This window comes from Cynara cardunculus, assembly GCF_001531365.2.
Source record: "Cynara cardunculus var. scolymus isolate 2C chromosome LG 3, CcrdV1, whole genome shotgun sequence".
In the NCBI taxonomy this organism is placed as follows: Eukaryota; Viridiplantae; Streptophyta; class Magnoliopsida; order Asterales; family Asteraceae; genus Cynara; species Cynara cardunculus.
Window position 1 is genome coordinate 1,969,605 of NC_037530.1, and position 62,792 is coordinate 2,032,396.

Sequence of the window (62,792 nt, forward strand, 5' to 3'; positions counted from 1 at the left end):
TAGGGTGGGCCGTAGTTTTAACAAAAGGCTCCCATATATCTGCATAAAGTGCAAGGAAAAAATAGTTCAACCAAATAGTCGAAATCTAAGTTGTCTAATATCCTTTTCCACACAGAACGCTTTATCAAAGTGAAGGAACAGCAAAGGCAGGTGCCTTCCTGAAAAGTTATACATAAAATAGTGCTGCAAACATAACCATGTGCTCCTGATGCCTGGGGGTATACTGTATAGTATTAATATTAGTATCACATATCAACAACTACATAAAATGCCAACCAAGTTAAACATGTTCCAGATGAAATAGATAAGTGTAAATACTACTGCACCTGAAGAGCTTATTTCTTGGCCAATTGGAACATCCAGAAATGATCCTATAAGATAACTGCTGTCAGCAGTAATGGTATTTGAAACAGGTCCATCACGTTGGTACTTCTCCTCCCAAGTTATACTTGAAGGTTTGTCATCTGATTTGAGTTTAACAGGTGGTAACCTGGGTAACTCTTCCTTCTGTTTCTGAGAGATGACTGGAAATCCTAAACCACCAAAAGCTTTAGATTCATTATTTCCCTGAGCTGTTGCAAAGTACAAAGCTCTTCCAACCTCATCCACTTGCTCTTTGATAGTTGCCCTAATGTTATTGTCAGGCCTTCGTATTCCGTCTTCTTTTTCTCCAACACCACAATTAGTCTCATAACTGGTAGATGCATCTCCTTTAGGGAAAGGAAATACAGTTTTAACCGAACAATCTTTCCACAGCTCTGACGAACTATATTTAAGTTCATCATTTCTCGACCAAGGATTATCCATAAAATCATCTCTGGACACTGCACCCATAACCTGATGTTGACGATTAAATTCCTTAGGCTCCATAACTTTATCCATACTCTGCTGCTTTGGCACCAAACTTGCTTTAAAAGTACTTGCAAGCAATGACTGTTTCCTCCCTGCAGAAAAATCTGTTTCTGCTCCCACTTTCACAGTAACTCCATCTATATCAGCTACTTCAGTTGGATGAATCTTTGATTGAGAAGAAACCTCATAATCTTTCGCATCATTTGTTCTGGTGGAAGCATCATTCTGGTAAAGATCAACAGACCCGTTACTGGAACTAAACTTCCTTGAATATAAATCAAGCACAGTTTCCTCCGAATGGTTAGATAGCATATATTTTTTATCACTTGTTCCAATTGGCTCACCAGCTCTATTTTGCTCTTCAACAACATTTTTCCAGTTACTAGCTGATCCATTCGTTGTAGTCCCATATTCTATTTCCTTCACAATGAACTCCTCTTTTAATGCTTCATCGCTAATCCGATAACTCTTTTCTTGGTAGCCACTCACGCCAGACTTTGCCATACCCTCTTCACCTACTAGCTTCCCTTCTATTTCTTTCCCTTCAAGCTTAAGACCTTGCATAAACCCATTTAAGTCGGCCCGGTTACCAATCTCACTCCGCAATGCAGCCTCCGCCCTAGCAAATTTATTACTCCGCAGAAATTCAAGTATGACGTTGACCGAGCTCGAGTCTGCCATATCTGAACAGCTATAGGCATACCAGAAAACCCTAATATTATAGTCAAGAAGATCCCCAGAAAAGAAATAAAAAACTAAAATAACTTGACAATGACAATACAAGATTTAGTCATTTAGCACTTCTTTCACTTAATCATGATCAAACCCAAATGCATCCCCAAGTGTCACCTCGCAGTTTAAAGTACAATTTCCGTTTTCAAAGAAATCAAAGCCACACTTCCTCTTTGGATGTCACGCTTACTCCTCAACTTCAAAACTGTCATGAGTTCTTAATTTCCAACAAAAAAATAATACTAACTGCGTTAATGTTCATAAGAATTGCTGCGTATAAAATTAAACTCTCAATCAAATCCCGATCAACTTTGCATTTCAAAATTACTAAGTCCGGCATCGAAAACGAAGTGCAGCTCCTTTTGAGGACCTTGTAACTAATTAAATAAAACCTCGTAAAAAACAACTCAATTTCAAACTCCACATTCAACCCCATTAGATGCAATTTCCAGCAGTTCTTCTGATTTACACATCATTATTATACAATAAAATAAACATCTGTAACATGAACAGTAGATAATCATTACTTTTACCTAAATCCGGATATAGCATGCGCCGGACCGTAGGTTTTCTGTGCAGATCTTCTTCTTAACCCCCAATAATCTTCTTCTTGTTGTTGCTGCTGTCAGATTTAAATCTCTTTGAAACTCAAATCACCATTTCCAGTTAAAACAGAGAGTTTAAGGAAGAGAATGAAGAAGTTTAAGTATGAGCTCAGTGATTGGCAATGGCGGAAAGGGAGATGACCTGGACAGAGGTTTAGAGCATTTACTCCATTAGCGACCTCTTCGTTGTTTCTTTCATATGGGTATATTTCCCCCAAACGAAGAAGTAATTTTCAATTTACACCCTCAAGTTTATACAAATTGTCATAAAAACCCCACAAGATTGATTAAATTACATGTACTTCCCTACACTTGCGCTTGGAGAGTTGGAGTCCTTGTGGTATGCAAAAACGACCAGATTTGGTCCCTACTTCTAGTGGCTGTTAAAAAATCTCGTTAGATGAAGGATATTTTAGTCTTTTTATACCTTTCTGACATTTTACTTTAAAAAATAAAGATTGATTAATTAAACTAATCCCCTCCACATTTTTACCTCTGGCGACCCGATTAATACTGGTTAGCGTATTATCTGTACGTGATTTTAGAGATAAACATGTCAACAAAATTACAAATAAATACAAATTAATCTCGTGATTATCCTTAATTAATTACTTTATTTTTTTTTCTTTTAATTATGGGTTAAATATCTGGAGACCTATAAATGTTCTCGTATTCTTGTAAATTAAAGGTGTTTTCGTTTGAACCTTTACCTCTATGTATATATACTATATTAATATATTATATATATTAATTCAATTAAAATTTTATTTTTAAAGAAAATGACAAAAAATGCAAAAAGTTTAAAATACCCCCACTTAACGGGGTTTTTTAGCAACCATTAAAGGTAGGGATCAAATCCGGTTGTTTTTGTATATCATAATGGCCAATTTGTAATTTCAAAACTATAATTATCAAAAATGTTATAAAAAGAACCACAAGACCGAATCTGTAGTTTACTCCTTTTTTTTAGAGTAAACTATAGATTTGGTCCATATGATTTGTCAAAAATAACATTTTTTGTCTTTATAGTTTCAAAATTACAAAATCACCATCATGTGTTTGTAGAAATGTGTGCATTTGATTCATTCCTCTAACGACTATTAAAAATTCCGTTAAATGATGAACATTTCGTCATTTTATCGATTTTTGTTTTTTGAACAATTAAAATCGATTTTATAATTTGGTCCATGTGGTTTTTTATTGCATAAATGACAAAAGGAAGTCGTTAAAAAACGAAAATGCTCTTCGTTTATCGTAACTTTTTGACGGTCGTTAGAATGAGACACAAGATCCAGACATTTTTGCAGGTCATCGTGACCATCTTGTAATTTCAAAATATCCTTTAGTTTGAGTCTACCGGGGATCCTCGGCTTCGGTCCCCACTCCGGTTTGAGTAACAGCTCCCGACCCCGGTTTGAGTCTACCGTAGATCCCCGGCCCCGATACCCGTTTTAGCGGGGAATCCCCGTTGTTCGGGTCGAGTGAGTCGGGTTCCCCAACCGATCTAGGAAAATCAACATCCTTGCAAAGCATATTACTGACATTTGATGCTACAGACCTGCAGTAAATAAACTGTCCATAACTATATATGTTGAGAATTATCTTGTAATATATTATACGATAAAAATTATACGCTGTTTTCACATATACATCATCGTATAATTGTATCAAGTTATCTAATTAAATAGCAAAAAACTTATAAATGTTTTTATATTGTTATATAAGTGTGGAATTTTTTAATTGGTTCATACTAAGGGTGCTCATGGGTTGGATTGGAGGCATTTGAACGACTCAGCCCAATGTTTGTGGTTTGAAAAATCTTAACCAACCCAACCCAAACCAAAGTGCAACTTAACCTAACCCAAACCATTCAGATTGGTCAAATTGATACTTTGGTACATTAAAATATTATGTTTACCTTGAATATGTTATTTCTTTACTCATAATTTTTTTTTCATCATCAATCATTTGATACAACTTATCCATGTTTCTTATGTATATCACATTCAGTTAATTTTCTCAATTTACATATATATGCTCACAGTTACTGAACATATATACGAAAGAGTTATATAAAGATGTGACTAGATTGAAAATATGTGTATATGAAGAGCGTATGTGATAGTGCAATTGTCTAATGTATATATTAATAGAAATTCAACAATCATATTAGATCCAGGAAATAAAAGGATATCATGTTCATTCGGTTGAGTTGAATTCAGATAATAGTAACCCAATATCTACGCTTTGAAAATTTTACAACTCGATTAGACATCATGTTGCTTCGGATTGAGTTACAAATTCAAAAAATCAACTGTTATAAATAATCAACTGATTCATAATGTTACTTTTATTGTTTTAGTTTAGTTTTATCTGATAAAAATATGCTAGCGAACATAATTTTTATAATTTGTATATTAAATCAACATTTTTATTAATATTTTTTTCAAAAAAAAACATTTATCATTCATTTTGTATATATAATAGTGCAAATTACATGAAAAGTAACGTATTTTAACTTGATTCATATTTTGAGTAACGTACTTTCAAAACTTTCATTTTGGTACCTAAGATGTAAAATTTTAAACATTTAAGTACTCGGGTAACCAGTTGAAGCATTAACCAGTTACCACGATGATGTGACGAGTGATATGGTATCCAACTCAGTATTTTTTGCTGACGTGATTAGTGAAAGCCATTTTTATAATGTATTTTCATTTAAAATCACACTATATTTATGTAACATGATAAAAAAAAAAAAGAGATTTACGGATTTTGTCATTTATCTTCAATTATTACATATAATAAACTTTTAATTATGCATTTGTATATCTGATCCATTGTGCAAACAACCGTCCACCATTTCCTTTAACACATGAGGTTATTTTTGTCTTTTCACCAAATTTCCAATTTTAATGTTTTTTTGAATGTTATGTTTTCATCCTTTGAATAATCAACTTCAATTCAAGTTTTCTTGACGAATGAAGAACATAAACGTATTCCAACGACATCTTATACCTGATAAAAGAATAACGCTTGTGAATATACCCAACAAGAAAAACACCAGCATATTCCAAGTTTCCAACAAATGGGGGATCTCGATGGTGTTTTAGATGAATGTATGGAATGATATAACATGTTAGAGGCAAGGGGGGTGTTTCACGACGTCGTTTTCAAATCCCAGGTGAATGAGAGGATCTCGATGGCGTTTTAGATCTTTGGTTCCTAGATGTCGACGACGGTGATGCTGGAGACGGAGGTATGGGGTAGGGGAGCATAAGATGGAGGTTGGTGTTCTTACGCTGAAGATAATGGTGGTCGATTTGAATGAAGATGGTGGTGCGGATTCATCGAGGCCACGACTGGTCAGCGAGTTGGAGTGGGGATTCATGAAGGCATCGATGTACACATAACATACATATATGTATATATAATATTAAAATATCGTAAAGTAAAGAAAATAAGTAAATGACCACAATGCCCTTGTGTTTAACCGATATAGTGGACGAACATTTGCACAAGAGACCAAATTACATATTTGGAGGTTTGTTATGTAAAAATTTAAGAGAAAGGATCAAATCCGTAACTATTGCCAAACCTCAGGGACCAAGTTTATAATTGAAAAAATATTTATCCCTTGTGGATTGGATTTCGAAATGTAAAAAAGTATGGTGACATAAGGACGGTCAGTTGAGTAGGGCCGAAGTGTACGTTATCCCCTGCAACTTTTTTAACTTGTCCTCTAATGCCCCTAGATTATCATATTTGTCAGTTTTGGCCCCCACATGTCCCACCTTTCCCCAAATTTCAAATTCACAACAAATATGTTCTTTGAGTAAATAACATATTTGGTCCTTATGGTTTGCAAAAAATTACAAAACAAGTCTCTTAATTGAAAAAACGTATAGAGTTGGGCGAGATATTGACATTTTCTTTTGGATTTGGTCACCGATCCTAACTCCGTTAAAACAATCTATTAACTCCGGAACAATTTTTTCTTTGTACCTTTTTTCACTTATTTACATTAAAATTATATTTTTTATTTTTTATTATATGTGAATATATACACACACAGTTCATGTATACATTGACCAACCATCACGGTTTCACTCGGAGACAGACCTATAGTTGGGCATATGGTGGCACTTGCCACCGTATTATTCCTCTGTCGAAATGTAAAAAAATTTAGGTTCGTGAAAGGTGCAACCGTATTAATCTGTTGTGTGTCACTGTATGTATTTGAAACTACAATGAAAACAAGTTTTATTTGGTAAAGTTAGTTTGCAAGGCTTTTATTCCACCTCATACCTAAGTTCGAATCGTATTAGTGTCATAACTCTTAGTCAAATGGTGTCATCATTTAAAAAAAATGTCGTATATATGTTTCTTATAGTCAAATGGTACCGCTGTTTGGGAAAAAAATGAGTCTGTCCCTGGTTTCACCTTCGTCACCACTCATCCACCATTGTGACTAGGGTTTTAACTTTTAAGTATTCATATTTACATTAATACATGCACACACACACACACATATATACATATGTGTGTATGCATGTATGTATGTATCTATATAAGGTTGGGTTCACATAAGACCAGTATGTTCTCATGAGACCATTTTTTTACACTTAAAATTTCATAGTAAAACACTGCGAAGGAAAAAAAAATCTGAACCTTCGCAACAAAAACACTGTGAATGTTACCTTCACAATGTTTTGCTGTGAAGTTTCAAGTGTAAAAAATGATCTCACAAGTCTCACGAAAACATATTGGTCTCACGTGATCCCAAGTCTCTCTCTATCTCTCTTATAATATGAATTCAAACGAACGGACATAATAAACATTGACAAATTTGATTATCAAATGTTCACAAAATAAAAGAACGAATAACGTGACTGAACTACGAAAATGCTCTTAAATATAACTAAGTCGAACAAGTGAATGGTTCAATCATGAATTATAAGTTCTTAGAACGATATTTTAATAAATAAAACTTCAAATATATTTAACAGATTGAATAATATCAGAATGAGTACATCTCATGGACGAATCTATAATGGTGGATATTGTGGCATGCGCCACCGTATTATTCCTCCGTTGAAGGGTAAAACAAATTAAATTCGTGAAAAGTGCAACCGTATTAATTTGTTGTGTGTTTTCCATATGAATTTTGAAACTACAACGAGAACAAGTTTTCTTTGGTAGAGTTAGTTTGCAAGATTTTTATTCCACCCCATACCCGAGTTTAAATCTTGTTATTGTCATAGTCTTAGTCAAATAGTGCTACTGTTTGAATTTTTTCGTATATTTGTTTCTTATAGTCAAATGTTACCACCGTTCGAAATTTGTTCCTTGTACTTTTTTCTTATAATCAAATGATGTTATCATTTGATATTTTTTTTGGATCCATCCCTATTACATCTTGTACTTATTTGACGAGATCAAGTCCGTTCCTGACATTTTATAGGCCCTGGGCGAACGTAAAAACAAGATCCACTGCAAGAAACAAGGCAACGACTTTTGCCGTTGCAAAAAGTTCATTTATCATCAGAAAGAGTATATAACGACGACATGCTATAACTTGTTGCGGAAACATGTCATCTCTAAAAAGTGCATCGTCAAAGTTCACTTTTCTTGTAGTGACCCTTAGTGAATACGAAAAAAAATTCAATAATTTTTTTCATTAGTATAAAATGGAGTACAAAAAAATGCTAATAATTTAGTGAGGAAAAAAAAATCTTAATAACAAGAAATATGTGTTATTTTGATATAAGAAGAGAATTCGTGTGAATGAAGTAATCACGAGGGTCAATGAAAGATCAATAATAAAGAAGATTATCAATGTTTCCTATACAACTAGACAAATGAGGATCAATATTAATATGAAAGAAAATATGATCCATTGAGATCTAATAAGAATAAATATTGAATTAAACATATAATATGCAAGCTCAACAAATGATTATTTGAACACTTAAATATAATCTTGTGGTGTGGTGGAATCTCAATGAAAGATACATAAGTCAAACAATTGATGAAAATATCTAAATTCTATTTTTATTCTTTTTTTGGTCAACTAAAATAAGATGATAAGATTAAAATTTCATGGAACATGACATATATAAGAGACATTACTAAATTTTCTAGTAGAAAAACTTTATTGATTAATCACAAAGTCATGAAACACGTCATAAATTATAAGAACAATAGATTGATTGTCAAACAATAGTAAAATATTTTATGTAGAAGCAAAAATAGATAACAATAATCAACAAAAACAATTAGAACAAGATAACCAAAATAACAATAGTCAATAAAAGTAGAAATTGATAAAATTATCCAACAAAAATATATACCAATAACAAGCACATGATCTTAACGTTGAATTGTTGAAGCACAAAAACAGTCAAGCATATAGAGATAGCAATAGGCAATATCACTGGACTTTATTGGAGATTAAAAAAAAAATAGAGAGACAATAAACAATAGCATATAATGAATGACCAATTAAATTTTTTTTATTTTCTTCTCCGGTGTAATTAGTTGATATATTTTTGTGCTCTTATTATCTACTAAATTCTTTTTGCCTCTTATTATATGCTACAATTTTTTGAGTTTCTTTTAATGTATTAAATTCTTTTAGACTACTATTGTATTTTAAGAGAAAAATTTGGGCCCCTTGATATTTTTGCGCTCTAGGCTTGCGCCCGTGTCGCCCTCTCCCAGGGACGGCCCTGGACGAGATATAAACATCATATGATTCAACTATCAAGTTGGAAAACTGGACCAACAAATTTATATGAAAAAGGGATTTTTTAGTATAAGGAGCCGTTTATCAAAAACTTATCTGATAAGTATTTACTGGTAAAATTCAACACTATTACTTACTTACCGACAATATTTTAGTCTACCAAAACGGCACCGTATGCAATAATTTACCCGATAAGCTCTTATCGTGATAAGAGTCGTCGCCTTCACTTACCGGGTAAGACTCTTGTTCTTTTTCTCGCTCTTATCGAGTAAGATTATTGGTGCTCGCCATATTCATACGATAAGATAATATGACTTAGTTAAGTCATATTGAGTGAGCATACGACATTTGTTTAAAGCGAGTTAAGTCATATTGAGTGAGCATAAGACATTTGTTTTATTTTTAACTAAAAGAGTACTCGTGCAATACATCGAGACACATTTTCATTTCAATGTTTCGTTTTATTTTTTATCCATGTCGATATAATACGATTTTATGTGGTTTTGAGAAAGCGATAATGTTTTTATTTTTGAATAAAATATAAACTTGAAAATATCATATAAAATTTACAAAAAATATATCAATATTAGTATCAAATTAACTATTTAAAGTTCTTGTTTGTGTAATTTTTTTAATTCAAAATTTTTATTATAATTTAATTTAACGTAACTAAGTAACTTAATTTAGGTTTAATAATATTTTTTTAATAAAGATTATAATTAACTATTCAGTTAGAACTCAATAATTATCCTAATTATATTTTATATTTTAGAATGATATGTTTATTCTATATTTGGTTATGTTTATCCGCAGTTAGTTATACGAATTCAAACATAGAGCTTTAATAAGTTATACTTATGCATAATTTACTTGTATTCTTGAATTTTAAATAATATACATCAATAAACAGTATTTCATGCATAAAAATGGTTTTTAATTTTTTTTTCAAATACTATAATATAGTATAGATTATATAAAATATATTTAAATTCATCACAAAATATAATTTAAATTCATTAAAATGTGTGTGTGTGTGTGTAGAAAGGATAAGATTCTATTTGAGTGTGGTCATAATGAGCAAGCAAAAGCTAGCCTTACACGTGTCCTTCACGTGAGCCATTTAAATTGTATAAAAAATTACATATTAGCCCTTTTAGTTTTTATATATTTCAATTCTTTGCTTTCATTTACAAAAGCAACCAATATCTTCTGTTATGATTATAAAACAGAAAAATTAATTAAAATGGTCATTTTTACTGGTTGATTTTATCTCTCAGTCATTTTTTGAAAGGTTTACTCAAATAGTCTTAGGTTTATAATTTCTATTTTTTTTGCAGATCTGGATGAAAAATGCAAGTGTAACTTCTTTTTTTTTTTTTTTTTTTTTGTCTTTTTTAGCTGGGTTCGCAATTGCGAACGTGGGTTTTGTGGACCTACGACAATTTTGATAAACTTGGAGAGAAAATGATAGGAGGTGAAACCAACCCTAAAAAAACGGCTAGTTTAATAAATTTCCCTGTAAAATGGCTGAATAAGCTAAAAACCCAACTTTTCACTGAAAATCAATAAATTATGGGTAAAACCCCGACTAATCCAACTAACTCAATTTAAAACCATTTGATGTCCATCCGTCAACTGGATACTCGGGTGGTGCATGGTTGTCGTCAACTCGTGCCGTAAGGTGTTGGGTTAAGTCCCACTGCTTGGGAGCTTACGATTTCATGTTCTATTTCACTAATTAAGTTGTAAAATCTTTAAACAATATGCATTAGATTATTAGGTTGGAATTATGTCAGCCTCGTTTGAACTCAATAAAACTGGATGAAACTGAAATCCCTTTTATATTTAACAAGCCTATGCTAATAGACATGTTAGAGTAATTTAATGAAATATTGGTTCTTTATTTAATTGACGATAACGACTTTTTTGGTCCGAAGTTGATCACTAGTTCGGTACTGGGATCCATTAACATCTTAAACACGAGGGGCAGAGGACGTCATTGACATTTTAAACACGAGGGGCAAACATCGTCATTGACATTTTAAACACGAGGGTCAAAGGCGTTATTTCACCAATTTTGACGGTTGGTTTTGTAATAACTTTCCTTTTAAACATATTGTATACGTTAATTTTTTTTATCTAAGTCTAAATTTCAAAAAAAAAAAAAATATATATATATATATTCATAATGTGTTTATTTTATATGTATTCGATTAACAGTATGAATTTTTTTACTTGTATGTTTTGTTTCACAAATACATAAAAAAAATGTTCGTATTATAAAACAAATACATCATAAAACAAAAAGTTGTTAATCAATACACTAAATGCAAACTGTAGATGAAAAAAGATCATGTAAAATATCACATGTTACACTAGTTCTTAAGGTTATCACAATTTTACAAGTTCTCAAATGGAGACACCCCTACCAGAGGATACCACATATACTCGTTTTAGTTTAAAAACAGATATAACGAATTTGATTTGATATATATTTTAAAGAATTACCTATTAGCATATAAAAACTTAAAAACATTAAAGGTAAGAACAAAAATCGCAATCTTGAAACCACATGGATGAACGTTATATTTTTTAACAGACCACAAGGACGAGAAACGTATTTTTCTCTACCTTTTATTTAAAGTGACCATCAGTTCTTTTTTTACTCGATCAGTATAACAAACTTTCAGTTCCTCATAATTTATACGACTGACAACCAATAAACATATATTTATAAATATCAAATTATCAGATGATATTGTAATTTTTTATACTTAAAAATGTCATGTAAGCTAAAAACTCGTTTATCATTTAAATTGGTATGAAAAAATTGACCGCAAGTACACTAATTGAAAAACATTAAATAAAAATAAGACAAATTTATTAAATTTTGATATATATATATATATATATATATATATTTGTATATGATAAATAGAACAAATAAACTCACACACCCTTCTCATATTTGGTGTGGTTTAAATCCTTAACTTCCTAAGACAAATAAACTCATATACAAAAGACCCTTTAAATTTTGATATATTTTGCCATATAATAAAGAAATTGTCCATAATAATCATTTTTGAAAAACCCCCTCCACCAATTCACTTTGTAACCATTTTTTTTTATATAAGTGATTAAAACAATCAAAATTTCGTAATTAAGGGGCTCTTATGAGATAGTGTAAAATGAAATATAATTGTTTGGTAATTGTTTACGATGAAATTAGGGCGTTGAATGGTTAAGGGAGACCCGTGATACAAAATTATTCAAAAAGTTTTATAACAATTAAGAGACATTTTTTTTTCCAAACAAGATTTATCTCTTCACGATTCAAATGTTGCCTCTTAATAGAACTATTGAAGAGGTGAACAAACAACCCCTAACACTCTAAGAACATACAAAATCCATATTTTTTTTATAAATATAATATTTATAAAGTAGCAATTTCATAAGTTGTTAAAATAATATTTACAAAATAAGACATGAAACTGTCACTTACACGGCTTGCTAAAGTACTACTTGTTATTAATAATGAAGACACATTATCACAAGAGCTAATACTTGCTAACCCTCAATTTAATTGAAAAAATTCATATGGTAAATAAAACAAATAAACTCACATTTGGTGAAATTTAAACCCCTGACTTTTTAAAAGGTTAAAGAATAAAGACTCATTTACCACTAGGTATAAGAAACTTTTGGTAATATAGTAATATATCACAAAATTATTGTAACATGTTTAAAGGCTAAGAGAGAGAGAGAGAGAGAGAATGGTATTGAAAAAGCCATCAAGATATGAAAAGACTCTAAATTGTGAGTGAAAATAGAGCCAAAAACCATGGCCATTTCCATGGAGTTTTGTTCTCAACTTCCATGGAGTTTCAATCCAAACCCACCACCAACTTTCAATCTATTTCTCTCCATCACAAACCCTAGATTCTCATTTGTCAACAAGGTCAACAAAAGTCAACAACTTTGCCATTCTTCTTCACTCTCATCATCTGATCAACAACTTCAAGAACCAGTAGTAGATGATGATGATGATGATGATGATGGTGATGATGATGACAGTAAAGGGCAATTTGGTAATTTGGTGAAAGAGTATGGATGGCAAGTGAGGAAAATGGTTGAAAAGGATGAGGAGATGAGAAGTGTGGCCAATATTCAAGCTGAGGCTTTTCACCAACCACTCATCTTCTTTAATGATGTCTTCTTTCAGTTCTTTCAGGTAACTCTGCTTTAATGACTTGTACTTTATGCAATAAAAACTGTATATAACTTTCGGTTCGGTTTGAGTTTTCTTAATCACGAACCGAAAACCGAATCAAGTTGCGGTACGCATTTGGGAAATCAAATTGAATTCGTATTCGGTTTTGATTCAAACAAACCGTATTTTTAAGTTTGTTAGAATCTGGGTTTGGGTCGGTCACTGTTTAGTAGTGGTTTAATGATATTGAAAGTGGTTTATACAATATGCTTCTAGGGAGAAGCTTTATACAAAAAAACCAAGGGTGGTGTCTTATTATTTTGAGTTTGGGCTCCAAAAGGTCAAAAGTGTCTGAAGGTCTCAGGTTCGAATCCAAGGGGGATAAAAATCCCCTTCTGGCCACGGAGGTTCAAATGCGGTAACTCCGTCGCGGGTGGTCACCCTGGGATTAGTCGGCTCGCATAGCGGGTTGGATATCCAGGTTAATAAAAAAAAATATTTCAAACTGCAAAGATTGGGTTGAGTCAATTATATGGCTTCAACACAGTCAACCCAATCCGTGTTCACTCCTAAACTTATAGCTTAACGAAAACCTTTACGTCTTATTTAATCTCAGTTATATAAGATAATTGATGATACTAAAATCACCAATAAAATTCCGATAATTCATTTTTTATTATAATTACAATGCACAGGCAGAGGTGCTCGCGGGACTCCTTTACAGGCTACGAAATTCACCACCCGACAGGTGCTCGCTATTTTTTCCTTACATCTGTATTCAAGATTGGGTTCACGTGGCATCTGACTGTTTTCGTGAGACCTATGAGACCACAAAATAAATAAACAAAACAAATCTTCACAGTAAAAACACTATGAAGATTCAGGGTTATGTATGTGGTCTTGTGGGTCTCACCAAAAACAGTTGGGTCCCATGTGATCCCATGCCTTTATATTCACATCACTTGTTTATAAATATTATAAAACGCCTTTTTTCATACGGCATAATTTTCATATAAGATTTAGGAGTTGTTTGGTTATTTTTTCATTAAGCCTTATGTGGATAAAGTAATAAGTCTGTATAAACTAAGGGGTCGTTTACCGAACACTTACGTGATAAACGCTTACTGGTAAATTTAATACTATCATTTACTTACCGGATAAGATTTTAGTCCACCAAAACGGTATATATGCAACAATATACCCGGTAAGCGCTTACCGTGGTAAGAGTCGTCGTCTTCACTTACCGGGTAAGACTCTTGGTCTTTGTCTCGCTCTTACCGGGTAAGATTTTTTGATCCTTACCATATTCAGTCGGTAAGGTAAAATGACTTGGTGTTCACTTACCTGAGTACGCGTTTGGTAAACGGCCCCTAAGAAGGTTTTGTTTGTGAGTTTTTTTTTTTTCAATCGATGTAACGAGCGTATTTGACCTATTTTGTTTTTAGCTGATTACCTGTTTGACAGTAAAAAATAATTCGATATTTTGTTGGTTTTAATCGATGTTTGATATCAGATATGCATGTTTGGTTGCGGAAACGAGCACAACCGATGATCAAGAAAAACAACAACTTGTAGGAGTTGTAGACGTTACAGTTTTTAGAGACGAATCCGTTATAAAACATCTATCAGAGGCAAATGAATATCTTTACGTGTCGGGAATAGCAGTCTTACGTAATTTCAGGTATTCAATTTTCTGATATAACATCTCGCTGAAACACAAAATATCACTTCACAAGGAAATATCAGTGCGTCGTAAACTATAAATACACGCTGTGGAATTACGACTTTCGGTGACTTGTCACCATATGCCACCGGGTACAGAGCAGTATATGTTCGTGGTTTCGCGCTATGAACTATACATCATGTTAAGATGACGATTTCTATTGATTGTTCATCAACTATTTTGTAGTCATTTGAAAGTAACGTATGACAACTATGATCAAAACCGTGTTCATTAGCTTTATTTAAGTCCAAATAATACGTATGACGTACGTCTGACTGACGTCGTGTTGATTTTTGGATCAATAGACGGAAAAAGGTCGCGAGTGTGTTGCTCAAGGCATGTGAAATGTTGGCACTTCTTTGGGGGTACAAGTATCTTGTGTTGAGAGCTTACGAAGACGATATGGGTGCTCGAAAACTGTATACGAATGCAGGGTACAGGATTGTGTCAGGAGATCCTGTATGGAACACGAGTTGGATAGGTAGGAGACGTCGAATTCTTATGCTCAAACAATGTGACATGTCGTACAAATGATCTTTCCACAACAATTTATAAGACATCAGATACTGTAAATTATCAATTTTTTTCTTGTATAGGGGTTGTTTGGTAAATGCTGAATGGTTTGATGCATAATGATTAAGTGGTCAAAATGATTAAGATGCTCTCATGAAATAGTGTAAACTGAAATATAATTGTTTGGTAGTTTTTTACGATGAAATTAGGGTGTTGAATAGTTAAGGGAGACTTGGGATACAAAATTATTCAGAGAGTTTTGGAACCATTAGGAGGCAGATTTTTTTTTTGCCAAACAAATTTTTACCTCTTAACGATTCGGAGACTGCCTCTTAATAGAATTATTAGAAGGTAAACAAATAACCCCTTAATTTATTAAATATAAACATAAATGATATAAAATAAATTTAGAAAATATATCATTACAAAAATCTCTTTTGAGACATTTAAAATTAACCATTACAAAAGATAGAGTAAACTACAAATTTTTTTAGTATATATAGTTTGTCGAAAATAATCTCGTTTTCGCAGTTTGAAAATTACAAGATGGTCATCGTGGTTTGCAAGTACGTCCAAATTTGATCCCTCTTTCTAAAGGCCGTTATAATATATCCGTTAAGTGGGGGGCATTTTCGTCCTTTTKTCAACTTTTTTGTACTTTTACCAAATCAAGATCTACAGGGACCAAAATCATAAATTCAATTTTGACTGGTTAAAAGATAAAAAATGAAAATGTCCCTAATTTAACGGAGCTTTTAATGGTCGTTAGATAGAGTGATCCAAATCCAGATGTTTTTACAAACCATGATAGTCATCTTATAATTTCAAAACTTCAGGAACGAGAAGTGTTATTTTTGACAAACTAGATAAAGCAAGTTTATATTTTACTCTAAAAAATAAAATGTAATCAAAAGGCTTTTGACACAATGGTATTTATGCATTTGGCTTCCAAGAAGTCAAATATGAGTTATTAAATGAGCTTTGTCCTAACGATATCGTAGTCTTTTGACTCATAGAAAGTCAGAGGTTCAACCCTCACCAAAAATGAGGAGGGTGTATGAGTTATTTATTGTATTTGTCGTATATAAATATTATATACTACAAAAAAAAGTCAAATATGGGTTTACTCGCTCTATTAATCGTTTATGAATATCACATATTTAAAAAAAAGGGTAAAATGTATACATCATTTAAACTTTAAGAAAACTAAAACAACTGCAACGAAATAAAAAAAACATTAGTAAAAACTACAACAAAGCAATTTTGGTACTGCTTCATCGAATCATCAAATGGAAGAAATAAATACAGCAAGACAATTTTGGAGCTGTTTCATCGAATCATCAGTTGGAAAAAATAAAGCTAAGTTGAGCCTTACGTTTAACACAATGTCTTCTAAAACATATTTGACCTCAATCGGTTCGAATGAATTACCATAATAACCTGACCATAAACAATTCTTCGAATAACATAACTGTATCTGATGTCTACCTGTAGTTTTTTGTTTTCAATCTTTGAATAAGTGGAAATAAAGTGATTTCATAGTTTGATGTATATATTGGAGACAGGATCGACATGTATAACGGTAAAGAGTTTTATGCTGCCATTAAATCGTTCATTGTAGTAGTTTTTTTTTATTGAACCACAGTTTTTCGTTGTATGCCACCAGTGGCGGATCCAAGATTTTTGTTCAGTGGGGTCACCTTTAAGGTAGACTAAAAACCCGCAAAATCGTCCGATGTGTTTTTAACCTAATTACAACGTTTTCGAGGAATTTTAAAGTTTTTTGGTTGATTTCGAAAGACTTTTTAGTGTTTTTGTCGATTTCGAATAACTTATTTGGTTTTTTTGATTGATTTCAACAGATTTTTTTTTGTTAGAATAACAGTTTTGATTGGGGTTGGGGGCCCACGGAAAAATGTAATGGGGGAAAGCGAAAGGTAAATCATGTACAACCTAAATTTTAACCTATGAATTTTTGTTTTTGAGTTTTTGACTGAGGTCTCTTCCCCCCTCCTTTAAACCACTACATCCGCCCCTGTATGCCACCATCAACCATTTGTGTGATCGAACTAATCATTACTCTTTGTATACTTTAATCCAGGGACGGACCCAGATTTTTTTTCAAACGGTGGCACCATTTGATCATAAGAAAAAAATATAGGGAAAAATCACCATTTGATTATAAGAAACAAATATACGGATTTTTTTTCAAACGGAGGCACCATTTGACTAAGAAAATGACACTAACATGATTCAAACTTGGATCTGGGTTGGAATAAAAGCTTTGCAAACTAACTCTACCAAATCTTGTTCTAATTGTACTTTTTAAAATACATACGGTGACACACAACAAATTAATAATGTTGCCCCTTTCACGAACCTAATTTTTTTTACCCTTCAGCGGAGAAATAATACGGTGACACGTGCCAACTATGCCACATAGCTGGGTACGTCCCTGCTTCAATCATTGTTATACAATAAGAAAGACTGAAAAATGTTGCAAATGAATATGTTATTAACTCATATAAGATGTATTTTGTCTTTTGTTGATGTTATAATACAGTTTTATGTGGTTTTGAGAAAAACGATAATGTTTTTTTTTTAATAAAATATAAAGTTGAAGATATCTTAAAATTTTATAAAAAATATATCGATATTAGTATCAAATTAACTATTTAAAAGTTCTTGTTTTGTTGTGTTATTTGATTAATTCAGTTTTTTTATTTTAAATTAATTTAGATTTAATAACAAAGTAATTTATTTTTGATTCAATAATATAATTTTTTATAAAGATAATAATTAAGTATTCTGTTAGAACAAAATTATTATCTTAATTATATTTTAGATTTTTTATATTTAAAATGAAATGTTTATCCACTATTTGATCATGTTTATCTGTAGTTAGTTACACGAATTCAAGCATGAAGCTTTAATAAGTTGTACTTATGCATTATTTACTTGTAATCTTGAATTTTAAGTAATATCCATCAATAAACAGTACTCTATGTATAAAAAATAGTTTTTAAAAGTTTTTGTCAAATGCTTTATAATATAGTATAAATTACTGTAATTATTTTTACAGGACCTCCAAGAAATATCAAATATGGATCTATGAGCGGAGATATCCTTAAGGGAAGTAAATCTTAGAAAGGATATATTATTTTTCATTCATATTGATTTCATATTAAAAACAAGTTAAATAAAAACGATCTTCTATATTCGTTATTTTATACGTTACACTTAAAAAATCTGCAACCACCACCCCGGCGGCTAACAAGGATGAAATTTTCATTTGTGGGGATGGGTACCAGTGAGTAACCACTCATAGTGGGGCGAGGGATTCCCCATTTGACGAGTAACGGGGCAGGACGAGGGCGATTTTTTATACCCTATGCGGGTTCTAGAAATTATACTACCCGCTCCTAACCCGACGGGTTCCCATTCCTTCCCCCAAACCCGACAAAGATTAGATGGGGCGGAGGGTGGGGGCATACGAGGGGAGCAGGATCGGGGGATGCATTTCCCACCTCATTTTCACCCCTAAATACTTGACAAGTATAATACTACACCAATTTCAGGCTTAACATCCTACTGAACTACATAGATACGCAATTAGTACTAAAAACAGATTGCATGTTACATACAGCTTAACTGTTCGATAGAAAATACACTAAAATCCAGTGATCCATTTTAATTGACTATTGAAATTTCTTGAAGGTTGTGAAAAAAAAATGGGTTATAAAAATAATAAAAGAAACAAACACGTTTTTGTTGTACTTGACTGTATTTTAGTGTTTTTCTATCATTCGATGTATTGACGGGATATTAAATGTTATTGATATCTATAATAAATCATGAAAGACTTTCCAATAAGACGGCCGATTTCTTAACGTGTTTCTTATTAAATAATAACACAGTTATCATGCAGATTTCGTTTACTTTAATTTCTGTAACCGACAAAGTAATTTTTGTTAATAACTTAAAGGTCTTGACGAAACTCTGAATATGTGTACATTTAAAAAAAACTGACGAAATTGAGTACGTTAACTAAAAATGACAGTGAGATAACCACACGGGTGGTGCCTGATTGGTTTGTGCTTTGCTCCAAAGGTCAAAAGTGGCAGGAGATCCCAGGTTCAAATCCAAGGAGGAACAAAAATCCCCTTGTGGCCACGATGGTTCAAATACAGTGACTCCGGACTACCTGCAAATCAAATGGTTGCCCTGAGATTAGTCGGCTCTCAAACCGGATTGAATATCCATGTTAATAAAAAAATACAGTGAGACGGGATCTTGCTCTATCAGAGCCACATGATATCAATATGAGATGTCAACAGTGTAACTATAAGCTTACGTAGAGAAGCAAACTTTACAAATTTACTATAGATTTTAAGGGGGGAAAACGATAATTTAGACGACGCTAATCAAGATCATTATCTGCCGTTAAAAATTATTTTTAAATTAACATATAATGTTAGGGCAAATTGCATTAAAAAGTAACGTACATTAACTTGATTCATATTTTGGGAAACGTATTTTCAAACCTTCAATTTTGGTACCTATAATGTAAAGTTTTAAACACTTAAGTATCCAGGTAACCGATTGAAGCATTAACCAGTTACCATGTTGTCGTGGAGAGTGATATGGTATCCAACTCAGTATTATTTGTTGACATTTTTTTAATTAACTTGGATATCCAACCCGCTATGCGGGCCAACTAATCCCAGGGCAACCACCTGCTTTGCAGATAGCCCGGAGTCACCGCATTTGAACTTCCATGGCCACAAGACAATTTTTATTCCTCCTTGAATTTGAACTTCAGACCTTCTGGTACTTTTGACCTTTGGAGCCAAGATCAAACCAATCAGACACCACCCTTGTGGTTAATCTAAAATTAGTTTTTATGTATTATAGTTTATTAGAAGAAAGAGTTTATGTTTTAACCAGTTACCCGGGTACTTAAATGTTTAAAACTTTACTTTAGGTACTAAAATAAAAGTTTTGAAAATACGTCTTCCAAAATAGAAATCAAGTTAAAGTATGTTACTTTTCCATATAATGTGCTCTTTAATTATGTTTTATTCTAATTTTTATAAATAGGTCGTATTATGTTTAAATTCCCTTTTAAATATTATTTAAAAATGACGAGATATTTATATTTTTAAATTAAAAAAGAATTATTAATAAACGAAGGACATAAATTATAACGAATACAAAAACAAATGTTCAAAGGATGGCTTTACCTCGATCGCAGACATCCGCTTTGCATTCATGGACCCCTCAATTTTTTTTTATTAACATGGATATCAAATCCGCTATGCGAGCCGACTAATCTTAGGACGATTACCTGCTTTGTAGATAGTCCGGAGTCACATCATTTGAACCTCCATGGTTACAAGGAGATTTTTATTCATACTTAGATTTAAAGCTGAGACCTCCTGGTACTTTTGACCTTTGAAGTCAAGCTCAAACCAATCAGACACCACCCTTATGACCATCACCGTGTGCATCTTTTTTGTTTTTATGGGAATTATAATATTCCTTACATTTACAATGTTAATAATCCACATGATTTATACATAAACCATATTTGTATATAAACCAGATAAAACGAAATTCCTGCCAATGGCTGAGTTGTCCAGTCGACTCCCTCCCGCTTTGTGGGGTCTGGATCCCTACGAGTGAGCAGCAAAGGGAGGAGGAAAGAGGCCCTGACGAACCGTCATAATTAGTGAACAAATGTAAGTTTCGCTGTCCGACAGTATGGAGTACTGACCACACCGAGGGAGAGGCCCTGAAGCGAAGGATGGGAACAAGCGGAATCAATGTGTTCCAATTTCTGGCCTTGCACCGACCATTCGTCCTTTAGATGGACTCATGGACATAGCCTATGAGTAAAGTTTTGAATGATGTGTGATGTGGTGTGGTAGTGAAACTTTAAGAAGGCACGATGTTTAAAAACGTGTCTTAAAGCGGCTGATGCATGTACGTATATACATAAAAACATGTAGAGGTTTAATCAAATGACAACTTCAAAATTTGTGAGATCAGTGAGATCCAATGTGACCACTTATTTGCACTTAATTTTAATTCACTTTATTTTATACATTTTCCAATCTTATTTTATGGGTTTACATTCAATGGAGTAAGAATGTAGAAATGATACTGTTTTATGTATTTGATGAATAAAATGTTGACATAAATATTGTTGCGACGGGTGTGTATGGCTGCTATGGCGTTTGATATTGGCACAACCGGCTCAATCTAGGTAAATATTTTGGAAGTCACATGTTGGAGGAGGACATCTTCTAGTACTGTTGGCAGCTGATTAGTGAAAGAAGATGCAGTTAAAGATTCATTGTTTATGTACTTAACCATATTTTGTACTACATTTTGGTTAATTAATAACCATTAGAGAAGCGATCAAATGCAAACCGCTCAATTTGTAAAAATCATGCAAACCACCCTAATCCGTTTATTTCATTGTTTAATTTCATGAATTTTTTTTTCATGAAATTGTTTAATCTTGTGTAATTGTTGCTTATAATACTTTTTTTTGATGAATTTGTTACATATATGATTATGAAATTGTTTCATATAATATTTTACATTTTAATATTTACAACCAAAACCCAAATAATTCAAAATTACAATTAAATTCCCAAAAATAATTTTTTTAAAAATATTACAACAAAGCACGTGATCTTATCTCTATGTCTATCGTTGGCGGCTCGCGCCGACAACTCTACCGAACCAAACCTGTTTCACCGAGGGTTTTTAGAACCCTTTCGAACCCGGTTCAAGAAAGCCGTCTTAACAGACCTCCAAAACCCGGTCCTCCTAGCTCGACCTCTCATCGATCCGACCCGTCCGATACAAGAGACCCTCGGCGACCTCGGTTCAATTACCTGCAATCCGCAGCTCTGACCCGGTAAGGACCGGTTTTTAAACAACCGGATTTTCTCTGGCGGTTCATTTTTAGGCTTCCAGTCGGCATGATGAACCGGTTTTTGTCGGAATCCGATAATCGTGGCTTGTGGTTTATGAGTAAACGATACGGATCGCTGAGAAGACCGGTTTTGAGTCGGATCGAACTTTCTGGAAACCGCCACCAATTTCACTGAAGCTTTACGTTCAATGAACGTGTGGTGGTCCAACCAATCGGTTACTTTGCTGTTGCTGACCCAAAAAGAGTCCGGCGGGTTATTGTCGCCGCCTGCGTCCGGTTCAGTATCTAAGACGATCTCGTTATCTTCATCGTATTGGTCAAAATCATCGAGAATTTGGGGGTTTTCGTTGTGATCGTGATCGTTGTAATCGTCGATGGTGGAATTCGAATTCAGAAGGTCGGCATCGGTGTCAAGATCAGAGTCATGATCGCTATTGGTGGCCGGAATCGGAATTAGGGTTTGTGAATGCATGTAAATTTGGTAGGATTTGGTGCGTTGAATATGGACTTGTGGGGTGGAAAGGAGAGAAGGGAAGAACATATATTGTGAAAGGTTTTTGGGTTAATTAGAAAAAAACAAAAAATTAATTTAATTATTAATCATAATTTTTGAGCGCGTTTCAAATGCAAATTTATTAATTAATATCAATTAAATCATGTCTATACTATATTATAAAGCATTTAATAAAAACTCTTAAAAACTACTTTTTATGTATAAAGTATTATTTATTAATGCATGTTACTTAAAACTTAAGATTACAAGTATATTGTGCATAACTATAACTTATTAAAGCTTCAAATCTGAATTCGTATAACTAATTGTAGATAAACATAATCAAATACAAATAAACTTCTCATTTTAAATATAAAAAATCTAAAATATAATTAAGATAATCATTGAGTTCTAACAGAATACTTAATTATTATTTTTATAAAATATTATATTATTAAATCAAAAATAAGTTATTTCATTATTAAACTTAAATTAAATCATAATAAAAAAGTAACATAAAAAATGAGAACTTTTAAATAGTTGATTTGATATTAACATTGATATTTTTTCCCAAATTTTTATGATATATTCAAAATTATATTTTATTAAAAAAAATCATTATTGTTTTCTTAAAAACATATTAAATTGTATTATAACATCGACAGAGACAAATAATAAAATAGAACATTAAAATCGAGATGTATCTCGCTGCATTGCACGGGTACCCTTATAATCTTTAAAAAAAATGATTAAGAGTTTATTTATTATGTCTGAACATTTATGAACGATGATCAAAATTCATTCATTATAATTAGTGTTTTATTATCAAAAAAAAGTTATAATTTAAAAGGTTATTCAATACTATAACGGGTAAATTTTTGAAAATACGATATCATAGTAAAAGATATTTTGAAAGTACATTGTTATAATAAGAAAAACTGAAAATAAAATGCTATGATAAGAAAATTTGTAAAAGTAGGTTGTTATTTCACTAATTTTACTAAAAAACAATCGAGATATTAAAAAACTTGATATTCATTAATTTAGATGGATGGTTCATGGTTGAAGTTGGTTTATATGGTTTGTACTGATTAGATGATTTTATATGTGAAACTCTTGTATAATTTTTAATTTTAGAAGTTTCAGATACAAATTATCTAATCAGTACAAACCAATCAAATAAGATATTTATGGAATTGATGAAAGTTATTTATTATGATATGATATATACAGATTATGATAAATGGTTTATATCATAAAATAATTGAGATATTTAGAAACTAAATACTCATTATAGTTGATGAATGGTTGAGATTGATTTATACTAATTAATGTAATTGTATTTGAAACTCTGTCTATAATTTTTAATTTAAAAAATAAATTTGAAATTAATTAATATAAGTTGTAAAATTAAAAAATTATTTGAAAAAAATGGGATTATTAATAATTTACTAGAATGATACTCGCGTAATGCATTAAGATACATCTTGATTTTAATAGTTTGTTTTATTTTTTTATCTTAGTTGATGTTATAATATGGTTTTATATGATTTTGAAAAAACGAAAATGTTTTTATTTTTTAATAAAATATAAATTTAAAGATATCATAAAATTTTGACAAAAATATATCGATACTAATATCAAATTAACTATTTAAATTTTTTCATTTTTTGAGTAATTTTTTAATTCAATTTTTTTATTGTAATTCAATTAAGGTTCAATGACAAATTAATTTATATTTGGTTTAATAATATAATTTTTTTATAAATATAATAATTAATTATTTTGGTAGAATTCTAATCACCTTAATTATATTTTAGATTTTTTTATATTCTAAAATGTGATGTTTAATACTATATTTGATTATGTTTATCCGTAGTTAGTTACACGAATTCAAAAATAGAGCTTTAATTAGTTATACCTACACACAATTTATTTGTAATTTTGAATTTTAAGTAATATGTATCAATAAGCAGTACTTTATGTATAAAAAATGGTTTTTAAGAGTTTTTGTCAAATACTTTATAATACTAGAAGGGTACTCACACAATGCAGCGAGATACATCTTCATTTTAATATTTCGTTTTATTTTTTATCTATATTGATATAGTACAGTTTATGTGGTTTTGATAAAGATAATATTTTTTTTACTTTTGAATATATATGTATTTAAAGATATCATAAAAAATTGGAAAAAAAAAATATCGATATTAATATCAAATTAACTATTTAAAAGTTCTTATTTTTGTACAATTTCTTTAATTTAATTTTTTATTATAATTTAATTTATGTCTACTAGCGAAATAGTTTATTTTTGGCTTACCAATATAATTTTTATAAAGATAATGATTTTGTTAGAACTCAATGATTACTCTACTTATATTTTAAAAAATTACAAAGGGCTAGTTCTCACTCTGTTTTGGGGAACCCCAAGACTGTCTTTCCTTGTGTTTCCAATTTCTATGCTGCGATTTGGCCCAATCAACTTATCCATTTATTAACCGTCCACGGAGAACTGCCTTCGGTCCCCCAAACTAACTTATTTGAAACATGATATTTATCATGTATTTGATTATGTTTATCAGTAATTAGTTATACAAATCCAACAATAGAGCTTTAATGAGTTGTACTTACGCACAATTTACTTATAATTTTGAATTTTAAGTAATTTACATCAATAAACAATATTTTATATATAAAAAATGATTTTTAAATTTTTTTAATCAGATATTTTATAATATAATATAGATAAATAAAATAATGGGTTTGGTGTAATGGTTTATGGTTAATGAAACCAAACGCGAAACGAGTGTTTTTTTGGAAGTATCCGGGGATTTTTGAAGGAATATATGGCGGCTGTTTTTCTGTATTTATTTGGTCAAGTTGTTATTTTTATATCAATAAATGATATTGTATTAAGCATTAATTTATCATAAATTCCTTTAAAATAGAGGCGAAAATGCAATATTTGAATATTTGTTCATAAGGATGGTGATTTGTTTCGATTCGGTAGGGAATCCGGTTCATCCGATTCAAACGGGGATAGGGATTCCCCGTTAAAACGGTATCGTATGCAACAATTTTCCCGATAAGCACTTACCGTGGTAAAAGTTATCGTTCTTACTTACCGGGTAAGACTCTTGGTCCTAGTCTCGTTCTTACCGGGTTATATTTTTGGTTCTTATCATATTCATCCGGTAAGGTAATGTAACTGGGTAAGAACGAGACAAGGACCCGGGTCATCCTGCCTGTGAACAGCTCTAGACCCCTCCTGTCCGGCCAGCTAGAAAAGCGGGCTTGGATTACTATTCTCGAAGAAATGGGTGGGCCTAGACTAACTTGTTAAAATTAAAGGGCGGATATGACAATGGAAAAAAAAAATTGGACAGGCCCGTCATCCCATTAATATTTTTATAATAATTAACTTTCGTAATTAAAATTTATGAATAAAATTGAATTTTTTTTTTATACTTATCAATTCCTACTTAATTATTGACTCATGATAATAACATTATAAAACAAATCTTAATTTTGAAAATATAATTACCTCAATTGATCAATTCCTAATTTTCTCATCCAGTCATTTTCTTTATCGATATTTAGTGAAACAGTTTCTTTCTAAAGTATGTATATTGTTATGTATTTACGTCAAATTTTAAGTTGAAAATTTGTTATGTATTTTGAATTATTTTACATAGCTTGTGATTTTATATAAATTTTGTTACCATAAAAATATAACAAGATTTTTAAGTTCATTAGCCCGTGGGTAAGCCCGGCTCGTTCATAGGTCGGGTATGGGTAAGTTTTCAAGCCCGTAAAAAACGGCTTGGTTTTACTATATTAGGCTCGTTCGACAAAGAAATAGGTTAAGCTTGGCCCGCGTCCGGCCCAAGCCGCAAATGATCCGCTCTAAATTGAAATCCAAACTTACAATCTGCTACTTAACTCGTGAACATCTATCATCATCTATATGAAAACACAATAAATCTTTTCCGTTGAGAAATTGAGATCGAAATTATCACTTCAAACCATAAAAAATAAAGATATTGACTGAAATAGCCAATCTGTTCAATAACGTCGTGGGCCGTCTTGTTGGTTTCTTTTTTGTATTTGATTTTGTTCAGTTTTGTCTTCGAGGTGGTTTCGTTCCTTACAGAAGCTCTTGATATCTTCCCCGTAAATTCTTTATTTATTTTTGCTTACCTTTCAGAAAAAACATTATATGAATAAAAATATAGGATTGAGTTCACGTGAGACTGGCCTATTTTCATGAGACCTATAAGACAACTTTTATACACTTGAAACTTCATAGTAAAACGCTGTCAAGGTAAAAAAAAAGTCTAACATTCACAGCAAAAACACTGATAATGTTACCTTCACAGCAGTTTGCTGTGAAGTTTCATGTGTAAAAAAGTGGTCTCACGAAAACAAGATGGTCCCACGTGATTCCAAGTCTAAAAACATATTGTACCGATATATTTTTATATAAAAAGCGGGAAACTTTTTTCATGAGACCACTTTTATACACTTGAAACTTTACAACAAAACGCTGTGAATGTAAAAAGAATCGAACCTTCACAACAAAAACATTGAGAAGGTTACCTTCGAAACGTTTAAGTGGGGCCATGTTTAGCTGTAACATCTAGAGATTTAAAGACCCTACTATTTGTATATTTTGGTTTTCCTTTGGTAAAATAAAAAGAAAAGGGGGTAGCTCACCTATTATCTTTTATCCTACCATGTAGACTTTCCATTCCTTGATAAAAGAAAAGGGAGACCTTTAAGTCCTTAGCTTTAGTTTAATAACGAAATAGGGGAAGGAAAGTGAAAAGAAAGGACAAAGCAGGAAATGGGGGAGGTGGGAGACATAATGATGCAAAAGCTAAAGAAAGTAGTAGGTGAAAAGAAGTTGATTGATTTTATTATTGAGGCTATTATAAGGAAAAAGATGGAGGTGCTTCTAATTGAGCAAGCTATAACAGACTTACTGGTTTAGTTCTAAAAGAAACCACCAGCAGCAAGTGGTGCTGCCTGCGTGTCTCTCGGACCAGCAGCAGCAGGTGGTGCTGCTTGCATTTTTCCATTGCTCCTCAGGCCACCACCAGCAGCGGGAACTGCTGTGCTCCTCCGTCGTTTCTCGAACCGTCAACAACAGCAAACAGCTGCTGCTGCCATGCCTTTGCAACAGCAAACAGCAGGCCGTAGGGCACTGTTTTTCTTCGTCCTCCTTGCCCGATCAGCAGCCTTATCTGTGCCACGTAAATCTACAACAGCAAGCACCAGTCTAGAGTTTAGGATTTCTCCTAAATCTTACTTTGTGAGTTCATCCAACCCTTCTCTTTCTGAAGCTTTATACTAATCGAAATCATGGGTTATGCTCGACTTATACTATGTTTTTAGATGAGCACTTGCTTGATAGAAATACTTGTGTCAAAGTAAGTTTGGGATAAAGCTTTATAAACCCTCATGTTCCATGTTTGGAGTTAAATATTGGTAAAATGGGAACGTTCTTTTGACTAAGGACTCATGCGAATATTCGAGTGATGTACAAGTGGTCATACGCTTATGTAAACACATTTAAGAATGTCCTTAGAATGTAACGGGTTTTAAGGCACGGGAGTCGTTTTTATATTAGAAGTTATATGAGGAATGGTGTATATTGGATTTAGACATTGTGATTATTATGTAATCTTCAATCATCCTCACACTCTCACTCGGAAATAGGCATTGTGATTATTATGTAATTTTCGAAATAAAAGAGCTTATGATCACGACCGACTACATGACTGGTTTAGGTTAATGTCGATGGTTCTATACCGGTAAGTGATGCTCTATAACGTTAATCTATGACTTACTTTATGTTCTGTCATAATTAGCGGTAAATCGGGTCACCCCTGTCATCTTCGGATGTCTTGACACTCCCACGTATTATTTATGACTCATTATATATATATATATATATATATATATATAAATATCGTACGATATTACGTCATTATTTATATTTATATAGTGCATGTATATCGTTTTATTTTATTCGTGGGAATGATGGTGTAAGTTGGTGATAGGCATTGTGATTATTAGTAATCACCAAATCATCCTCTCACTTTCACTCGGTAATAGGTATTGTGATTATTGTGTAATTACCGAGATAAAGAGCTTAAGATCACGGCCGACTACATGACTGGTTTAGGTTGATGTCAATGGTTTTAAACCTATAAATGATGCTCTATAACGTTAATATATGACTTACTTTGTGTTCTGTCATAATTAGCGGTAAATCGGGTCTCCCCCGTCATCTTCGGATGTTTTATTGTTCCACTTCGAGTTATTCAGGTCTTACTGTCTCTATTCCTGTTTAAAGTTACGTCAACTATTTGAATGTATATTTTTATATATGTTCCCTTATGTTTATGTAAACTCTTTTGTTTGGACTCACTAGGCGTAAGTCTAACCCTCTCTCTTTCTTGTTATAATAACTATTATAGGTTCTTTTGACGGTGGGGCTCTAAAGGGTTAAGAGGAATGTTGGTTTGTGAAAGACTCTTTTGTAATTATAATCTTGTTACTTTTGAACGTTGCATTTTTAATGTTACGGCTTTTTGGAGATTGATAGAAATATCCGTCTTTAATCTAGAAAAATCTAGATTAGTAGGTTGTTATTTATCTTCTCAGTAGCGGAATTGTAAACGCTATACTATTACTTTTGTTGGGTGATTTTTTTTTTTTTTTACCTAAGATTATGGTTCTCGTTAGATATTTTCGGTTTGGAATATATTTTTTTTAGGGTGTTACATTAGCCTCCAAATTTGCCGAGGATTAGTCGGGCTTTGGCCCGGACACCCTTACAAAAAAAAAAACATTGAGAAGGTTACCTTCGAAACGTTTTGCATTGAATTTCAAATATAAATATAATCACGAGTTTCATAAAAACAAACTGGTTTTACGTGAACCAAGTCTAAAAACATATTGTACATATATTTTTTATATAAAAAGCGGGAAGCTTTTTTCAAAAATGTATACCGCTAATAGTGGTAGTGAGGTGGCACTTAAAGAGCAAAAATGGAAGGATACGTGTCAAACAATGAGGCCAAAGAGTTACACGTGTAAGATGACGTGGAGGGCCAATCGCCTATATAACCTCTTTTATGGTCCCTTTTCCACTTGTATTATTACTGCTTGTGAAATCCAATTCAAAAGATGGGGAAAGCTTTGTTCATCTTCATGTTCATGCTCGTTCTTTTTGCTTCCGGTAACTGCTTTTTCTCGATTACCTGTTTCGTGTTTTCCGATTCTTTCGGTTTTCACACGTTTTGTGTTCTTTTTGCTTCCCGTAATCGCTTTCGTGTTTTCCGATTCTTTCGGTTTCACACGTTTCGTGTTTTTCGATTCTTTCGGTTCTGCCTTTCGTGTTTTTCGATTAAATTGGTAGACTGCTTTCATTTTTTCCCGTTACAAATAGTTCTTTTGTTCGGTTTTTCAAGAAGTTATAACCATTAATGAATGTGGTTTAGATGTTAACATCGTTTTTCTTTTCACGAAATTGGAACGTTATCTTATTTGAAGTCGGTATAGCTATTGAAGCAAATTTTTTCCAGATCTTTAAAAAGAACCCTTTTGGTCTTGAAGGTTTAAATACAGTGACTCAGGGTACCCGCAAATGATGTGGTCGTCATGGGATTAGTCGACTCATATAGCGGGTTTTATATACAGGTTAATAGAAAAAAGTTTGAAAGTAGCAATGATCTTGGAGATGCTCTAAAACTATATTTTTTTTCATGAGGTTGTAATGTCAATGTTGTCTTGTTTTCAAGTCGCATTAAGGGGTCGTTTACCAAATACTTATTCGGTAAGCGTTTACCGTTAAAATTAACACTATCATTTACTTATCGAGGTAAGATTTTAGTCAACAAAAACGGCATCGTATGTAACAATTTACCCGATAAACGCTAACCATGGTAAAAGTCGTCGTTCTTACTTACCGAGTAACGGTCCTTGCCTTGCTCTTACCAGGTAAGATTCTTGGTCCTTACCATATTAATCCGGTAAGGTAATTTAAGTTGTGAGCATTTACCCGAGTAAGTGTTTGGTAAACAGCCCTTTAAATAAATGTCCATAATAAAAAAAAAGTCGGTTGTAGAAATGTATAATAATTACATTTATTTTAATTAATAAAATGACTGTTTTATCCTTAATTAAAGAAATTCCTTTAGGGGCATAATGGGAAAATATATAGGAAAATATATATTTACTTTTGAAAAGGTGAAATTATTTCACTTGTTTTAAGACTAGAGGAAAATTAATAAACAATTCAGATGTTTCAACATGTAATACGATAATCTTTTTGAGCCTTTTTCTATTCATTAGCATTATCTTTTTGAGCCTTTTTCTATTCATTAGCATTTTATCCAGTTTCGAGTTGATTTTTATTCTGGGTTTAGAGCATCTCCATCAGATTCTTTAAAATCAAGATTTTTGGGAATGTCTGATATAACAGATTTCTTCAAAACCAGTATGGGAGATGACGAAACTGTGTAAATTTGGAGATTTCTCTAAAAATAATTACTTATGGCAGAGAAATGATGTTTTATTTATTCTATCAATGAGATTGCTAGGGAAATTATAATCGGTTGAAATGTTAATCATGAGAACGTCAGGGTTGTCTTGGTTTCGGTCGATTTATGTTGTGGTTTAAAACGATTGTCACCATTGGAATTGCAGAGGAGACTATGGTGAAGGTGATAGAAGCGAAGATGTGTCAAACGACAGGCCATGCGTTTAGTTGTGTGAACGATTCGACATGTAATGGCTCTTGTGAAAAGCAGGGTTTCGCTAGCGGCAAATGCGATGGTCTGCGTCGCCGTTGTACATGTTACAAGCAGTGTTGAAACACATGCTTTGTATAAAAACTACTCTAGCTACGACACTGGTCACGTTGCGAAAACGTGACTTACGCTTGTACCATCAGTCATATCTGATAGTATATAGGATATCAATAAAGCTTGGTGTTTGTAATATATCTGTCATGTCTTATCGTATCTGATTTTTAAATCAGTAAATTAATAGTTTCAGTAAATTAATAGTTTGGAGAATATATCGACTTTCCTATATGTAATATAAAATCTGTTTATATTTTTCTGTTTGGAATTTTCAGGAGATTTGAATTTTGTGGAAGAATTAAAAATTTAATGTACTTTAAATTATTAGAACGTCTTTAACAGTTATGTTAAAAATGAAGAAAAGCAGTTTTTTCGTTCTAATTGCTATGATATCTTGTATGTTAAAATAGTGAAAAGATAGGGACATTGTAAAATTTCTAAATTAAGAGAAATCTATAAAATATTATTTTAATACCTCTCACCAAGTATTGAATAAACTAAAGGGTTTTTGACCTAACGGTATATTAGTCTTTGACTTTTGAGGAGGTTAAGAGTTTAAATCTCATCAAATGTGAACAGAGTGTGTGAGTTTATTTGTTCTACTTGTCGTATATAAATATTATATATTTTAAAAAAAAGTATTAAAAATAAATGTTTATAGAGAAATAACACTTTATTAAATATATTGAAAATATTTTAATAATGAGTAATTGCTGGAGTTGAATGTAACTTTTTTAGAGATTTTAACTTTCAATACTCTATTTTAGAGAAAATGCATCGTAATTGTTAGAGACAGTCTTACAGCTTCTCTAAAATAATAAAAAATGAGTTTTTGTTTCTTTAAAATGCTCCAACAACTTTTCTATCTTGTTCTTTAAAATAGAGAATCTTGGAGAAAACTTTAAATATAGAGAATTTTCTAAAACTTGATGTTGGGAGAGAGATGATTGTTTATGTTAAAATCTCTAAAATGAAGAATCTGTTGAAGTTGAATGTAATTATTTTTAGAAATTTTATGTTTTGGTTCTCTATTTTAAAGAAATTGTAAAATAGCTGTTGTAGATATTCTAACACACAAATCGAACATGTGATTGAAATGAAATTCAATTTCAAATCCAATCTGACTTTCTTATGTTTGTTCAAACCAAACATGAGATTAAAACGAATTCAGTTCTAAATCCCTTCAAATCCAATCGAACTCTACAAACCACGGGTAAAAAATGGGTTTGTTGTTATTTTAAGCGCAAATTGCATGAAAAAATAAGGTACTTTAACTTGATTCATATTTTAGGTAACGTACTTTTAAAACTTCAATTTTGGTATCTAAAATATAAAGTTTTAAACATTCAAGTACTCGGGTAACCGGATAAAAACTAACTTTAGAATAGAAAAAACCATATCACTGACCACGTCAACAAATAATACCAAGTTTGATACTAGATTAACATGATAACCGATTAATTCTTCAACAAATATAATAAAAATAGTAAAATTCTTTAAAAATAATTGTTTGAAAAATCTTTTAGATTACGTTCGATTCATATAATAGAATTTGGAATGTAATTTGACTACATTTTCGATTGATAAAAATTAAAATGAAATCTCTCAAAAGAATTAAAATCTTCATATACGTTTGACAGAAACGTAGCTTCAAAATTGAAATGAAATAACAATAAATGATCAATATACTTTTTATTACATTTCATACTTTTTGCTTAAATTATAATTTTTAATTAGGTTGAGTTCAAATGAGACCAGTCTATTTTCGTGAGACCATTTTTTTATACTTCAAACTTCACAGCAAAACGCTTCAAGTCATTAATTGGAGAGAGCGATGGCCGACAAAGACGATAATGGAGGTTAGGGGTGCAGTGGTGACGATCAGTAATGGCATAGTAGAGTGAGGCGCCACCAAGGTGAGTGGTGGCACATGGATGGGTGGGATTCTAACAAACCAAACGAGATCGTTTGAACATCAAATATTTAAAAATGAAAAACAATATCATTTGGTTTGAAGAAAAGAATTTTTTAACACAAATTCCAAAACTATCCTTTTGGTTTGCATAAAAACAAAATTAAGGGTCTACTTGATAGTTGCCGAATGATTTTGTACATAATAATTAAGTGATCAGAATGATTATGTGGCTCTCATGATAGAGTGCATAATGAAATTTAATTGTTTGGTAATTGTTTACAATGAAATTAGGACGCTGAATGGTTAAGAGAGACCAATGATACAAAATCATTCAGAGAGTTTTAGAACCATTAAGAGACAAACTTTGTTTTGCCAAACAAGATTAACCTCTTAACGATTCAAAAGCTACCTCTTAATAGAACTACTAAAAGGTAAACAAACGACCTCTTGTAATCTAAACATAGCGAAGTAACAGATTAAAGATAACAAAGGTAGTCTGGGTCTGTTTGGTTAGTTTTCCATCAAGCCTTCTATCAATAAAGTTGTCCATATAGATTAATTTGTCTATATAGATTGGAAAGAATTTTGTTTGGGTGGGCTTTTTTCATAATAAATTAAATGAGCGGGTTTTTTTTGAACTTGGCTATCACTATTAAAGCTCCCCTATAAGCTTACTGAATAAGCCACTTTCTATATCATTAACCCACTACCAAACAAACATGTATAGCCTCAATAAGCTGCTAAAAAAGGTCAAAATTAAATCTGAATATGGCATAGTAACAGATTGCAAGAGAACAAAAGTATGGGCTGGAGTGACAATGATCCCCTAAATGTTACAGTAAACAAAAACTTGGAAGCAGAAACAAGAAAATCATGCCTTGATTGTTACCGATAATTTCGCTCTCAAGTATTGGTGGCCCTGGTGTAGATCTGCTGGCTAGCATGAGCAGACACCATCCTGATCGCACCTCTTGCCATCAGATCCTTGATTGCCTTACGTGCCAACGATCCATTGATCTGAACCGAACCAAACCAAACCAAACCAAACAAAACCAATGTGAGTCGCACAACTCAAACGTCATTATATGTCATGTGTTTGCGGGTGTATTCAAGTTTCTACTCTTGCTCCTCCCAATTAAAAAACAATGCACCTTCCATCTATGAAAAACCCTCCCAAACAAAAATCTTCCCAATTCATCTAGGAGGGAGTTTTATGCAGAAAGACGGGTTTATCCACACAGAACTTAATGGAAAACCAACCAAACACAGCCTCTAAAGTCATGCCAAAGACGAGACAAGTTTTTTTACCGTCTTTGTCATGTCCCATCCTGTCCAGTCTACGAAACACACCTTTTTTTGTTTATCATGTCATACAAAACAGTTCTCATCACAGGTATATGCTGTAAGGACACAACTGGTTTGGCGCTAGAGGTATCAAAGGACAGTAATTGCAGTACAAGAACAACACAGGACGATGAGCCAATAAAAGTAGTTTATAATTAATTTTTAAGTAAAAAAACACGATAAGTAGCAGAAAAGATTAGTAAAAGAACTTTAACAATACCCTTAATCTGTCTGACAAGATGGAAGGAGTGATAAGCTTGAACTTTGGAGCTTCAGACAGAAGCTTGTCGTATGTAGCCTTATCGAATAAAACCATGTTGTTGACCTTCTCCTTTTGCTTTCCTTTGCTCCACTTCTGCAAGACCATGTGTATACAATCTTAATCTCTGTTTATTTGAAGAAAACATGAACTATAATTGTTTCTTCATTTGAAATGCCAAATTTGGAGATGTGGGTAGCACAGAGGTGGGATCTCCAATGGGTTCGGTCTGCTAAACATATACATGCAATTCATATGAAGCAACCAAAATTCATCCAGCTGGTAGTCTCTCTATTTTCGACATAGCTAACATAGTAGTCATAAGGAAGCCTTGAAGTTTACTAATTGTTAATATCTAAAATGCCTTCTTGCTGTGATGATAATTAATTAATATTCTTGCAATTCAGATATTACTCCTTTAGCAACAAAACAATATTTTTTGCCACCATAATATTTTCCCCTGTACGTTGAATGAATGCTCAAATATGACAATATGATGGCTAGGTATCTCTCCTTTTCCTTCTAAGGATACAAGAGCAATTATTCCTTCATTAACACACCTGAATGCTTTGTTGACATAAAGAATCTATACATAATGACTTCAAACCAAGAAGTTGTCCAATCCAAGATTGATCATATCTTATTCATAAGTCCCTCAACCAATTCATTTGCCCATTAAATATCAGCTCATTCCTAGTAATTAATATCATAGATGTCGATTTCCACGATTATTGGCATATAATATTCCCAAAAAAGTACAACTATTTCAGAGCCCTGGACAAAAAGAAAAGCCTTGTACAAACTAATCAATTGCCACACTAAGAATTTCAACTGAGTCAATTTTCTAACAAAATGTTGTTACTAATTTCGTTCATATTCTCAAAAATCAACACCACAGATATTACAGATCATGGCAAAGTTCTAGCTTTTATCACTAAGTAAGATTAACTTGTGCCTGTATAACTCAAAATACCAAATACAGACCACCAAAAATTAGTATCTCTATGTCAAAATTTGACTTTGACTCCTAACTTCCAGATTGATATAGAATCACACAATAACCACGTAGAACTGTATCAGCAGACCAAAAACACCTAGAAGAATATCTGCATTAAATTGACGACAAAAATCCATCTTATGTCGCAGTTAAAACGTTCTGCGTTCAACATCATATAGATTTCGCCATGGAACAGAGTGACTACTGAGATCGCAGCAGAAGCTAATCCAGTAATCCAGTACCATGTAATACGGTATTACAATGCTATTTTTTTGAAAAATCAAATCATTAACAAGAGATTAGGAGTCAAAAATATATCAAATCTAAATAATTAATAAAGTGAACTCCATAGAGGATGAAGTAAACGTAATACTTCAAATAGGATAGATTTAAAAAGTATCAAAACTTGACCTTCTTTTTCTGCTTTCCACCGCCGGACTTGGCCGGCTTAGATGACGGTGGGGGAGCCTTTTCCTTCTTCGGCGCCTGGTATACAAAAAAAGGAGTATAAACACTTTCAGAAACTGAAACAAGTGATAGAAATAAAGACAGAAATTTTAACGGATTCATAGATCAGATAATTGTGTTAAGTTACCATGAAAATTGATAATGACTTGTTCCTCTAGGGTTCCGACGCACAGGAGATCCGAAGAGCTGTTGCTACCGCCGCAGAGAATGGAGACTCTGCGTTTGCTTATGAAATTAGGGTTTTTGAAGGTCTTTACCGAGTTTGCGGTTCATAAATATCGGGTCGGTTCACGGATGGATACAAAGATAATTTGACGGATAAAAACCCGAAAATATATAGGGTTTCATATCAAAATAACCTTAAAAAAACAAAATATAATTTAATTAGGTTATTTTTTTGGCAAATTACATGGAAAAAATAACGTATTTTAACTTGATTTTTATTTTAAGTGACATATTTTCAAAGCTTTTATTTGGTACATAAGATGTAAAGTTTTAAATATTTAAGTATTTGGGATAACTGGTTGAAACATTAATCAGTTACCATGTTGATATGGTATCCAACTCAGTATTATTTGTTGAAGCATTAACCGAATATAACATCACTAGCCACACCAACATGATAACCGGTTATCCGGGGATTTAAATGTTTAAAACTTTACTTCTTTGATACCAAAATAAAAGTTCTGAAAGTACGTTACTTTTTCATACAATTTACAAAAGAAACCTTTAACGGATCTGATAACATAATTAACTGAATAAAACAAACCATATGGGTTTAGAAACCATTGTAGGCTCGTCCCTATATCACCTTGTTTATAGGCTGATATTGCATTGTAGATATACCATAATTAGGGGTGAGCATAGACGGGTACCCGCCCTTTTTGACAAGAACCGGAACCGGCGGTTCTTGAGATATTGGAACTGGAACCGGAACCGGTTAGAGCGGTTCTTAAATTTTTGGAACCGGAACCGGAACCGCCGGGAACCGGTTCCGGTTCCGGGTACCCGCTTCCTTAAATATTAAAATTTTGTTATTTAGAAATAAAAAATAAAACATTGCCAAAACACTAAATAAATAAGCAAGAATACAAATTATATAGAATAATGGTTACAAATGTTGTTTAACGATTACAAATCATAATAGACTAATAAAAAATGTTCAAAGTTTAACGATTACATACTATAATGGTAAATGTTCAAAGTTTAACGATTACATACTATGAATCCAAGTGAATACACAATTTGAAAAAATACGAATCATTTTATATGAATAATTTAGATGAAGAATGAAGATGACGACGCGCTTTCAAGATGTAAACCTAATATAAATTTGGTATAAAAAATTAATTATTATTTTTTATTGGAAAATACCGGCTACCCGGCGGGTAACGATTCCGAAAAATTGAGAACCGGAACCGGAACCGTTCTCAATCGGTTCCGTATTTTAGGAACCGGAACCGGAACCACTAATATCAGTTTCGGTTCCGGAACCAGCGGTTTCGGTTCCGTAACCGGGTACCCGGTTCCGCTGCTCACCCCTAACCATAACTCTCGATGATAGTTCGGACTTATCTTAATCCTTAAGCCCATTTCTTTAAGACCTTATATGTAAATACATTTGTACTTAAAACCCTATAATTGTTATAGTTACATATTTAACACATAATTTAATTATTCTAAAAGAATAAGTTATGTTATTATAAAGAATTTGATAAAAACTTTTAAAAACCATTTTTTATGCATAACGTATTGTTTATAGCTCCATATTATTTATAATTAAAAATTATAAGTAAATTGTGCATAAATACAACTTATTATAACTTCATGTTTGAATTCATGAAACTAACTGCAAATAAACATACACATGATAAATATAAAATCTAAAATATAATTAAGATAATTATTAAGTTCCAACAAAATACTTAGTTATTATTTATATATAAAATTATACTATCAAATCAAAATAAATTACTTTGTTACTAAACTTAAATTAAATTATAATAAAACAATTCTATTAAAGAGATTTCACACAAAAACGAGAATTTTTAAATAATTAATTTGATACTAATGTCGATATAATTTTTTCTCAAGTTTATAATATCTTCAAATTTATATTTTATTAAAAAATAACGACATTATTGTTTTCTCAAAATCACATAAAATCGTATTATAACATCGATAAAGACAATGAATAACGTGGAACATTAAAATAGAGATGTATATAGCCGTATTACGCCAGTATCCTTCTACTAATAAATAATCAACATGATATTGTTCAGGTTTTTGATGGTGCAATAATTATATCGAAGCATATGTATTCTTTATGTGCGACTCCATACATATACGTACTTTTTCAGCAGTATCATTGTGACACATGTCGTGGTAAATGCTTACCGGGTAACAGTCTCCTCCCTCTGTTACCAGGTTAGATTATCGGTCTTTGCTATGTCTCCTACCACGTAAGATTTTTGGTCCTTATCATGCCACGTAAGAAGTCAATACTGTATAAAAAGCAAGCTCTCGTTTAGTTTTGCAGGATTCATTTTCTCCGTTCCGGAGAATCTGTTTTTATCGTAAAATACAGAAAGAAACACTACGCTTTGCAAGAATTAGCCAAAAAATTGTCCGAGGATGCCGGTTTTTAAAAATGGTTTGTTCGAAAAGAAAACTGAAACGATTCCTAAAAGCAACGAGATTTACATATACTAATATCATCACATTATTACCTCAAATCGACGTTTGATTCAAGCAATCTTCGTTGACGATGTTCTCAGGGCATAAGAACATAACCGTCACAACTACCCGGAAATATGGTAGATGCAGGAGCAGAAGACATCTTGGTTCTTGAATCCGATCTTCGAAGTTGTGCGTGAGATTCCGCTTCTTGCTGGAACATCTTTACGAGCTCCTGTAGCTCCAGTCTCCTGACCTCAACTTCCTCTTCCATCACGGGATTTTTTAGTCCAAGGTAGAGTAAGCCGACAACAATCAACGTGATGCCAAGAAGTATGAGGATACAGGAAAACAGAAGAAAAGCAAACGGTGAACTTTCTGATCCGGGAATTCCATCAACATTTATCCCGAAGAGGCCGGTAATGATGGAAAGAACGAGGCCACAACCTCCAAAGACTCCTAGATTATGTGTCACCCGCAGGCTTTTGTCCTGAAAGTTGTTGCAAGAATGAAGGATTCATCGGTGTGACAAAAGGAGTGTAAACGAGTCGAGCTTTTAATGAGCTACTCGAGCTCGAGATGAACTTAATAATTCTCGAGCTCGAGTGGATTTCAAACACAAAACAACATAATTTGCTTAAGTTAACGAGCCAAGCTTCATAAAATCAATGGTTCGACTCGACTCATTCGGAAGCTCGATTAAATTTTTCGAGTCAAGCCATTCTATCATATACTTTTTCAATCCAAACATGCTCATATGTCCATAAATAATACAATAAAAATATAAAAATTATCAATCTAAAGCCGGTAAACAAGTGAATTGATAACGAGTATGGACCCATAAATGAGCATCGAGCTCGAGCCTACATTGAAAAAGTTATTCGAGCTCGAACCTAGTATAATTTTTTCGAGCCGAGCTCGAATACCTACTACTCAACACAGCTCGGCTCGTTTACACCCCTAATCGTGACAAAAGGGGTGGGGAGGTTTGCTGAAATAGTGGTGGTTGGCTGCTTGCCAAGCGAAAAGTACATAATATAACATCTAATGGTGGATGGAGAACAAGCCTGCTCTTCTAACTGAAAGAAACTTCTTAGTAGTATATTCGGAGGTTGGAGCTCTCACAAAAGCTACCAAAAACATGTTGCCTTTGATATGCAGACCGGACTGGATGAGGAGAGTGATGTAGACGGGTGAAAGAATTGAGGAAGGTTTTATGGTTTTATTTTGATATGGTTAGTTTAGTAATTTACCAATCTTGTCTCATCTTACTAATTTATTTTTTTGATTAACCTGGATATCCAACCCGCTATGCGAGCCGACTAATTCTAGGGCGACCACCTACTTTGCATATAGCCCGGAGTCACCGCATTTGAACCTCTGTGGCCACAAGGGGATTTTTATTCCTCCTTGGATTTGAACCTGAGACCTCTTGGTACTTTTGACCTTTGGAGCATCTTACAAATTTTTGTTCCACCTATTTTGAATTTTTGTCCCAATCAGTCTCGTCCGGTCCTGGTCTGATGTTGCACAAAACATGGGACAACACATTTATGTTTATCATGTCCCGTCCTGTCCTGCGTACCAAACGCACCCATAGCAGATAATACTATTAAATGTAACAAATATAATGGTAGTCCTAGACAAATCTACTTTTTATGGGATTTGGAATATTGGCTGTTTGACCGCATAAATGACAATGTATCTGTGAGAATATGTGGAGCCCCACTAAATTACTCTCCAAAAGAGCCCTTGGAAGAGAATGGAGGCTCCAACATATATGAGGAGAAATATAGACGATGTGTGACTCTAACATGCCGCCTCCAACAGAAGCTGACGGGCACATATTGTCCCAGAGTGTTGAGAACGGTCTATATGGATGAGGGGACTAGATGAGTACAGATTGCCCCTGGGTGTTGAGTCCCTAAGTGGTTGACCTCGACTCTAGTACCATGTGAGAATATGTGGACCCCATTAGGTTACTCTGCAAAAGAGCTCTTGAGAATGAAGATTCCAACATATAATCGAGGAGAAATGGTACAAATCTAGCCGATTTAGGACTCTTAACACGCCTCCTCCAACGGAGGCTAAACGGACACATATTGTCTTGGAGTGTTGAGAGGGGGCTAGATGTGTACAAATTGCCCCAGAGTGTGAAGTCCCTAACTCTGATACCATATGAGAATGTGTGGAAACCACTAGATTACTCTCCAAAGGAGCTCCTAAAGTAGTCGAGTCCCTGAAGTGGTCGAGTCCCTGAAGTGGTCGACCTTGACTCTAAAACCATGTGAGAATATGTGGACCCCGTTAGGTTACTCTCCAAAAGAGAACCCTTGAGGAGAGAATGTATGTTCCAACATATATCAAAGAGAAATGTTACAAATCTAGCCGATGTAGGACTCCAACACGCCTCCTCCAACAGAGGCTAAACGGGCATATATTGTCCCAGAATGTTGATAGGGGGCTAGATGTGTACAGATTGCCCCAAAGTGTGAAGTCCTTAAAGTGATGGACCTTGGATATGATACCATATGAGAATATGTGGAGCCCATTAGATTACTCTCCAAAAGAGTTCCCGAGGAGAGAATGGAGGTTCCAACATATATTGAGGAGAAAATATACCCACATCGGTTGGGGAGGGGAACTAAGGTTGTCTTAAAACCGTGAGTCCAGGTGTGGACAAAGCGCACAATATCTGGTTCAGTTGGCTTGCGATGTTACAAATGGTATCAAAGCCGGGAATCGGACTGGTGTGCCAACAAGGATGTTGGGCTCCCAAGGGGGGTGGATCATAAGTTCTCACATCGGTTGGGGAGGGGAATTAAGGTTGCCTTATCATAGGCTGGATACCTCCTCTATCAGACACGCTTTAAAACTGTGGGTCTAGGTGTGGACAAAGCGGATAATATGTGGTACAGTTTGCTGTCCAAGTCTAGTTGATGTGGGACTCCAATGGTATCTCTAATATTTGGAAGAGAGGTACTATAATATCTAAAAAACAAAATGCAGTAACCGGCAGAAGATTCTATAGATGGACATAAAAGAAATAGCACCTGTAACCAGGCCCGAACGGTACTCTGCATGACATCTTGTACTGTAAACAAACGTCCACGAACTGCTTCTTGCTCCTCAATCATTTGCCTAGTACTTTTTGTTACTCCTTCCAGTAACCGCTTTGCTGCATTACCTCTTAAATGTTGAAGGAGCTCAAAAACAATCTCTTCTCTAGCATGTAGAGACCACTTTACCCTTATAACCTTCAAGAAAGAAAAGGTGAGCAAAATTCACACAAAATTAATGAGGAACAAATATGAAATAAAACATAGACTATTCATAGGGCCTGTTTGGTTGGTTTTCCTTCAGGTCTTGTATGGATAAAGATGTTTGTGTGCATTAATTTGTCCGTATAGATTGAAAAAGTTTTTATTTGGGAGGGTTTTTTTTACAGATGGAATATGCATATTTTTTAATTGGGAGGGACAGGTTTGGAAAAAACTTGGCTTTCTGCATAAAGCTCCCCCCTAGAAGCTTACTGAATAAGTCATTTTCAATATCATTAAGCCACTACCAAACAGTCATGTGTAGCTGACCAAATAAGCTATGAGTCCATTAAGAAAACAGGCCCTTATTAGTTTATCTTTATGTTCTTTCAAGGAACGACATAGATGTAATCAAACAATCAAAAAAACATAAGCATTGATCATTCTAGAAATACCTGCGAAGACAGCCTTCTGATTTCTTGGTTTAATATTATGCTGAATAGATGCAAATCCTCATGATTTCTCCTATTAAAAGTAAAGAAGTTAAGAGATGTTAGAACTTGAGTATCACAAGAAAGAAATTGAATCCTCAGCAAATGATCTGCACGAATTTATTAGAACCTGTCCATAAACTTCAACTCAACTTCATCTGCTGCTCCAAAAATGTATTTCCTAAATAATCTACCAGACACAAAACCGAAGAATAGTTAGATTACAAAATCAAGAAGCCTGATTATTATGAAGATTGTATAAGAAGACAAAAAACATGAAACAGGCACCAATGTGTTAGCTATAACCTAATAACATCCAAAAGAAACTATTTGTCAAGTGAATGCAATAAAAAAAGGAATTTCACCTATCATCCCACCGGGCAACAAACAAACAACAATTTTCTTTTGGTATCCATGGGTATCCAGGCCAGCTTACGCGCACCGACTAATCCCCCAGTGATCACGAATGACCTATAGTCATCGACTCATCGCAAGTACACCTCCATGACCACAAGGGCTTTGGCAGCGCCAAGATTCGAACCCGGGGAAGATGAGATTTCCACCACATCCCCTGAGCCTTAACAAGCGCGCCACAACCCAAGTGGTTACAAACAACAATTTAGCTTAATTCATACTGTTTGGTTGGTTTTCCATTAATCCCTCTATGGATAAAGCTGTCCGTGAATTAATCTGTTTGTATAGATTGGGAACTGGGAAGATTTTTGTTTGGAAGGGTTTTTTCATAGATGGATGGAGCGTGCTTTTTAATTTGGAGAGATAGGTTCAGAAAAAACTTGGCTTTTTGCATAAAACTCCCCATATAAACTTACTCAAGCCACTTTTTCTATATCATCAAGCCACTACCAACAGTCATGTATAGCTGACCGAATAAGCTGTGAGTCTCATTAAGCTCATTAAGCTGCTAATGAACATGCCCTTAGTGGAAGAACAACCAAACAGACCCTAAGTTATGACCTAATAATGTTCAAAATGAACTATTTGATGCGTGAAATGCAATAAAAAAGGAATCTCACCTATCATCCCACCGAGCAAGGCGGCTTGCTAGGAGTGCTATAACTTCATGAATAGTTTGTGGTAGATTACCACCTCCTGCAGCAAGCAGCTCCTGTTGAAGCACTCGATAAATTAAAATAAATATTCAAGTAAGAACAGTTTCAGGCATGGATGTCAATAAAACATATCCAGTGACTGTTGAAAAGAAAAACCTGAACTTCTGAAACTCCTAACACATTGACGTTTGCCGCATAACCTTTGACGTGTAATGCAGTAACTAAAAAGTTCTGTGCTTGCCATGATCTTAGGACTACCGGGATGTCATCTTCTTCTACATATGGATCACCTGCTGACTGTCCTAAGAGTTCAAATAACAGTCCACCAGCAACCCTAACAGGAACCTGCATAGTGAAGAACCTAGAAACCATGAGATTATATCATGTGAGCAGACTATCTTAGATTTGCAGTATTTTCTTGTGTCATCACAACAACAAAATCGGCTTTATAGTCCAAAGACGTCTAAGGGGATGTTTGGTTGGTTTTCCATCAAGTCCTATATGGATAAAGTTGCCTGTGATTAATATGTCCGTATAGATTGAGAAGGTTCTTGTTTGGGAGTTTTTTTTCTTCCATAAATGGAAGTAACGTGTTTTTTAATTGGAAGGGGCAAGTTTTGGAAAAAAAAACATGGCTTTCTACATAAAGCTCCCCCTTAGAAGCTTACTTAATAAGGCACTTTCAATATCATTAAACCACTACCAAACAGTCATGTATAGTTTACTGAATAAGCTATGAGTCTCATTAAGCTGCTAACAAACAGGCCCTAAATGTCCTAATAAACGTGTTTATAGGACCAAAAAATTGTATGTCCTATATAATGCCGCTACGCTAACAAGTGTTGTAAGACACTTTTGAAGTAAAGTGTCATTTTAACTTTTTCATTCGACACTTTTGGGAAGTGCCTTGTGAACTTATTTTTTTACGGTTGTTTTTGTAAGACACATTTTCAAATAAATGTCATATAAAAACATTAATAAGATGTTTTATTTCAAAATTGTCCTAAAAACTTGTGAGGACACCAAAAATCGTCCTATCAACTTATCGTGACACCTTTACATAGGATACACAAGTCCTATAAGGCTATTTATAAGGACATTTAGACATATTTGGGATCCTATAAAACCAATTTTATTATAGTGACATTTCAGAATAATTTAACACAATCACAATGATACTAATGAATAATAAACATCACAAAGACACAAACATGCATAAAGTATATTATAGTGATATTGGAAAATAAAGAGTATATTCAAGAATGTTATCAAGAAAAGCTTGCCTCGTAAAGGAGGTGCTTCATACGCTCACTTATAAGCTTACTTTCATCTCGTAAAGCAATGCTGATAGCTGGATGTAACCACTTTGAGTTACTCAACCAAGAACTAATAGAAGGATGTCCTGCATCAACATGACACCACCAGGTGGGCCCTACAGCCTGTTCCCTGTAGGGCACGGCAATATCTGCAACTGTGACTTCATTATCATCAATTTCAAACTCTTCATGTTGAGAGTCCCAGCAGCCATTTACTTGTACTGTCTCCACAAGTTGAGTAATTCTTGACCAGCCAATTGGTATCCAACAGTTTCCAGTATTCATATTATTATGAGCATAGCCGAAATAATGCTCCGAGTTACAACCGTGGTCATAACTATCAATCCCACCATCATATGATTCTGGAAATGGTACAGAATTCGAAATGTTTCTCTTTACAGTTTGAACTGGCACTGAACTAGTGATCCTGTTTTTAGATCCTTGTTTCTTGTCCCTAATGACATCTTGTGGTCTACACTTTCTGTGGCCACGTACGGCCTCAAAAGCACAAATTAGTCCATCAGTCCACAAAGCACAACCCAACATAGCATCCTTACCAGCATGATGTTTCTGATTGTCAAACTTCTTCATATTGCTCGTGGATGCTCAAAAGTCACCAACTATCCAATCATCAAAAGTTTGAAAAATACAGTGTCAGAAGTCAGTAATCTGAAATATTAGAGCTTGTCCACTTTTTTCTTTCCTTTCTTTCTTCCTGGGGGACAAAACTAAAACAATAAAAATGACAAGTTAGGAGAAGTCCATTTACATCAAGCAAAATCAAGTGGAAGCTATTGAACAATAGAAACATATAGACATACAGGAGGAAAAAGGGATTCAGCATTTAAGTGGGGAAATTGTCTAAAATAGCCATTTTGGCCTCCCTGCTTCACTTTATAGCCACCTTTTCAACCAATTAACTGAAATAGCCAAGTTTTATCAAGTAGCACTTTAGCAACTTGTGAAATCCAATTTTTTTAATATAATATTCATAAAGTAGCAATCTTGTAAGTTGCAAAAGTGTTACCCTGTGAAATGCTGACGTGGAAGTACCACTTATGCACTTGCTAAAGTGCTACTTGCCAAGTATGCATTTCGCCAATAGCACTTTAGCAACTTGCTAAATTGGTACTTTATGAAAATTAACTTCATAAAAAGTAGATTCTGCAAGTTATAAACTGCTACTTGAGAAATCTTGGCTATTCCGGTCAACTGAGTAGAAAAGTGGCTATAAAATGAATTGGGAAGTCCAATAATGGCTATTTTGGACAATTTCCCGTTTGACTGCTAAAGTGCATTTTGATATGGATTTTCTAACATGCATTACTACCATCAGAATTAATGCACAAAGACTTCACCAAAAACCCTTCGAACACTTAGTACAGAAGCATCATGAATCTATGAACAGAATTAATGCACAAAGACTTCACCAATTGGATTCAACAGAACTTGATTTTTGAGGTCAATAAGAAGACGCTTTCTGCCCCAATTTTTAAAATGGTTCTCTAAACTTTGGAGGAAACTTCGGCCATTTGATTTCACTTTCTAACAAATAGATATTACAAAATCCCTATTAAACCCTTTCTAGCTCCCAACATTGCAATCCTTTACGCCATAAACTCCATAACCACAAAATTGTTTGTAAAGCTTCGAGAATTCACGAATGGAACTCCTTTCTTAGCACATACTAGACTTTTACATTTGTCTACATTAACAAACTGAATCTTTCAGAAGTACTTGCCATAGTCAAACAAACCTATACCACTTCAATCAGAGAGTAACAATTTGAGTTTTGAAGTTACGAATTCCCTAAATCAACTTACTAAAATCAAATAAAATTATCTCCAAACTTACTACCTACGTAATAACACATACATAACACGATGATAATATGAGGAAGATGCTACCAATTTGAGGATGAATCGATGCCGAGATACTCTTCTTTTTCTTTATGCGTAATCGTAACCGCTTTCGTGAAGTTTTCGGAAGGTGGCAACTCTGATAATCGCCACCGTCACCGGCACCTCACCGTGCCGATATTCGGTGGTGCTAGAAAGTCCTTACACTATGGCTCCTTTCTATAACAAGCCCTTTTATTCGATTGAAATAAAGAATGAATTACACGTTTAGTCCCTATGGTTTGGTATTTTAACACATTGAGTCCCTAAAATGAAATAATTAAAAAAATGGGCCCTATTAAGAATATTTATTTGAAACAACTTATCGTTTTCTACAAAAGTCTTTGTCAACCTATTATAAGTTAAAATAGTTTAACTTCTTCAAAAACTCTTTATTACCGATTTGACATTGGTATAAGATGTATATTCAAACACTAAAAACTCTTTATTACCGGTTTGACGTCGGTATAAGCTGTATATTCAAACACTAAAAAATGTTTATTACCAGTGTCACACCGGAATAAGTCAATAATTTTTTTTTAACAATTGGCTTATAAATTATCACAATCCATGGTACAGATATACAACTAGTATAACAATTCATTTGCCTTTCTATCCAAACAAATTCGAATTTGTAATAGGTCAAAGTAATGACATAATACAAGCTTAACATATTTTTCACATCAACATTAAGGTGACGTTTGTTTTTTAAGAGGTGTTGGAGTTTGAAATCTATTTTCATTTTTGATTTATAAGAGGTGGACTTGAAGTTTGATATCTGGATCAGTAAGATTGTTTTTACGTCTGAAGTCTGAAATCTGAATCAGTCAAACTAGTGCAAAAATATAAAAGTTAAATAGTTTTTTTTTTTTTTTACAAAAGTATAAAAGATGAATAATTTTTACTAATAAATCTCTTCCAACCCCCAAAATATGAACCATGTGATATAGTGCGGATTAGGATTAAAATGTATTAAGGGATATATTTACCACTTAAAATTTTCAGAGGATATTTAGAGTTTTTAATCACTTATTTTAAAAATAAAACAAACGCTCTTAATACCCGAATGTCTGAACGAATCAGACTTCAGAGATATTATGAGGTAATTTTGAAAAAATAAACAGGCCCTAAAACATTACAAACTACCGATGACTGTAAACCGAAATGCAATTTAGCAAATTATATTGTATAGTCAAGCAATAGTCAAGCAATGAAAAAGTAATGAATAAAATCAAACTACGAATCAAATGAACCCAATATATTTCACTTGAAAGTGTAATTATAGATATGATATACATGCAAACATATTATTTACTTCAGTAACTAACTAAGGGGCGGTTTACCTAAATGCTTATCCGGTGAGTGTTTAACATTAGGAGTCTAACACTATAATTTATTTTAATGGGTAAGATTGTAGTATATCAAAATGTATCATATACAACAATTTACCTGATAAGCGCTTACCCGGGTAAGAGTCGTCACTCTCACTTACCGGGTAAGTCTCTCAATCCTTATCATCGCTCTTACCGGGTAAGATTTTTGGCCCATTGCCATGTTCATCCGGTGAGGAAAATTACCCGGTAAGTACTTACCGGGTAAGCGTTTAGTAAACGGCCCCTAAGTAAAGCAGTTGTTTTCACAACACCCACTTTTTTTTATTAACCTGAATATCTAACTCGATATGCGAGCTGACTAGTCCCAAGACGACCACCCGCGAACACCGCATTTGAACCTCCATGGCCGCAAGGGGATTTTTATTCCTTCATTGGATTCGAACCTGGACCTCCAGACACTTTTGACCTTTATAGTCCAAACTCAAATCAATCAGACACCACTTTTACGGTTATAAAACCCAGTGTTTACAACCAAAAAAGTTGTAATGGATGAAGTTAGACAACAATATCTTGTGGGTGTTAGGAGAGAATCCTACGAGGGTCCATTCTAAAAGAGTTGTGGGCATCTTTCTTTATCGTCGAGGAAAACTAGGTTCCAATCAAGTGGTTTTTAATTTTTCTATTATTTATCGATGATCGGTAACGTACGATATTTGATTCTTGTCTCAAGTTAAAATTAGTTGAATTAATTTCGATCGCATATCAATCAACTTCGATTCCTTTTAATTTTCTATTTAAAGAGTCGTATACCAAAAGTTTATCGGGTAAGCATTTATCGGGTGTCACTCATCGTACCAGATGAACATGATAAGGATCAAAAATATTGTTCACTACTAAGAGGCATAACAACGTTTGAAAATCTTATACGGTTAGTGAGGAAGAAGATTCTTCAACCCGGTTAGTGCTTACTGGGTAATGAGTTGTTTGATTAGTTTTTTTTAAGTCCTGTATAAATAAAGTTGTCTGTATAAATTGAGATTGTTTGAGTTTTTCATAGATGGAATGAACATGTTTTTTTAATTATGAATGACATGTTTGAAAAAAACTTGGTTTTCTGTATAAAATTATCTCTTAGAAGCTTAGCGAATAAGTCACTTTTTATATTATTAAGCCAGTACTAAACAACCATCTATAACTAACTGAATAAGTTGTGACCAGTCCCATTAAACTGATTATTAACAGGCCCTAAGAAACAAACAACTTACCAACAATCTTAATATGTCATTTTGACAAAACTGACAGTGAATCTCACTTGGTAAGCAGGGACAGACCCAAAAAGAATTCCATACAATGCACATTTTTAAAAAATACAGTTGCACATTTCATAAACCTAAATTTTGTTAACTTACAACGAAGGGACAATACAATGACATGTGTTACCATAACCACTAAACTGGGTCTGTCTCTACTGGCAAAGTACGTATTAACTGTTGGTGATTTGTATCACTAATATCATTTAAGTGTAATAAGATTAATTTGTTGACCAATGTAATAATGATAAATATCGAACAAGTAAGGAAGATGCAGAGTGCACACTTGTTTGAGTTTATTTTGATTTAAGGGAGAAGCCCCTAAACGACGGGGGTCCGGGGGAGCAGCCCCTGGCTGGGGTTGAAAATGCTTCAAAAAAATCCAAATTTGGCGGGGTCCAAGGGGAATATCCCCTTGCTTTGTGAAAAATGCTTCAAAAATCCGAATTTGAAATTTTAAACCAGGTTTAGGGTTCTGAAACTACCGTTTGACAATTTTTGAATTAATTTTTCGTACTGGTCATTTGATTTTTGTAGGTACACAGATTCATAACAATTGATTCTCTATTCGAAAACCACTGAATTTTATCCGATTGAAATTCCGATTGTACAATCGAAATACTTCAATCTGAAAGTATTACACGACTTTCAGTGGAATCCAAACAATCGAAAACCAGAATTTCTAACATTAACCCAATAAGCGTTTACCCGGTTAGCATTTGGTAAACGACCCTTTTTAAGTATGAGACAATATCTTTGTCAAATAGAATATGAAAAACAAAATTTGAATAGACAGAAACGCATAAAAAGATGCATAGAAAACGTAACTTGTTTGATAAAGACGACATCTTTTCTGGTAAAAAATTATCCAAATTTCTGCTTTTCAAAAAGGAATCATACATACAATTCAAGGATGATTGAAAGACATGTTATTATATATAAACAAGTGAATGAATTGAAGGGAACTTATAACATGGGTTTTCAAAAGCTCATCTTCATCGTATTATTCATGCTTCTCTTCTCCTTTTCTCTTGCATCATTTGCTCTATTAAGCAACAAGAACTTGGTTTCAGGTTCTCTCTCTACATATGTATAATATATATATAGTTACACACACACATGTAAAACACACACAAGAGTGGTTTGTATTGTGTGTATTGGTCTTTTCCTTTCAAGAAATCTTGACCGAATCAGGGGTCGTTTGGTTGGTTTTCCATTAAAATCATGTTTCTTAGCAGCTTAATGAGCTTAAGGGGGGACTCGGAGATTATTTGGTCAGTTATATATGACTGTTTGGTAGTGGCTTAATGACATAAAATGGGCTTATTTGTTAAGTTTCTAGGGGGAGCTTTATGCAGAAAGTCATGTTTTTTCAAACATATTCTTTTCATTAATAAACACGTTCATTCTTTATATGAAAAAACCTTTCCAAACAAAAACATCCATATACATACAGTTTTATCCATGCAGAACTTAATAAAAAACCAAACAAACAGCCCGTAAGTTTTTTTTTTTGGATAAAGTTGTATCTATGGATTGAGAATGTTTTTGTTTGAGACGGTTTTTCATAAAAGAAAGGTGGGTGCTTTTTATTTGGGAAGAACAAGTTTGGAAAAAAAAAACTTGGTTTTCTGTATAAAGCTCTCCAAAAGCAATGACTTTCTATATCATTAAGTCAATACCAAACATATATAGCTTATCGAATAAGCCGTAAGTCTCGTTTTAACTCATTAAGCTGCGATTTTCTTATCACTCTGGTGGTGATGATTTTCCAGTAAAGTATTCATATAAATTTATCTGTTCATTTGACAGGAAAGTCTTGTTTCCGGCACACCGGAGCTTCGAGAATGCACTCTTAACTCAAAACGGTGTCGTTCTTTTTTGCAGAAAATAGTCAAAATACACATGAAAACGATTCTGTAGTTGGTGATGATAGTAGTGGAATGAACAAAAGCAAGTATACAACTGCTCTCACCGGAGGTAACGGCGGTGGACGGTCAGGTGGCGATGGCGAGCAGTCCAACTCCTCCCCACAAGGTGGCAACGGGGTGATCCCTGTATATGCCGCCGGTGCAGCCGCCGCTCAACGGAGAAACCACAAAGGTGATGCTGCAACTTGTAGCCCATGCTGGAAAGGAGGGTTTGCAATCTTCATAGTTATAGTATTATCATCTCTTTTACTCCAAATCCCTATGTAGAACACAATAATTTTATGTCAGTGTTTTTAAAGTATATCAGTACCCGTATCAATATCAATTTATTATTGATCGTTTACCGTAACAAAATCAAATTTATAGTGCGTTTAATGTGTTCAAGCGTCTTATAAGACATAATGTTACGGACGAAAAGTTAAAGCGTCATATCTAAATGTGTTACAATAAGTTTATAGGATGTTTTAAGGTGTCATAACAAGTTTTTTAGGACTCTTTTAAAAGAATGTGTTGTATTAACTATTTAATCAGACGCTTTTGAGAAGTGTCCTATAAACCCATTTTTCATATGACAATTGTGTTTATAGAACACGTTTAAAAAGCGTTCTATAAAATAGCTAATATGACACTTTATTTTACAAAAGTCATAAAAAACTTGTTACGACGTCCAGAAGTGTCCTCTAAATCTATTGTAACATTTTCGGATAAGATGTTTTGTTTTTTGGTCATATAATATAAAGCCTTATAAAACACTCTATGAGGAGGCTTAAACACTTTAGGCGTACTGTAATTTGTTGTAGTGGTTTAAAAAAGTAGCATAGTCTGTATAATGGTGAAAACAATCAGTACATGTTGATTGGTTCATAGGAAAGCCAACGGACCGGGTTCGGGCTGGTTATTGGTATCTCCATCCCCAAAACCGATAACTAAAACCGTCCTCATAACCGCCCGAACCCCGTCAGGGATCCCCATCGGGTCCCCGCGGTTTCTCTGATCCCCGTTATGGGTAAAAAAAAAAAAAATTCCGTTCACCGTTGGTTATACCTGAACCCAAACCCAAAATCGAACCGATCTAAAAAAATTACAACGTGTTAATTAAATTAAATTAAATTAATTTTTTTTAAATGTAAGTTTAAATGTCTCAAATATAATCGAACCAATTACAAACAATGTATTAGATTACAATATAAAAACAAACATAAATTCAAACATCATACAACTAACATCACGATTTCACGATTAGACAAATTATAAACTTTACTTTTTTCGTGAGCCTTATTTAGGTCATTTTATTGTTGGCAAACACTTATAAAAACATTTGGTAAACACTTTTACTTAGAACAACACTTACCAGGTCAGCCACTCTTACCTAGACAACACTTACCCAGTAAGAGTTGGCAAACGACCCCTTAGCCATAAAACCCGTATTTGACGACTAATAATATATAGAAACATCTTCACCTTTACTATATTTTCGTGAATATTTTGAACATATTATTTCCAATAACTTACGTTATGCTCATTTCCACCTTTTTTTCTTAATTATTCGTGTTGTTGGCCCAATTCTTTTCTCCTCTGCATTATATAAAAAAGAACCATTAAACGAAACGTTAAATTAACTAAAAGAATTAAAGTATTTATTCCATAACGACATTCGACAAAAAGCTTTTTATCAGATTAGTTAACAACGCATCTAAAAGCTCTGGTTGGCAGACGAATGGCGAAATGATAAGACTGATGTTTAAAGTTAAAAGTGTTCTGCAGAAGTTAAGATGTCCATTCTAATGGTTACGCAGAGAAAGTAACTTCAATAAGCAACAATAAAAAGCAGGTTGTTATTGTTTATGACTTAATTAAATTTAACTGTTTTTGAACATTAAAGGTTTCTATAAAAACGACATCTTTGTCTCTTGGGGCAGATGAAAGATATGTGTATATTTTACATTTTTCTATACCTCATTTTGGTGTGATATTAAGGGGTCGTTTACCAATACTTACCTGGGTAAGTGTTTACCGGCAAAATTCAAAACTATCAGTTACTTACCGAGTAAGATATTAGTCCACCAAAACGGTAATGTATGCAACAATTAACCCGGTAAGTGCTGACCGTGGTAAGAGTCGTTGCTGTCACTTACCGGGTAAGACTCTTAGTCTTTGCCTTAGGTCTTACTGGGTAAGATTCTTGGTCCTTGCAATGTTGATTCGATAAGGTAATGTGACTTGGTAAGCACTTACCCTGATAAGCGTTTGGTAAACGCTCCCTTAGTATATTCGGTTGATTTTATTGAATGTTTTTTAAGTATCTATATTATCTTATTAAGCAAATTTAACAAAAGTCTTAAAGTCTTAAAATATTAAGGGACCAAAATACCCTTTATACTATCTTTATATCACTTTTTCATCTTTTCACCCTTTCAACCCNTTAACAAAAGTCTTAAAGTCTTAAAATATTAAGGGACCAAAATACCCTTTATACTATCTTTATATCACTTTTTCATCTTTTCACCCTTTCAACCCTCATCACTCACTCTCTCACAACCCATTTTTTAAAATTATAATTTTAAATTTACACTTTATACCCCTATAATTAATTAATTAATTTACTTTACATCCTTTACTTTTAAATGTTTCATTTTAAACCTTTATCAAATTAACATACAGAATCGTATATCAATTAAAACATGTTTAAAAAATACATTTTTATTTTAACAAGTTACACCATTATAATCGTCTCGTTAATACCTTCAAAATGAGTCCAATATTGAATAATTTTTGACTTAATTATATTATTATATATTATATATACTGTGAAAAAATATTTTTAATATTTACGATTTATATTTTTATATATATACTATATATTTTGGAGTTAGGTTGTCCAAATTGCACTGTATAATATGTTTTTGGGTTTTTTTTGAAATATATATATATATACATGTATTAATTCAACCTTAATCTGAGTTTCTGGACAAGAAAGAGGGTAAGCAGTTAAAATTTAATTCTAAACCCCATTTTTTTTGTCTTTTCATGGCTTATGATCTGTCAAATTTGTATTTTCTTTATTGGTTTTGAGTGTTTATCTTAAAACTCAAGTTTCTTGGTTATTTGCTCTTGGTGTAAATCGAACACATTTGTGAAGTCGTTTAAATATGATGAATTTTAACTGTCATACAATTTTTTTCATCGATAGTCTATAATTGGAACCATAACTCTTATTTATTCAAATTGTATTAATATGTAAAGACCAAGTGTAACATATATCATCGTTAAATCTTATCTTATAAAATCAGTGGAACCTCAAAATCGTTAAAATTCATGGCTCCTGCCGCATTGCGCGGGTACACAACTAGTATAATATTTATATACGACAAATGTAACAAATAAACTCACACATCCTTCTCACATTTTGTGAGGTTTGAACCCCTGACCTCCTAGGAGGCCAAATGTTACGATATCGTTAGACTAAAAGCCATTTGGTTAAATGTTCATAATGAAAAAACACACAATTCTATAATATGTAATTATTACACTGAATGACATTGAGAATCCAAAAGATAGATTTCATTATAAATGGTTTTCAAAAATGGACTTGAAAGAAATCCGTTAATTGATTTCAAGATACTGACTATAAGTATTATATAACTACAGATCATATGTTATTAGAAGGTATGTATTTTCCCACGAATTCGAACTCGACTAATTCGAAGAAAGTTCACATAATAATAAAGGAGAAGATTCACATTGTTTTGTTTGATTAACAAAGAATGAACTAAACCACAAGGGTGGTGTCCGATTGGTTTGAGCTTGACTTAAAAAGTCAAAAGTGCCTGGAGGTCCCATGTTCGAATCCAATGAAGAATAAAAATTCATATGTGGCCACTAAGGTTCAAATACGATGACTCAGTGCCATTGTGAAACGGGTGGTCGCCATAAAATTAGTCGGCCCGCTTAACATGTTGGATATCCAGTTAATTAAAAAAAAAGAACTAATTAACTATATCAAATCATGAATGAGGACTGAAAATGTTATTTTTAAAAAAGTAGGGGAATAATTAACACATGGATAAATACTTTAGGGGCCTATATGTAATTGTTTTCTTAAAAGGGTCTTCCAAAACCCTCGAACTTGAAAACAAAATGAATTGAAATCTCTAAACCCTGGCGAGTGATAATGGCGGCGAAGAAATCAAGCAGCGAAGGAGTGCTTTCTAGGGTTTCATCGACGATATCTGAATCCCCGATCGTTTACAGAGGCAAACGAGCGGCCTCCGATGCCGGTTTTGTTGCCAAGAAGCTTCTCAAGAGCACCGGTAAGGCCGCCTGGATCGCCGGAACAACTTTTCTGATCCTCGTCGTTCCTCTGATCATTGAGATGGATCGTGAGGCTCAGTTGAACGAGCTTGAGCTCCAACAGGCTAGTTTGCTCGGTACTCCTGCCGTCGGCGTCCCGCAGAAGTGATGGCACTAAACCCTTATTTTGCAGGTTAGTCTTCGCGTTTATTGTGTTTTTGGAACAATGTATATTGCGTTTGGTAGTTAAAATTTTGCTATGTTTAGAGACGTTTGATGTATCCAAAACTTTCATAGAATGTTCTCCGTTTTACTTCATTTTGGAGCTATTATCGTCGGGGAGCCTTCAATATAGTTTTTACCCCTTTTGGAACAAATTCAGATCGCACCTATGTTCTTTTTTCTGAAGCTGAGGCATGGCAATCATGTATCCAGATGACCCTTACTTGTTTCTAGATGTGTGGAGTTAATTCTCTTGTTTGGTAGAGTATTGATGGTTACTTTTAGGGAATTATTAGATAACTGAATTTAGCTTGAAAATGTATTTCGGTAGCTTTGTCTGTTAATGGTTGATGCTTCAAGAATATCGAGTCTTTGAATAAAGGCGATATCGCAATGGTTGGTTGCTAAAAAGATACGCTCTAGATTTTGGGGAAGAAGTTATTTTGTTTGCTGAATCTAAGGGTTGAGAATGCTTAGTTTTGGAGGAGAAAGTTCAATTAAAGTAATTGTAGCTAGTTTGGCCTAGTTCAAACTCGATGCAACATTTTCTTATGATTAGGCCATACATTGCCATGACATAAAAATCAAACCAAACAAGCCTAGTATATCCCATTTGGAGGTGGGATCTAGGGAGGGTAAGATATACATAGACATGACCTCTATTGCTAATAGTAGAGTGGATGTTTTTGTGAAGACCTATGGCTTATGAAAAGCGTGTGAAAAGAAGGTGGGATTAAATTATAAAAAGCCGGATATGGGTAGGCAATAGCAATACAAATAGAAGCAAGAATAGGAAAAAAACGTAAAATCTAACCACCGACTCACTAACCCTATCCCCTACCCCTACTCTCTACTCTCTACCTCTCTTCGCCCCATCTAGATTTCCACCCATAATCTGCTACCTTAGTTTTGCATCTCCACAAACTCTTATCACTCTCTCCGCAATAGCAAGAAGCAGAGCGTGCCATAGTAGTCAGTAGACTGTAGAAGTAATTCATGCTTGCTTACATAATCTAGCTGTTTCATCAAAAACCCTTTCACTTCTCATCCAGTGTTCTAATCAATAGTCGGTACAGACCTATTGCTTCGAGTATCCAACTCATTCTTTTGAGTTTCTTCCCTCTCTTCTAATATGGCGCCTTAAAGCAACAACATAAGGGAGTGTTTGTCTGAATCAATTTTAGATGACTGATCTTTATGTAGTGAATTTCTTTTACACCATCTTCCTGTAAAGAAAAAAGAAATCTAAGATTTTAATCAGCTCCTAGGCTGGTTGGCAGTTAGCATTACTTTGCATATTTAAGACCACTTAAGAGTATATTATTATTAGCCAAAGGTAAATCAGCATGTATGGGTTGTTGATTGAACATAAAGTTATGACAAGTTGCTTCAAAGTTTGCTTTATTGCGATCAATATTTATATGATATTGTAACTCCCAAGTTCCTACTTCGAGTGTCATTACCTTCTTATTGATACTATTAAGTTTTCAATATGAACTTGAAATTTAACTTTATTTATAACTTAGCATATAATTACAACAGAGTTCAAATACTAGCGGAAACGTAACTCAATAGCTTATAATACAACACAATTTTGCTATTGATTAGAACAAACTTCTTCATGCTATCCTTCTTTACTCCTTCTCTGAGATATGTAACCTAAAAGCTTAGTGAGTAGTTATGGTTTCATGAATAAACAATTTTCATGATGCTTAACATTTTGTGAATGGTAATTCACTAAAACTCTTGATTATGCACAAAATAACCTTTTTATCATGCATAAACATTCTTTTGAGATCTCACTTGAAACATGTAAGTATGCCATACTTGTCTTGAGGTTTACTAACCCCCGGGTCCATAAAGGCTGCCCCATAAGGTCCGTTTGCACGACGTCTCTTCTTGTAATATCCCGTACATTGGATATTTATGGTCATACATAACATGCAAAAACTTTCATGCCTTGTGTAACACATACTTGTATCATAACATTCAAACACTTTCATGCCTTGGTGTAAAACACATACTTGTATCAAAACATGTCATCATGCATATCTTGTATAACATTTTCATGTAAAGCAAACATGCCAAAATATCTTGTAATGCATAAAATACTTTTATATGGCATGTATGTACGTCATAAATCTCATAAGTACTCACCTTGATTACGCCTAACTTTTCCCTTAATTTCTTTCTTCAAGCTTGATTATGTATAAAGAGAGAGATTTGTTACTTTTGTATGAAGCTAATAGTAATGCTTCAACCCCTATTATAGGTAAATTCATGGCATTAGCTACTTGTTTTTCTTGCTCCCAAAATTGTACTCTTATGAGTAGTTTAACGCCTCATTTTTGAGGATAAGAGAATCTTGATACACCATGCTTAATGTAAAGGAATCTTGACACATCATGCTTAATATAAAGGAATCTTGACACATCATGCTTAATATAAAGGAATCTTGACACATCATGCTTCTAGCTTTAATTTGTCCTGCTTTTGGCTCTTGCTTGTCATCATGAAACTTGCCAACACATGTTTCTAGCCTTGACAACTTATAACCAGCTTGCTTTGTCATGCTTGCTTAGTCATCAAATAGCTTGCCAACACATACTTCTAGCCCTTACAACTCATCACTTCAGGTTTTATTTCTCATGTTTTGCCTTGTAAGCTACTTGACTTATAAATATGATAGTTTAATAAATGCTACAACTGCTGCACTCTTTTAAGAGTACTTAATTTACTTGTAAAATTTTGTACTTAAGGCTTAAACATTAAAATTTAGCAAATAAAGAAACTACGGGTGTTACAAATATGCTCTAGGATATAGTCTACTTGGTCCAATGGATCTTGCATATGTGTAAACCAAACCAAACATACTTGGTATATCCGATATGGGGAGGATATGGTGTACGCAAACCTATATGGGCTGTTTCCTTAGGGTGCGTTTGTTTCACTGAACAAATTAGAACATGGATCACTGCTCCATGTTTGGCAGGATTTTTATGTGGAACAAACAAGAACATATATTTTACCACCTCAAGATAAAACGTAATTCTCTTCTAAAACATCAAATATGCCTCCCCCTTTATAGTTTATTCATTCTTTATTTGTTTTTTATATTTTATGTTCTTTAAACTTTTACTTTATTGACCCCCGAATATTATTTTTTGACGGTTTCTATATTTTGATTAATTTATTAAATATAATAATAGAAGGTATAAAATAAAAATTGGAAACTCCATAAACTTTTTTTTTTGGTGTCATTTTAATCGTTTTGACGAAACCTTTTCAATGATATATTTTGTTATAAAAATATTTTATTTTATTATAAGTTAATAAATTAATCAAAATATATAAGCAACCCATTAGGGGTAAGGCCATTTTGTTTGTTCTGTCCTGACCAGTTATGTCTTTTCAAATTTTGTCCTATCTTGTCTGGATACCAAATGCACCCTTAAAGACCCCTGGTTTGTGAGAACATGTTGTAGAAAGTAGAAACAAGGTATGTCCAAAAGTATTTTGTTTAAACTGCAAGTATTATGAAAACATACCCGAGAGATTACTAGAAAAAGAGTGCGTGCAAACAGACAGTAAACCGTAACTGAGCAGAAGTGTCAGATGCACGAAGAAACCATGTTATCCTACCTGTCGGGTGTTTTTCATGCTTCTTTTTGTCACCATTTCAAGTCTGACAGATATACGTTGTATGTATATGCATATATCTTTCCGACTCAAAATGGTGACAAAAAGGTGCATCGATGCTTGTTCTTTTTATGATTTGTCAACAAAGGGAATTCGGGTCAATGAGTCTTGCAAATTCTTTTGGATACAGGTATGGATCCAACGGAGTGAAATTTAAGCAGAAACAAAATGAAAGAAAGCAGCAACAACACCAATTGGTATGAAGTTTTTCATTTGGTTTTATATCATGAATTTGTGATTCTAAAGAGATGTTCTCTTGGCTTCATCTTTTTTCCATGATATTATATTTCATGCATATTTAAAATAACTGCAATTAGATTGATCATTGCAGATAGGCATGACCCTAAAATGCTTTAGAATTCAATTATATATTCGAACAAAGCCTTATGCATCGCGTATATTTATATGTTGGTTGGCTTTTGGTTTTACTTAGTATTGGTAGTTGGATGTTTATGGGTTTGTTTGCTCTTTCATGGCTATTTTTTGAAATTCTATTAGTCACAAAGAATGGTAGTCATAGAAAAATGAAAACCACAAGGACCAAATCCAATTCATTCTTTTGTTTATTTAGAAATTAAATGTAATTTATTTTAGTTTCAATTAAATTATTATAAATAAAAATAATTTATTTTAGTTTCAATTAAATTATTATAAATAAAAATAATTTATTTTAGTTTCAATTAAATTTTTATAAATAAAAATAATTTATTTTAGTTTCAATTAAATCATCGGATTAGTAGGACCGAAATGATGATTTGATTGTGTTTATCGGATGGTTATTAAGGACAAAGAATGAAAATGAAATGACCGATGTTTTTATATCGACTCCACTCTGATGGTCGTCGCTGCCACCGTCGTTGAATCAAATTGGCATTCATTTTCTTTTACATATTTAATTAAATTCTATTACAATTCTTTCATATTCAAATTCCTTTAATAAATTTCAATAATTTTTCACATACTGGAATGTTTTTCCTTATTAATGACTCTATTTTTAGAAATATAATTACTTTAAACATATTTAGGGGTTGTTTGTTTACATTTTAGTAGTTTTATTAAGAGGCAATTTTAAATTATTAAGAGATAAATCTTGTTTGGGAAAAAAATATGCCTCATAATGGTTTTAAAATCTTCTGAATAATTTTGTATCTTGGGTTTTCTTTAACCATTCAGTGGCTTAATTTCGTTGTAAACAATTACCAAACAATTAGAAGTTGTTTGGCGGTTGCTGAATAATTAAGAGACTCATGATATAATGCAAAATGAAATATAATTGTTAGGTAATTGTTTACAATGAAATTAGGGCGCTTAAGGGATAAGGGATGCACAAGATACAAAATCATTAAGAAAGTTTTAGAACCATTAAGATGCAAACTTTTTTTTGCCAAACAAGATTCACCTCTTAACGATTCAGAGTCTGCCTCTTAATGGAACTATTAAGAGGTAAACAAACCACCTTTATATTCCATTTTGCACTATATTATTAAACCTTTTAATCATTCTGCATCCAAATATTCAGCAACTACCAAACAACCCCTTAGTCATTTATACTCGAACAAAATTTTTACATTTTTCCCTTTTAATGAAAAATGATATTAAATTTCTAGTTTTAAATTACACCAAGATATTACATATTATGTTAAAACCTTGCTTACAACATATCTTAACAAATATTAAAACATGTTTGATGGTAATTTAACTGATTCACATGTAACCATGGTTCATGAGTTCACATTCCTTCTGTCTATCTATGCTTTAAGTATATGATCTATGTTTCATGTTCACGTCACATAAAAGTTAACACATATGTATTGCTAAGATTCATGTCTGATGCCACGTTAACCTCTTGACATGCCATGATCTGATGCAAAGTTTTGTAATGCAACATCTAAAGTTTTCTATATCTTATCTTTTCGTTTTTAAGTATATAATATAATTTAAATCGTTTAATATTATTAGTTTATTGAATAATACTAGAAAACATATGTGTGTGTATATATATATATAGATAGAGAGAGAAAGAGAGAGACTTGGGATCATGTGAGACCAAAGGTTTTTCGTGAGAGCCGTAAGACCAATTCTTGGATTAGATATACAATCTCAACATTCATAATTACAAAATTGCCATGAGACTTCTCAATAATCACAAAATTGCCACCATGCAACTTTATACCATTAGATCATTAGCTTATAAAGTTGATCAACGAACATAAATTGGTCTTACAGATCTCACGAAAACCCTTGATCTCACGTGAACCCAACCATATATATATATATATATATATATATATATATATATGTGTGTGTGTGTGTGTGTGTGTGTGTAGGGTTGGGTTCACGTGACACCAGTATGTTTTCGTGAGACTCGTGGGACCACCTTTTTACACTTGAAACTTCACAACAAAACACTGTAAAGGTTATAAAAAAAGCCAAACACCTTCACAGCAAAAACATTGTGAAGGTTACCTTCACAGCAAAAACACTGTGATGGTTACCTTCACAGTGTTTTGTTGTGAAGTTTCAAGTGTAAAATGCTGTCTCACAAGTCTCACGAAAACAGGATGGTCTCACGTGATCCCAACTCTCTCTCTCTCTCTCTCTCTCTCTC

The 62,792-nt window shown here is 33.2% G+C and overlaps 6 protein-coding genes across 13 annotated transcripts in view; 3 read left to right on the forward strand and 3 right to left on the reverse strand.

The window, feature by feature from the left end:
* Window positions 1-2,378, reverse strand: part of LOC112509352 — a 13,257-nt gene extending 10,879 nt beyond the window's left edge. The window contains exons 1-2 of one of the 3 annotated variants that reach the window (XM_025114265.1): window positions 2,118-2,378; window positions 327-1,543 (exon numbers count right to left, since the gene is read on the reverse strand). In XM_025114265.1, the coding sequence (XP_024970033.1) occupies window positions 327-1,533 (1,207 nt within the window). In that variant the 5' untranslated portion in view covers window positions 1,534-1,543; window positions 2,118-2,378. Of the gene's footprint in view, window positions 1-326; window positions 1,565-2,117 lie in introns of all 3 variants that reach the window. The other 2 variants (XM_025114264.1, XM_025114266.1) reach the window with 2 other exon arrangements.
* Window positions 2,379-12,662: 10,284 nt separating this feature from the next.
* Window positions 12,663-15,463, forward strand: LOC112509493. The gene is made up of 4 exons (XM_025114476.1): window positions 12,663-13,168; window positions 13,843-13,895; window positions 14,661-14,828; window positions 15,176-15,463. Exons 1-4 carry the CDS (start codon window positions 12,779-12,781, stop codon window positions 15,402-15,404), a joined length of 840 nt encoding a protein of 279 aa, XP_024970244.1. The 5' UTR covers window positions 12,663-12,778; the 3' UTR covers window positions 15,405-15,463.
* An 18,877-nt stretch (window positions 15,464-34,340) lies between these two features.
* On the reverse strand, window positions 34,341-36,909 carry LOC112509452 (40S ribosomal protein S25). Its single transcript, XM_025114419.1, has 4 exons — window positions 36,815-36,909; window positions 36,631-36,705; window positions 35,184-35,318; window positions 34,341-34,636 (listed from the first exon to the last, which is right to left on the reverse strand). The coding sequence occupies exons 1-4, from the start codon at window positions 36,815-36,817 to the stop codon at window positions 34,523-34,525; spliced, it is 327 nt and encodes a 108-aa protein (XP_024970187.1). The 5' UTR covers window positions 36,818-36,909; the 3' UTR covers window positions 34,341-34,522.
* Window positions 36,910-38,874: 1,965 nt separating this feature from the next.
* On the reverse strand, window positions 38,875-47,548 carry LOC112510100 (zinc transport protein ZntB-like). Of its 6 annotated transcripts, none has more exons than XM_025115392.1 (9): window positions 47,408-47,548; window positions 45,468-46,228; window positions 44,341-44,529; window positions 44,149-44,240; window positions 43,245-43,304; window positions 43,079-43,148; window positions 42,417-42,620; window positions 39,417-39,853; window positions 38,875-39,191 (listed from the first exon to the last, which is right to left on the reverse strand). In XM_025115392.1, the coding sequence occupies exons 2-8, from the start codon at window positions 46,089-46,091 to the stop codon at window positions 39,461-39,463; spliced, it is 1,632 nt and encodes a 543-aa protein (XP_024971160.1). In that variant the 5' UTR covers window positions 46,092-46,228; window positions 47,408-47,548; the 3' UTR covers window positions 38,875-39,191; window positions 39,417-39,460. The 6 variants fall into 6 exon arrangements, with proteins under 6 accessions (XP_024971160.1, XP_024971165.1, XP_024971164.1 ...); XM_025115397.1 differs by lacking the exon at window positions 38,875-39,191 and having other exon boundaries at window positions 39,203-39,853; window positions 45,468-45,630; window positions 46,058-46,228; XM_025115396.1 differs by lacking the exon at window positions 38,875-39,191 and having other exon boundaries at window positions 39,203-39,853; window positions 45,468-45,649; window positions 46,058-46,228.
* A 3,440-nt stretch (window positions 47,549-50,988) lies between these two features.
* On the forward strand, window positions 50,989-52,290 carry LOC112509985. Its single transcript, XM_025115228.1, has 2 exons — window positions 50,989-51,115; window positions 51,930-52,290. The coding sequence occupies exons 1-2, from the start codon at window positions 51,016-51,018 to the stop codon at window positions 52,238-52,240; spliced, it is 411 nt and encodes a 136-aa protein (XP_024970996.1). The 5' UTR covers window positions 50,989-51,015; the 3' UTR covers window positions 52,241-52,290.
* A 3,790-nt stretch (window positions 52,291-56,080) lies between these two features.
* LOC112509986 (mitochondrial import receptor subunit TOM9-2) lies at window positions 56,081-60,637 on the forward strand. The gene is made up of 2 exons (XM_025115229.1): window positions 56,081-56,456; window positions 60,315-60,637. The coding sequence occupies exon 1, from the start codon at window positions 56,145-56,147 to the stop codon at window positions 56,430-56,432; it is 288 nt and encodes a 95-aa protein (XP_024970997.1). The 5' UTR covers window positions 56,081-56,144; the 3' UTR covers window positions 56,433-56,456; window positions 60,315-60,637.
* Window positions 60,638-62,792: the final 2,155 nt, after the last annotated feature.

Coding starts and splice junctions, on each gene's coding strand:
- LOC112509452 (XM_025114419.1), bottom strand. Junction 35,319..36,630: donor GTGGAAAGCAGAAAAAGAAG/GTCAAGTTTTGA, acceptor ATGGTCTTGCAG/AAGTGGAGCAAAGGAAAGCA. Junction 34,637..35,183: donor TCTTGTCAGACAGATTAAGG/GTATTGTTAAAG, acceptor GGTTCGGTTCAG/ATCAATGGATCGTTGGCACG.
- LOC112509493 (XM_025114476.1), top strand. CDS start 12,779: ATGGCCATTTCCATGGAGTTTTGTTCTCAACTTCCATGGAGTTTCAAT. Junction 13,169..13,842: donor TCTTCTTTCAGTTCTTTCAG/GTAACTCTGCTT, acceptor TACAATGCACAG/GCAGAGGTGCTCGCGGGACT. Junction 13,896..14,660: donor CGAAATTCACCACCCGACAG/GTGCTCGCTATT, acceptor GTTTGATATCAG/ATATGCATGTTTGGTTGCGG.
- LOC112509986 (XM_025115229.1), top strand. CDS start 56,145: ATGGCGGCGAAGAAATCAAGCAGCGAAGGAGTGCTTTCTAGGGTTTCA.
- LOC112510100 (XM_025115392.1), bottom strand. CDS start 46,091: ATGAAGAAGTTTGACAATCAGAAACATCATGCTGGTAAGGATGCTATG. Junction 44,530..45,467: donor TGAAGCACCTCCTTTACGAG/GCAAGCTTTTCT, acceptor TTCACTATGCAG/GTTCCTGTTAGGGTTGCTGG. Junction 42,621..43,078: donor TCAGAAGGCTGTCTTCGCAG/GTATTTCTAGAA, acceptor TCTTTCTTGAAG/GTTATAAGGGTAAAGTGGTC.
- LOC112509985 (XM_025115228.1), top strand. CDS start 51,016: ATGGGTTTTCAAAAGCTCATCTTCATCGTATTATTCATGCTTCTCTTC. Junction 51,116..51,929: donor CAACAAGAACTTGGTTTCAG/GTTCTCTCTCTA, acceptor TCTTTTTTGCAG/AAAATAGTCAAAATACACAT.